The 56,725-nt window shown below is 46.2% G+C and overlaps 2 protein-coding genes across 5 annotated transcripts; one reads left to right on the forward strand and one right to left on the reverse strand.

Annotated features, from left to right (window-relative positions):
- The first annotated feature begins 2,906 nt into the window (after positions 1-2,906).
- On the forward strand, positions 2,907-30,142 carry LOC127583537 (tumor necrosis factor receptor superfamily member 16-like). Its single transcript, XM_052039626.1, has 11 exons — positions 2,907-3,325; positions 9,835-9,934; positions 17,047-17,175; positions 19,476-19,625; positions 19,715-19,808; positions 23,428-23,569; positions 23,731-23,818; positions 24,241-24,315; positions 26,154-26,182; positions 27,033-27,345; positions 27,932-30,142. The coding sequence occupies exons 1-11, from the start codon at positions 3,263-3,265 to the stop codon at positions 28,279-28,281; spliced, it is 1,533 nt and encodes a 510-aa protein (XP_051895586.1). The 5' UTR covers positions 2,907-3,262; the 3' UTR covers positions 28,282-30,142.
- A 2,263-nt stretch (positions 30,143-32,405) lies between these two features.
- si:ch211-112c15.8 (tumor necrosis factor receptor superfamily member 25) lies at positions 32,406-52,709 on the reverse strand. Of its 4 annotated transcripts, none has more exons than XM_052039463.1 (11): positions 52,483-52,709; positions 47,417-47,480; positions 44,000-44,228; positions 42,385-42,513; positions 38,700-38,852; positions 37,695-37,776; positions 36,811-36,875; positions 36,134-36,256; positions 35,155-35,195; positions 34,346-34,472; positions 32,406-33,671 (listed from the first exon to the last, which is right to left on the reverse strand). In XM_052039463.1, the coding sequence occupies exons 3-11, from the start codon at positions 44,217-44,219 to the stop codon at positions 33,382-33,384; spliced, it is 1,230 nt and encodes a 409-aa protein (XP_051895423.1). In that variant the 5' UTR covers positions 44,220-44,228; positions 47,417-47,480; positions 52,483-52,709; the 3' UTR covers positions 32,406-33,381. The 4 variants fall into 4 exon arrangements, with proteins under 4 accessions (XP_051895423.1, XP_051895422.1, XP_051895421.1 ...); XM_052039462.1 differs by lacking the exon at positions 47,417-47,480 and adding an exon at positions 52,246-52,331; XM_052039461.1 differs by lacking the exon at positions 47,417-47,480.
- Positions 52,710-56,725: the final 4,016 nt, after the last annotated feature.

Here is a 56,725-nt window from a genome sequence, read left to right on the forward strand (position 1 = left end):
ACACAGCCCAGCGCATCACGGACACCAGCCTCCCCTCCATGGACTCTGTTTATAACTCTTGCTGCCTTGGTGAAGCAGCCAGCATAATCAAAGACCCCACCCACCCGGGTCATTCTCTCCTCTCCCCTCTCCCATCGGGCAGAAGATACAGGAGCCTGAGGGCATGTACCACCAGGCTCAAGGACAACTTCTATCCTGTTGTTATAAGACTATTGAACAGTTCTCTAGTATGATGAGATGGACTCTTGACCTCACAACCTACCTTGTTATGACCTTTCACCTTATTGTCTACCTGCACTGCACTTCCTCTGTAGCTGCGAAACTTTACTCTGTATTCTGTTATTGTTTTATCCTGTACTACCTCAATCCACTGTGTAATAAATTGATCTGTATGAACAGCAGACAAGACATGTTTTTCACTGTACCTAGGTACAAGTGACAATAATAAAACAATACCAATACCTCCCAGTCTCTGTTGCTATTTCCACCCTTCTCCATTTGCTAATCACCCCTCCTCAACTGGATCCACCTATCGCTTGCCAGCTCTTGCCCTACCCCTTCCCCTCTTCTTTATACTGGCTATCTCCCCTCTACTCCTTCAGTCCAGATGACAGATCCCAACCCGAAATGCAAAGAGCTAATCTGCAGAACTAATGGGTAACTGTTCAACCTATGTTGCCTCCACTCCAGAACCAAGGTTACCCCAACCTCAGTAGCCGAACACTAGGTGATGCTTGTGCATGTACGTATTTGGAAGTCAAGCTCCAAGCCAGAGGTGAAGTTATCAAGGACAGAGAGGCAGTCCATGCCCACTGAAGGGATACTTTGAAGATCTCCACAGATGCTGTCATTTCCTTATAGCTACAGGAAGATATCATGCATCAGCTTCTCTTTTTTTTCATGAACATTTAAATGGTAGAACTAATTGGGGTTGAGTGGTTTCCTGTTACACTTACACCTAACTCAAGACCGTCTTGATCTGACGCAATCAAATGTCAGTTCTAGTAATTAACAAAATCTTATCAGAGAGTGATTTGAGAAACAGTTGAAGATTGAGGTCTGGCGTTTTCTCTTTTGTTTTTCAGGTACATCTGACTGAGTTAGGGTGAAGTACCTGCCAACAGTCAGCTAGAGCGTGCCAGGCTGTGCCAGACTGTGCTGGCCCACACCAGATTCCATTTCAGGACACAGGATGACCGTTTTCCCCTTTTTAGGCCCTTGGCACCATCCTGGTGCTTCCTCAGGCTCAGTGATTATATCAGCTTTGGATGTAGTCAAGCAATTTGTGGCTTATCTTGTCACTTTGTTGTGGATGGTCAGCATTTTGTGCAAGCAGAGGATGATCTTTGTGCACCTTCCTGAACTCACCATCCACTTTCACCTAATTCTATAAACTTTGATGACCCTGTCCAGGTCCAATCTGAGATGTGTTTAGCCAGGAGGTCTCTACACATCCTCATGCAGGGTTTCAACCTGGAACATCAACGATTCCTTTCCTCCCACAGATGCTGCTCATCCTGCTGAGGTCCTCCAGCAGATTGTTGCTCAAGATTCCAGCATCTCCAGTCTCTCATATCTCCAAATCTCTACACAAGCTCTGTTATCTATTTGAAGTCATCTCTTTCTCTCTTCTCTAATTCAACATCACCTGTCTTCCTTGGCCTCACTTCTCCTCTCTAAGTCTGGCTGAATTAGGCTCAGCTGTGTCCTGAGCCTGTGGTTCATCAGCAGTTAAGGCCTACCTTGGATGTGGAGCAGAGTGTTGTTTGTAAACCTCCAGGAAGGCAGCTATTCAGTGCTACATGGACCTCTGCTTCATTGATCCATGAGTTGCTTCTTCACAGCCTCCTTGGCTGTGTGAACTAACCTCTGTACTTCACTGTTCAATGCAGGATGGCAAGCCATGAAGAAGCTGTGTTTTATTCAGCTGTGCTACACATTGCCAACATGTGAATTCTGATCTATGCACTTCCTTTGCAGTCATGTTCAATGTTAGCATCAACATCAAAACAGATTTGATGGGGTAATGTCCACGCCTGGGTTAAATGGCACTGTCCTTGCTAAGTCTGCCTTTCAGAATACTGGGAGATTTAGGATGCAGGGATTTACTGATTTACCTGGTGGAAATCTTTTTCAGTTTTGGAACATCGTATGGGTGAGCACAACAATCTACAGCAAGGAACAGATGTGGGATGGATGAGCGAAACCTTTGGGAAACAGGGAGCTGTGGCTGACTCTGCATTTATCACCCAGCTCCAATTTCCCTTGGAAAGGTTGTTGGGAGCTGACTTCTCAAACCATTGCATTCCTTCTGATGAAGGTATTCCAGAGGTACTGGTGGGCAGGAAGTTTCAGGATTTTGACCAAGTGATGATAAAATAACAGGATATTTTTCCGTGTCAGGATGTAGTGTGCCAATCTGCAAATCTGGTCATTGTTAACTCCAGAATGTTAAATCTGGGCCACTCAGTGATGGCAGTACCTTTGCATGATAATAGTAGGTGGTGATACCTACCACTGGAGATGGTCATTTCCTGGTGCTTGTGAGCTGTGAGTGCTCCTTGCTATTTATCACATATAAACCCTCGCCCGAATGTGCCCAGGCCTTGCATGCAGGCACGTAGTGCTCCATTTGCTGAGACGTTTGTAAAGTGGTTTTGAGCATTATGCAATCATCTGCAAACATCCCCATTTCTGATTTGTGCTGAGTATCCCCTGGAGGTGTGACCTGGGCCAGCCCCGGGTCATGCAGGGTGCTGCTGGACTGTCCTGGAGTAACCTACTGGGTAACCCTGGATTGACTGGGTTTTTCCTAAGACCCTCGGCTGTGCTGAGCGTCCCTGAACTGTACTTGTGGAAACTGCTGAGGGTCTGGGTTTGTGGTGGGTTACCCTCTGATGAGCTGTATATCTCTGTACTGTGTCGCAGGAACGTCCAGGGTGAGCTTGTTTTTTTTTCTGGGAGATCCTGGGTTGGACTGGATGACGTTGGATTATGCTGGGAGAACCATGGGTTAAACTAGCTGACCCTGGGCTGCGCTGGGTGACCCTGGGTTATGCTGGATCTGAAGACCACCACCCCTTCCTCAGTTGATGCAGGTCCCTTTAAATGGCGCAATGGTCGGCGCCACCCCAGACTGAGTCATCTGACGTTCGGTTTCCGAGCAGAGCGAATAGTTCCGCGCTTCGAGCTGCTCTCGGATCCAGTTCCTTAGCGCCCGGTGCGAACCCCTCTGCCCACAGCCCTTCTGCTCCGGAGTAATATGATCTGCCATCGCCTTCTGTACCTGTTGCTGACCGTGCTGCCCGGGATCGCGGCTCACCAGGTGGGTGAGAGACAAGTTGACACGGGAGGTGGTGGGGGCGGTGAGAGAGACAGAATAATGGATTTGGGTGAAAAGAAGAAATTAAGAATGTGGAATCGGAGAGTTAGAGAAATACCGAGGGATAGTGGCGAAAAACAGGGAATTGAGGAGAACATTTTAAAGGAATCGCCAAAAAAAAAAGAGAATTAGAGTGAAACTTCTCTCTGAACTTTGGGTGACCGACAGCGGAATCCATTTATGATTAGATTAAGGACGGTTCTTTGAAAATGTCAAAAACATTCCGGAATTTGATTGTTTCCCCTGACTGAGGAATCCGTAAGATGCAGAGACTGAAGGAAATCATCGGAGGAATGAAGGGAGCGGAGGGCTGAGATGAGAAGAGCTGGTTTTACACACAGGATATTGCAGCAAGGAATGTTTTAACACAGGACCATTGAGGGGGAGACTGTTCACAGTGATCGGCGTGTCCTGTGCTGTGTACTTCCTACACTGCATCCTGACCAATATATACCGAGTGTTCCTTGTTCAGTGTATTATGCAATGTCATGTAGTGTGCTGTCTGTGCTATACCCTGTCCTGTATACTGTTACACTGTACTTTGTCCTGTTTGCTGCCTGTGTTGTACTCTGCCCCATACGCCATCTGTGCTGTACTCTGTCCTATATGCCAAATGTGCTGTATCTTGTTCTGTGTGCCATTTGCACTGTACCCTGTCCTGTACATCAGCTGCACTGTAGCTTGTCCTGTTTGCTGACAGTGATGTATTGTGTCCTGTATATTGCATACACAGTAGCCTGTCCTGTAAACTGTGCTACACCCTGTCCTGTCCACTGTCACACTATAGTCTACACTGTATCCTGCTCTGTACGCTGTCTACACTGTACCCTGTTTCATATATTGTCTGCACTATATCTTGACGTGTTTGCTGTCTGTGTTGTACCCTGTCCTATATGCCAAACGCATTGTACTTTGCGCTGTACCCTGTTGTGTACGCCATCTGTGCTGTACCCTGTCCCGGACACCATCTGCACTATACCCTGTCCTGGGTACTCTGTCCAGAGGCTGTTTGCTGGCTTTACTTGTTTTTTTTATGTGAGTTTCACTAGCAAGGCAAGCGTTTATTTTTGATCCCTAATTCTTCTTTGGATGGTGGTGTTGAGCTACTGTCTTGATCAGCAGCCCTACCGTAGTGCACCCTGTCCAATAGTAGCTACAGTGTACCAGACTTGTATCAATAAATTAAATTGCTGGGCTGTGCTATATTAAAGAGTATTAATGGGGATATTTGTTACTTAGTTGACCCAGGTATCACCCTCGCTGACTGACACTGTTCCATATGTAGATGACCAGCCTTGCAGGGCCACAGCTGGTCATCTACATACCTGCTGGACCTGAGGAGGAGGGGGAAGGGGACGGGGACAGAATATTTAAAGGCATTTTGAGATGTATAATGATACTGAACTGGAATTTTTAATATGCAAATATTCTCTTGTGGTTTGGTACAGCGTGAGATGGGCCGCTAATGCTGGTCTTGTTAGTGACACCCACATTCTGTGAGTAAAGGGCTTCTATTTATAGAACCACCAGGGTTTATATTGGTGATTTATGTAGGCCAGGCCATGTCTGTGGTATGTAAGCTGGTCCCTCATCCAGATAATAGCAAGGTAAAGCATCTTTGGTTCCTGTTCTACATCCCTGACCTTTTGGAATTTTGAATGAGGACAAAATTGGGTGATGGTTCATAGTTGAACATCCTAATCTCCCTCTCTGTTATGTGGTGCTGGGAGCATCAGCACCTTCAGGAGAGGAGGAGAGTGAACCCCCGTGATAGTCAGCACCCTCGGCAGAAGGGACATGAACTCCAGTGACAATGAGCACCTTCAGGAGAGAAGGCCAGCACCTTCACAGGGGGTTCTTTCCACTCTTCCTCCTCATTTGCAAAAGATAGATCTTTGATTTCTAACTTTACCTAGTTCCGATGAAAGGTCATTAACTTGAAATATTAATTTTGCTTGTCTCTCCACATATATTGCTTAACCTGCCTTTATTTCATATTTCTAGCATCTGCATTTTTCTTGTTTTTTTTGAGAAAATATAGTGGTTTATAGTGGAATTACCCAGGGGAGGATTCTGAAAACATAGTTTATCCAGATTATGGTTCATTAAGATGTTGATTTCCTGATGATGTTTAGTTCTTGGAAGTCATTGCATTTGATTTGTGTCTGGTTGAGTGCTATATTTAGAGAGGGAATTCGTCAGCAGAAGCTGCATGTTGGTTAGTTTTAGATTAACACTGGGGGAGGTTCATGGATACAATGAATTTGCAGGGAGATTAGGCTGAAGCCTCCACTAACTCAATGGCTCTGCATTGAGGTGGCCAGTCTCAATTTAGATAGCTGGAGGGACAAAGTGCCCCTGGGCAAACAGTGGCTAGTTAGCCAGGTCTCCCACTCTCATCACAGTCTTAATTCTCCTTTTAAAAACCTGGATCAGGCTCAGCTGCGATGTCTTTTGTGGTTGAATTTTTGATTACCATTCCTAATTTGGACTCAATTAGGGAGAATGGCAGGTTCTAGAGTATAACTCCTATCCGTGGAATGCCTTTCCTGATCTCCCTAGAGCTCCAATACACCTATCTACTGCTTTGTCACGAGGCAGGTCCCACCTCACTTAACTCCTGAGGCTGTTGAGCAAGATGTTTTAGTTTGGAATTAAAATGACTGGATGTGTGTGAACTGAATATTGAACATCAGCAGCACCTGAGACAGTGGGAATATGTTTAACCAAGTGATCAGAACGGAGGAAGTTCTGAGCAGCAACTTGGTATTAGTTTTGACAGCATTTTCGTGACCTTGTGCAATTTGTTTGTTCAAATGCAGCCACAGAGAGGGACAGCATTGCATACATGAAGGAAATCTGTGTTGTATCTTGATTTCTCTCATGTTATGACCTGCCATGGGAGCCACTGCCTCACACTCCCTGTGCTCTGCTCTCTGTGCTACATTTCCTGTTTATAAGAGTTGGAATGTTTTCAGAGTTGAATGTTTTAGCTGTGATTTATCAGACTATTTATGTTTGTTAATGACCCGCCCCTTTGCTTGACCCATGAGCAGCTCTTACATTTATTTTAGCCCTTTTCCTTTCTTCTAATGTTCTAGCACATTGGTAATTATTGGCAAGTTACAGGACTGCCCTCAGCCCATTGACCTGAACACCAGAGAGAGTCAGATCTTTGAGGGTGAGAAGTAGAATCTCTCTTATTTTTTTCTCTCGTTACCTGTCTCGATGTGTTGTTTTGTGCCTCTCTTTTTGTCTATCTATTTTTCTTTGTGCATTTCTTTTCTCTTTGCCTTTGTGTGTGTGTGTGTGTGTGCGCGCATCTTATCTGCCTATTTATGTCTCTCTCTGTCCTTGTCTGTTTGATTTTGTCTCTCTTTGTATCTGTTTCCTTCTTCAAACCTCCTCCTCTTTGTCTTTCTGTACCTTGTTGTATCTTTCTCTGTCCCTCCATCTCTCTTTTTTTGCATATTTTTGTTTGTCTCCGTTTCTGTCTGAAACATTTAGGCAGAGAGGAAAAGGTGTTTCCATTCCCTTATCTTTGCTTGCGTCTTGTGCATCTCCTTTCGTATGTTAGGAACAAAAATATACTAATTAGTGCTGCATAGTCTTCAGTTAAAATATAGCTGATCTGTATCTCAACTACTTCACAGACGACCCCTGGGATACAGCCGTTGGGCTAATGGAAATTTGCCATCACAGAATTCACAAATCACTACCCAAAAATTTGAGATACTGAATAAAATTTGCTCTCACAGAATTTATGTGGGGGAAAAAAAAGTAAATAAGCAAACACAATTTTTTTTCAACTTGCATTTCTTGATGCACTAACACACAGTTAGTGTGTCTTTGCATTACAAAAAAGTGTGACATGGACTGTTCTCTAGGGACACAAACCCCTCTTCCCCCATAACGTGTGATTCACCTATATCTGCATTTGCTCTATATCTCTCAATACTCTTTCCCTTCTAGCTATTACAGATTTTGTATAATTTCACCAAAATGCTTTTCCTCCTACTAAGTGCCCTATCTCTTTCCATTAAAAAAGTATGCTAATTTGTTTTTCTAGGATCCAAAGTAGATGATCTGCTTCCTAATATTGAATTCCATCTGCTATAGTTTTGTTTCCCCCTGCACTTAATTTGTAACTCTTGCTACCAATGACTCAAAATATATTATGTCTCATAATGTGGTGCTGCTTTGATATAAAACAACTCCTTCATCCGGCCTACTATGGGAGTCTCCTTTCCTTTTGGCATTGAGAACGACATGTTTCCACTCCAGTTCTAAGGTGTCCAGTTAGGCCAATTTGAGGCCCACTAACTTGGCCACAGATGGGACAGGAAGTGCTTGACAAATGGGGCAGGGGTAGGTTGTAAAGTGGTTATGCTGGGCTTCTTTGTGCTCCTGACGCATGGATTTAAGGTCCTCAGTGCCATCCTGCATGCTTCTTTTTTACTTTGAGTGGTCCTGGCCTAGGGATTTCCACAAGTTAGTGAGGATATTGCACTTCTTCCAGGACATTTTGGCAAAGTCCTTGAATTGTTTGCTCTATTCTCCCGGTAATTTCTTGCTCTGACAGTGCTTGGAATGGAATGTCTGATTTGGGAGGCTGGTGTTGGGCATACCTGTTGGAGCTGACTGACTGTAATCAAGGGCTCCGTGCTGTGGTCTTGGCTTCTGAAGGGACACTGTCATTTGGTTCAATTAGCCTGTCAAAGGATTTTGGGGAGAGGAAGCTGGTGGCACTTCTCTAGTGTTTTGAGGTGCCTGTTGTTAGTAGTACATGTCCCAGAAGTGCACTGGAGGGCATGAATTACTGGGGCTGATCTTCAAACTCTCTCCTTTCCTCAGATGACCAAAGGGGTGGGATGGTGAACTATGTCATTGAACTCTGCTTTTGTTGTGAGCTGGCTCCCAAGATATGGAAAGTAGTCCATATTTTCCAGGGTCTAGTCATAAGACCTGTCTTGTACCATGGGGGAAGGCACAGGACTTTACCTTCACAGGTATTTAGGATGAGGCACATCCTCTTCTATGCTTCACTGAATGTCAACAATGAGAACATGCACATCTGCAAATCTTATCCACTTACTAGAGCTTGATGGTTAAATTTGGAATGACCTTGTTTCTGGTTTGCAGCCTAAAAAGGTTGGATCATTTCCCATTTAGTTCTGTAGATCAGCTTCACTCTCACATAAAACTTATTGAAGGTAAGGTGTTGCATTATGGTGAGAAAGATTAAGAAAAAGAGCTGGGGCTATGCTTGACATGAGTCAACACTGAGATTGGGTCTGCCATGGACCTGATGGTTAAGATCATTGCTTGCATGGAGCTGAATTTCTATGGGCAGCCAAATTTGAGCTCCATAGTCTTTCTCTACTGATGGAGTCAAAGGCTTTTGAGAGGCTAAAGTTGACCATGTGCAGTGGATGGTTCTGCTCCTTGCATATCTCTTGAAGTGAAAGTTATGTCCATTCTGGCTCCCGGATGAGTGGAATCCAGACTGTAATTCAGAGAGCAACTCTTGGGCCAGTGGGAGGAGGCAGTTGAGGAGGAGCCTGGTGTTGAGTTTCCCTATAGCACACAGCAGGGAGATCCCTCTGTAGTTCCCACATTCTGATCTGACTCCTTCTTGAAGATGGTCTTGATTATGACATCTCTGGCATGTTCTTCTCTTCATAGATGTGGGAGATTAGGCTGTGAATTTGTGAAGGAAGCTCCACTACGTCAAGTTTTAGAACTTCAACAGGCTTGTTGTTTGTCATTTGGCATATAAGCTGTTTGACTTCTCAAGTGCAGGGATACGTTGCATTATTTGTTCAATGATTTCAGGTGTGAAGATCACCAATAAGTTGGAAGGATAAATAAATGAAGCTTTATGGTTTGAACTGAGGAATGAAAAAGGGGAAATGGCACTGATAGCAGTATAACTGTAGAATTTTAAACATTCAGGGAATTTCAAAAGCAAGTATTCAAGCAAATTACCGAGATGCAAAAATTATAAAAAATTGAACTATCTTTGTATTAGCAAAGATTGAATCAACGTGAAAGGTACAGAGGATGCAGAGTTCAGATGGGTATTTCTGGACAAATTTGGAAAGTAAAACTAGACAGCTGGAAGACGTACTGGTGGGGTGGGAGGCACCATATTGATTGTATTTATGAAGGTGTTGTCAGGGCTGGAGCAGTTTTATTATGGAAAACATTCAATAGACTGTAGTTATTCTCCATGACCATGGATATTTCAGCAAGTGTAAAATGATGAGGGGAATGTGATGGTGCTATTTTCATTAGGTTGATAACCAGGAGGAAACATTAAGGATATAGATATAGATTTAAGGTGAATATATATGGTGGGTGTGCTTATACAGGATTATGCTTATGCTGTGTCCTATGTGTGTTTGCACGCAATTAGTAACTCTGTCTGCATTTGTACCTTGTTTGTGCAGGATTATCCCACCATTAGGAAAAGTCTGTCAGACTGCTCAAATAAAACTACAGAATACATTGCTAGAGGACTTCAGTTGTGCTGCAGCAAATGTCGACCAGGTAGGATTGTATAGTACTCCCTTGATTTTACATGGTTGTAAGAATCAACCCCAGTGAGATGTTTGAAATTATGGTTGGATTGGTAGAAACTATTATCAATAATGATTAAATTAAATGAAGGCAACGGTCTTAAAATGAGAACCAGAGTGAAACAAAGAGACTTTGCCACACAAAGGAGTCCAAATTTAAACATGCTTCACAAAAGCTTGTAAATATTGGGATCAATTCATGCTTTTAAAATTAAGATTGATTGATAAGTTCAAGTTGATTTGGGGTATCGAAGCATGTAGCTAAGGTAAGTAAAGGGAGTTTAGGTTACAGGTCAGCACTAAGTCCATGGCAGGACTGCCTCAGAACTGCTGTCTCGTTTTTTTTAAACTTTATTTATACGGCAGGGCAACAGGCCCTTCTGGTCCAACGAGTCCACACCGCCCATTTTAAACCCATATCAACCTACCTTGGAATGTTTCTGGAATGTAAGAGGAAACTGGAGTGCCCGGAGGAAACCCATGCAGACACCTACAAACTCCTCACAGACAGCGACGGGAATTGACCCCTGATCGCTGGTGCTGTAATAGCTTCGAGCTAACCGCTACGCTACCATACCATGTTTTAAAGCTGCTATCTCCCCAGGAGCCTCTTGTGTTCCTGTTTACCCCCCCACCCCCTCTCCCATCACCTCTGTATCCCAATAGGCCGCCCTATGTTCCTCCTCCTCATCTGACTCTCACACCTCACGCCCCCATCTCTCTACCCCTTCCTTCCACCACTTGCTGTCAGACATGCAGAGACAGTGTTCTGTGCAGTGAGGCCCATTGTAGAAATACATCTGTTAATAGCATTAAAATATAACTGCTGTAACACAGGTTTTGCTAATCAGTGACCTTGTGTTTTTGAAGTTCAATGGTGACATGTTAAATGATGAGTTTATTTGATTTGAACTACAGTGCCTGATGATGCTCAGCTCTTGAAAGAATAAAAGCCTGGAAACTACAGACTAATGCTTTTGCATTGGGAAGTGGTACAGAGATAGGAAGTCTGATAACAGAGCACTGCACCGGCACAAACATCAGATAGACATGACGCTTGCAAGTTTTGACTTGATCAGAAACCATAAAACAAACTGTTGTACTTGATTATCGAGAAAATCAAACCATTTTACTGGCTTCGGTTTTGAGGCCAGTATGTGCTGTGGGAATGTGGGTAGTGTCTGGGAAGTGAAGGGTTACTAGCTTGTTAGCTTTGTGCATTAACTATGATCTTGTGGTGACCTTGTGTATGCTGCCTGACTTGCTGAATTCCTCCAGCACTTTTTGTGTATTGCTCCAGATTCCAGCATCTGCAGAATTTCTTGTGTTTCCACTTGTAGACAATACTCGGATTTAATTTTGCTGTGAGATTAGGCAGCAAGCACAGGGTCAGGCAGTTGTTCCAGTCCAAACTGCATGAAAATCCAATTTTTGTCCTCAGTGGAGGTCTTACGTAAGACCTTGCAGAGAACATGCTCTTGTCAGTTCTTAGCTCTCTACGGGAGGTACAAAAACACCCAATTTCAGACAAAAAATAGCTGCAGTCAGACCTTTGAAATCAGGTTACTCCAGGATCAAACGTGTGTGTATTTAACTGTTTAATTGCTAGCAGCTGACCTCCACCCCATAAGATATCTTTATTAGTCACATGTACATCGAAACACACAGTGAAATGCACCTTCTTTTTGTGTGGAGTGTTCTGGGGGCATCGGCTGGAGGTCCAAAATCAGGTCACCCAACTCTGCCTCCAGCCATGATCCCAGTCCACACACTCTCAGTCAGTTTCATAGAACCAAATTAGACCAGGCAGGATAAGCAACAGGTTCCATGGATCTCTCTGTCCACCTTTATTGACACTTTCTCCAGTCTACCCCTGGGAGCCACTTTAAGCTGAAGTCAGTCCATGCCCCCACCCTCTCTTTGCTGGTCCAATTGTTCTGAATCACCTGGAGCAGGTTACCAGTAAACCTCTGTCCAACATCTTCAGCCAGGACCCTAAGTGCCACAAAATAACAAAACAGTTGGGCTGGGGTGTGTCCTACTTGGTAGAAGGGTCTGCTAATGCCATGATTTGAACCGCCACTTAGACTTTGTATACAAGGCCGTCTGGCTCCTGTGAGAGTCGGCATCTTCAGGGGAGGGGGCTGATCCCCAGTGAGAGTCGACACCTTCAGTGGAGGGGACTGAACCCCAGTGAGATTTGGCACCTTCAGGGGAGGGGACTGAACCCCAGTGCTTCTGTGCTATGATGGCCTAGGGGAGGGTGATGGAGGGGAGATGCTTGGGGACCTGGCTCATTGATGGTGGTTTGAGGCTCAGGGAAGACTGATGGTGGAGCCTAGAGCAGAATGATAGCCGGCCAGTCCAAGGCAGAGTGTTTAGAAGGGGTGGGGCATAGGTCCCAGGAAAGGGGGACTGGAGACAGGTGAGGTTTTAGAAGGGTGTTGCACAAGTCCTAGGGTAGGGTGATTGGGGCGGGCATGGGCTGGGTCGGTGTGATGAGAGGCAGGGGGCAGGGCCCAGGACAGTGTGGAAAAGGGTGATGAAGTGGGGTCAGGGCCCAGAGCAGAGTGAGGGGTTTTGGAAGGGCAGGAGCTGGGTCATTGAGAGATTTAACATGGTTTGATCCAGCATAGATGCAGCCTTCGTTACAAGAGCCGAGTGAGTGCAGGAGATCCAAGAGACTGATCAAACGCCAGAGATCCAATCTCAGGGTCTGACTCTGTGATGATTTCACCTCTTCATCCCACACACCTTAGCTGAACCAAGCCAAGGCTTACTTCATTTAATAAGAACATAAGAAATAGGAGCAGGAGTAAGCCATCTGGCCTCTCAAGCCTGCTCCACCATTCAATAAAATCATGGCTGATCTGGCCATGGACTCCTACCTGCCTTTTCCCCATAGCCCTTAATTCCCCTACTATGCAAAAATCTATCTAACTGTATCTTAAATATATTTAATGAGGTAGCTTCTACTGCTTCCCTGGGCAGAGAATTCCACAGATTCACCACTCTCTGGGAAAAGCAGTTCCTCCTCATCTCTGTCCTAAATCTATTCCCCCGAATCTTGAGGCTACATCCCCTAGTTCTAGTCTCACCTACCCGTGGAAACAACCTTCCTGCCTCTATCTTATTTATCCCTTTCATAATTTTATGTTTCTATAAGATTCCCTCTCATTCTTCTGAATTCCAGCGAGTATAGTCCCAGGCGACTCAATTTCTCCTCATAGGCTACCCCCTCATCTCCAGAATCAACCTGGTGCACCTCCTCTGCACCGCCTCCAAAGCCAGTATATCTTTCCACAAGTAAGGAGACCAGAACTGCACGCAGTACTCCAGGTGCGGCCTCACCAGTACCCTGTACAGTTGTAGCATAACCTCCCTGCCCTTAAATTCAATCCCTCCAGCAATAAAGGCCAACATTCCATTTGCCTACTTGATAACCTGTTGCACCTTCAAACCAACCTTCTGCGATTCAGGCACAAACACTCCCAAGTCTCTCTGCACAACAGCATGCCGCAATCTTTCACCATTTAAATAATAATCTGATCACCTAATTTTCCTTCCAAAGTGGATGACCTCGCATTTACCAACATTGTACTCCATCTGCCAGACCGTTGCCCACTCACTTAACCTACCCGTATCTCTCTACAGACTCTCCACATCCTCTGCACAATTTGCTTTTCCAGTCAATTTAATGTCATCAGCAAACTCAGATACACTACACTCGGTCCCCTCTTCCAAATCGTTAATGTACAGTGGCATGCAAAAGTTTGGGCACCCCTGGTCAAAATTTCTGTTACTTTGAGTAGCTAAGCGAGTAAAAGATGACCTGATTTCCAAAAGGCATAAAGATGACACATTTTTTAATATTTTAAGCAAGAGTACTTTTTTATTTCCATCTTTTACAGTTTCAAAATGACAAAAAAGGAAAAGGGCCCGAAGCAAAAGTTTGGGCACCCTGCATGGTCAGTACTTAGTATCACCCCCTTTGGCAAGTATTACAGCTTGTAAACGCTTTCTGTAGCCAGCTAAGAGTCTTTCAATTCTTGTTTGGGGGATTTTCTTGCAAATGTCTTCTAGTTCTGTGAGATTCTTGGGCCGTCTTGCATGCACTGCTCTTTTGAGGTCAATCCACAGATTTTCGATGATGTTTAGGTCAGGGGACTGTGAGGGCCATGGCAAAACCTTCAGCTTATGCCTCTTGAGGTAGTCCATTGTGGATTTTGAGGTGTGTTTAGGATTGTTATCCTGTAGTAGAAGCCATCCTCTTTTCATCTTCAGCTTTTTTGTGGACAGTGTGAGGTTTGCTTCCAGAATTTGCTGGTATTTAATTGAATTCATTCTTCCCTCTACCAGTGAAATATTCCCTGTGCCACTGGCTGCAACACAAGCCCAAAGCATGATCGATCCACCCCCATGCTTAACAGTTGGAGAGGTGTTCTTTTCAAGAAATTCTGCACCCTTTTTTCTCCAAACATACCTTTGCTCATTGCAGCCAAAAAGTTCTATTTTAACTTCATCAGACCACAAGACTTGTTTCCAAAACGCATCAGGCTTGTTTAGATGTTCCTTTGCAAACTTCTGACACTGAATTTTGTGGTGAGGATGCAGGAAAGTTTGGAGCCAGTGGCACGGGGAACATTTCACCCAGCAGGTGCTGAATCTGTACAGTTCCTTTCTTTAAGAGAAACATCTTTGTGTGTATGGCTCGACATTTAGTCTGCGGGGCAGATTAGTAAATGAATCATAAATGCAGAAGTTCCCAGATGTGGGATAATGCTGGTCTTAGTCATTAATACAGCCCGAGGTGGAGTGCAGACTTTCTGCACACTCAAGCTCTCAACACTTCTTTTGGGTAATGGACAGATAAAGGGGGTGACTCAGATTGCAAAGGCCATATTGTCCACTTCCAGGAATGACTAATGTGGCTGATCCCCTGAAAGTGTAGGTGTAATATTTTAGTAATTTGAATGATTACAGCTGAGATCCAAAATATTCCTGCGGCTATTTATCAGTGTGGCACAGTGCCAAATCTGGGGTTGGACACTAATAGGTTGAATCAGAGAGAGTGAGTCAGCAAGGAAACTCGGCAGGAACACGTGTAGGCTCTGAGAAACCGCTCTGAGCCAAGCCTGCAAATGAAACTCTTGGTGAAGCTTTAGCAGAAATTGTTTGCAGGACATATTTTTCATCTTCCACTTCCTGTAAGAGTGTTGCTGCCTGTAGTGAAACAGAGCCTTCTGACCACAGCGTGAGAACAATCCATTGGAACAAGCGCCTGAACAAACAGTCAGGGCAGGTTATGCCTTCTCTCTCTTGGCCACCTCTCTCTCTGTCTCCCTCATACCTTCCTCTTCCTCCCCCCCTCTTCCTCCCCCCCTCTTCCTCCCCCCCTCTTCCTCCCCCCCTCTTCCTCCCCCCCTCTTCCTCCCCCCTCTTCCTCCCCCCCTCTTCCTCCCCCCCTCTTCCTCCCCCCCTCTTCCTCCCCCCCTCTTCCTCCCCCCCTCTTCCTCCCCCCCTCTTCCTCCCCCCCTCTTCCTCCCCCCCTCTTCCTCCCCCCCTCTTCCTCCCCCCTCCTCCTCCCCCCTCCCCCCTCTTCCTCCCCCCTCCCCCCTCTTCCTCCCCCCTCCCCCCTCTTCCTCCCCCCTCCCCCCTCTTCCTCCCTCCTCCCCCCTCTTCCTCTCTCCTCCCCCTCCCCCTCTTCCTCCTGTCCCCCCCACCTCCCCCCTCCCACCCTCCTCCTGCCCCCTTCCCCTTCTTCCTCCCTCCCTCCTCCCCCACTTCCTCCTGCCCCCCTCTTCCTCCTCTTCTCCCCCTTCCTCCCCCCCCATCTCCCTCTCTTGCCCCCGTCTCTTCAGGTTTATTATCACTGACATATGTTGTGAAATGTGTTGTTTTGCAGCAGTACAGTGCAAGACATAAAGACATAAAAATTACTATAAGTAACAAAAATAAATAGTGCAAAAGAGGAAAAATGAGTTAGTGTTCATACGTTCACGGACGATTCAGAAATCTAATGGCAGAGGGGAACGTTGACTGTGGGTCTTCAGGCTCTTGTACCACCTCCACGATGGTAGTAACGTGAAGAGGGTATGTCCTGGGTGGTGAGGGTCCTTAATGATGGATGTTGCCTTCTTGAGGTACCGCCTCTTGAAGATGTCCTCAATGGCAGGGAGGGTTGTGCCTGTGATGGAGCTGGCTGAGCCTACAACCCTCTGCAGCCTCTTTCGATCCTGCACATTGGAGCCTCCATATCAGGTGGTGATGCAACCAGTCAGACTGCTCTCCACCGTACATCTGTAGAAATTTGCAAGAGTCTTTGGTGACATACCAAATCTCCAAATGAGGCACAGACTGGTCCTGTGTAACCACATTAAGCTGTACTGTGCCCCTCTCACCTCAGCTGGACCCACTCAGAGGTGGTGGGGGATGGTGTCGGTCCACTCTGTGAGGCCCTATATCCTAATTTCTAACACCTAGCAGCAGGAAGTTAAACGATCTATCAATGATCAGTATCAGCTACAAAGTCGCTCCTGATCTGCTCTAACACCTCCGCCTCTCACATCCACCCAGTAACTGCTTCCCATGACCCTCAGCTTTTGCCCCCTTCTCTCTGCACCCTCCTCCTGCCTCCCACCTCACTGTGGCTCCGTAGGGCCTGTTTTCAGAGCCAGAATGGGAAATTGTTTCATTAACTTATTGTAAAATGTTCAGGAAATGACAATTGAGGAACTGGAGCCAGAGCCGGGCCTGCGAGAGGGCGATACTGTGATAAATTGGAAACTCTGCATTTGCCTTTGTCTTCAGGAAACTGAGTCATCCAAGTCCTATTTGACACACATTGTTAACCCTTTCAGGAATTCAAGGGGCAGGGCATGTCTTTGCACCGTCCCTTGATCTGCCTGGGTCATTACTTTTGGCTGAGATGAAAGGTCAGTAACTCCTGTGACGGAGGGTTAAAGGCAATTTACCCAGGCTCCCTGTGCTGACTCACTTGGTGGAATTTCATGCCCCTAAATGGAGAGTTCCCAGTCTTGGACCTTTGCCTGCCATTGATTTGAGGTCTTTTCTGTATTTCAGGTACACATCAGCTCCAGGCTTGCTCGAAGGACATGGACACACAGTGCAGGCCATGTGGGAATAACCAGTACACAGCATATTGGAACACACTGAAGAAGTGCAGGGGATGTGAAGCTCAGTGCAGTGAAGGTACGTCATGGGAGCTTGGTTCCTCAGCAGGGACGGGGGTGAGGTTACCAAAGCCCACGTGGCCTAGGGTCTAGGGAGAAGTTAACCAGTGATTCCTCTGGTTGGGGAATAGGTCAGTGGTCTTGGACGAGTTGGGATCAGGATTGGCAGTGCCCTTGTGACTGAAATACGTTGCTGATGCTCACCTCCTGGGGGTTCCACAGTGGACAACCATTTCCATGAGTGACTGGACATATCTAATATCCCTGCTGGAGTTGGTGTCTTCAGGAGAGGAAGGTGGTTTGAGACATCCTGACCACTTACCCCAGCCTCCCTGTAATAGGCACTAACTTCACCTTTGCACCCCTCTCATAAGTAGGTCAATGGGTCATCACTTGACCTCTGCCTTTACCCCACTAACTCCAAATCTCAGGGAATGGGGTAACAGAGATTGTGCAACAATGCCTTGGGAGTAGTTGGACTGGGTGCAGCAAATGGCTGATTGTCACTCAGCGAGGCATCACAGAAATGAGAAGAGGATATTCTGGGCTTTCACCCACTTTTGGGAATCCTGAGGAATTCTCCAGACTTTACCTGGACTCTCCTGTAATTGTGAAAACTAGTAGGGATCCGGGAGTTCAGGTCACTCCAGTGTGAAAGACCTCCCTTATCTCTTTTCCCCCAACCTCTGAGCTGCACTACACACTCTCAACACTTCCTGAACATTTCAGACAAGGTGGTACTGCCATTTCCCATGAGGGACTCCTTCCTTTGTTCGTTCATTAATGCAGGCAACATATGTGATGTGTTCTGGCACCGCTGCTGCTAAGTGACCAATGATTTATAGCTCTCCACAGTAAGTAATTTGGACAAACTCCAAGAGCATCTGAAACAATCTGACATGGGGAGCCGCTGACTGCTAAAATCCCTCCTGGTCCCTGAGAACCAAATCCAAGCAGCTGCAAAGAAATCACTACATTGGCCTGTACAGGACGGGTCAAGACAAGTAACGATTGCTTTCAAAACAAAAGGCTCGTGGAGCAAGTATATTAAAGTATGAAGGGATGCACTTCCCAGATCCCTCCCTGATTCTTAATACTCATCCCACAACCCTGCCAACCACATCCCTCCTCTGTGTTACATATTAAATTTTAAAAAAATTTTTATTTACAGTGTGGTAACAGGCCCTTGCGGCCCAACGAGTCCGCACCGCCCATTTTAAACCCATATTAACCTACCCATACGTCTTTTGGAATGTGGGAGGAAACCGGAGCACCCGGAGGAAACCCACGCAGACACAGGAGAACGTACAAACTCCTTACAGACAGCGACGGGAATCAAACCCTGATTGCTGGCGCTGTAATAGCATCGTGCTAACCGCTACACTACCGTGCCACCTTGTCTTGTCTTGTCCGGGGCCAAATTGTTTCTCTGTTGCTTCACAACAAGGTTACTTTGATTTGAAAGTGCTCTTGGACTCAGTCTTTATCTGCAGTAAATTGCATGTTCCTCATGAACATCAACATAACTCAGATGGGCCAAATGGTCTGATGTTTATGCTCCACAAGTCTGTTCCTACCTCTCCTGGAAAAAAAACTTCCGTATATCCACACCTTCCTTTCTTCCAAATGTGTGGTTAGTTTTTTTTACAAATGCAACATTGATTTTCTTATCCATTCCTTGTGATGCAAATTCCACATTCTGATCATTCTTTGGGTGAAGAGGTTTCTCCTGAATTCCCAATTGGAATAGTTAGTGACTTCCATTTAGCCCTTACTTTCAGGCTCCCTACAAGTGGAAATGTGTCCTGCTCACTATTCTAAAAGATCCTTCTGGAATTTAAAAAAAACTATATTGCATCTTCTTTTCTAGAGAATAGAGCCTCAGATTTTTTGGTTAAACATATCCCCAATCCTGGCCTCATTCAATGAATCTTTTTTACTCGCTAATCCTGGTCTCTTGATTCTTTTAATCACTCCATCATGCCTACAGATACCAAGGGTCTAAGCTCCACTGTAAATGGGTGCTTGATTGTTGGTGCGGACTCAGTGAGCTGAAGGCTTGTTTTTGTGCTGCATGATTCTATGAGGTGCTTTAGAAATGGAAGTTATTTGTTTCAGTACTTCTCTGCACCTGTGAAGGTCAATTATTTATTTGGCTAGTGGCAGCTAATGAAGGTTTTAGTTTTGGATCTGCTGCTGGGAATCAGTAGCATGTGACTTGCAAGGTGTCCATGTATTAGTTCATGGAACTTGCACATAAGACCTTTCCTTCACACCTTAGTGGCAGCAGCATGTTTTCCTCTCTCTCCCCCACTACAGACCAGGAAGAGGTTCAGGCCTGCACATCAACCTCCATGAGGGTGTGTCTATGCCGTGAGGGTTCCTACTGCATTGATGCTGCTGGCAAAACCTGTAACCAATGCCGGAAATATTCCGAGTGCAAGGAAGGTTATGGTGTAATTGAGCAAGGTATGATCAGATCCATTTTTTGGGGATTATTGGGATTTTCAAAGGTTGGATGTTCCTGCAAAGTTTAACTTTGTGTTTCTGAATCCCAGGAACTAAAGATACCGATGTGAAATGTGCACCATGTGCTTCTGGAACATTCTCCGATAAAGTCTCTTACACTGAGGAGTGCAGACCCCACACTGAGTAAGTGCTTCCTTTTGTTAGAAATGTGTCTTTTATAAATATGATATACATGGGCTCCTGAGAAGTTAGCACTCTGCTTCTTGTTGACACAGAGGTAGTATCAGATACATTGTGGGCTAGATACAAGGTAAAGCTCCTGCTACACCAATCCATTAAATACTCTTGGGGCAAGCAGCTTGGGTTAGATACTGAGAGAGAGAAGAGACAGGCACATGCAGTTGGAAAACGAGACATGGATGCAGCAAAATATTTGATTGTGTGGGAACATGGAAAAAAAACACAAAGGAAAAGGAACAACGTACACACAGAAAGTACACACAAAGACTGCATTTGCACACACACAGAGTGCCCATGCACAGAAAAATGGGGCTGCTGTTCACAAAGAGGCACACAAGGAAGGATAAAGTGACATGCATGTGCATTCATGCATGGACAAAGACACACACAGGGTAAAAGTGACACATGCAAACAAACTCGTGGACTGGATACAGAGTAAAGTGTCTTGTGATAATTTTTCAGTACATTCCAAACTGGGTGTAAAATTGGCAAAAAAAACACTGATGCTGGAGGAACTCAGCAGGCCAGGCAGCATCCGTGGAGAAAAGCAGGTGGTCAACGTTTCGGGTCAGGACGCTTCTTCAGGACTCAAGATAGGAAAAGGGGAAGCCCAATATAGTATAGGAGGGAAAAGCAGAGCAGTGATAGGTGGACAAAAGGGGGGAGGGTAGGTGGGAACAAGGTGGTGATAGGTAGATGCAGGTAAGGGATAGTGAAAGGCAGGTGTGGGGGAGGAGGGGAGAGCAGATCCACTGAGGGATGGGTCAAAGGTAAGGAGGAAATAAGGGAAGAAAAGAAGAGGCATGGTTGGGGGAGGGGGGGGATGTGGGGGCGGGTGGAGGTTGAGGGGATTACTTTTAGTGGGAGAATGCAATGTTCATGCCGTTAGGCTGCAAGGTTCCAAGACGAAAAATGAAGTGCTGTTCCTCCAGTTTGCACTTGGACTTCTCCTGGCAGTGGAGGAGACTGAGGACTGACATATCAGTGATAGTGTGGGAGGGGGAGTTGAAGTGACTGGCAATGGGGAGATGCAGATTGCGGTCATGGACAGAGTGCAGGTGTTCTGTGAAATGGTCACCTAGTCTGTGTTTGGTCTCGCCAATGTAGAGGAGGCCAATTGATGGCTCCTTACCTTTGACCCATCCCCCGGTGGATCTGCTCTCCCCTCCTCCCCCACACCTGCCTATCACTATCTCTTACCTGTATCTATGTATCACCACCTTGTGCCCACCCCACCTCCCCTCTTTTGTTCACCTATCACTGCTCTGGTCCTGACCCGAAACGTTGACTGTCTGCTTTTCTCCATGGATGCTGCCTGGCCTGCTGAGTTCCTCCAGCATCATAGTGTTTTTTATCTAGATATTCCAGCATCTGCAGTCCTTTGTTTCTCTGTGAAATTGGTAAACTGGTATCAAATTGGGACTAGTTCTATCACAGTTCCTGTGTATAGTCTGTCCCATAGATACAGCAAACCAACCAGGGGTGGGAGCACAATGTTATACAGTTGAATGGAAATGGCCCAGGGAGGCCAAAACATTGGAGAACACTATGAATCAGAGGCCATTAAATCAGATTGTGGTTACTCTTGGCTTTAATTCCATTTTCTTCTCTGTTCCCATAAACATCAATTTTCCTCTTTTGTTGAAATATGTATTGATTTCAGACTTGAATGTAGTCATGGACTCAGTCCGCACAGCTCGCTGGGGTGGAGAATTCCAAAGATGCACCACTATTTCTCCTTATCTCCATCTCTTCCAAAGCCTGCTCTTTGTTGTATAATTCCACATTTACTCTGTTAAATCCCCTCAGAAGCTTATGTTTCAATAAGATCACTTCTCATTCTTCTAATCTCCAGTAGGACCAACCTCCTTAAACTCTCCCCAAAAAACAACTCTTTTCATCCTTGAAATCAACCCAGCGAATCTTCTTTGAACTTCCTCCAACACATGTAAAAATCTTTCTTAATAGTGCCTAAACTTTACGGAGGGCTCACACCAATGTCCAGTATAGTTATAGTGAGACTTCCCACCTGACTTTTTCATCCCCTTAAAGGCCAACATTCCATTTACCTTCCTCATTACCTGTTGTATTTGCATGTGAAATTTCATTTAGAAGAACACTCGGATCCCTCTGTGCAACACCATTATTCATTATCTCTCCGTTCAAACAATTTTCCATTTGTCTATTCTTACTATTTAAATAATAACCTTGTGTCTCTTGCCAAATATTTATCAGCTAATTTATCTGAACTTTCTTTCAGACTCTGTGCCCTCTTCACACTTTGCTTTCCCACCTGTCTTTAGGACATCAGCAAATTTGGCCACAATACACATGGTCCCTTTACTTGAGTCATTAATGTAGGTTGTTATTAGTACCCTTGCACTGACCCCTGTGGTTCCACAGTACTTGCAGCTCATCAACCTGAAAATTACCCATTTATCTTGATTCTGTGTTTTCTGTTGGTTAGCTAATCTTTATCCATACTACTATATCACTCTAAAGTTCTTAACCTTAACAAAAGCCATTTGGAAATCCAAATATCTACTGATTCCCTTTTATCCATCCTGCTAGTGGCATCCTCAAAGTATCTTAATAAATTTGTCATGCGTGATTTTCCTTTCATGAAACCATACTGACTCTGTTTGACTGTCCTATAATTTTCTATATGCCAAACTTCCACAATAACTGATTCTGGCATTTTCCCAATGACAGACGTCAAACAAATTTGCCTTTTTTTTCCTGAGTTGGGGCATTTCTTAAAAGTTTTCTAATTCACTGGCAGTCTTCCAGAAGCTGGTACATTTTGGAAGATGACAGTCGAGGAATCCTCTATCTCTGTAGTGGCTTCATTTAAAGATCCTGGGCACCAATTCTGGCACCAATGAATTTTTATGGCATTAGTGCCAAGCATTTCCTGGTTACCATCCTCCTTCATTGTTGAATTGGTGGTTCCTACATATACACTTGGAAGGAGCCCAGGCACAGAATGCGCAGAGGCGTGAGGGACTTCAAGGTCAACACCAAGAAAGGCTCAGACAGGGATATACGAGTCCTCACAGGCAGAACTTTTAGATCGGAAACACCAGACTGGAACCAAGGTGGTGGTGTTTTGGGACAGTTGTAGAACATAGAACAGTACAGCACAGGAACAGGCCCTTTGACCCATGATGTTGTGCTGAATTTGTAGCCTGAACATCTGGATCTGCTGTTGAGAGGTACAACACACAGTGTGCAGTGGACTGTGGTTTGGAAACCGCACAATATCGTGTCTCCTTTGGGGTTTGTTAAAGTTTCTATTGATTTCCCACCAGCTGCTTTCGGCTGATGGCTGTCTTTACGTAGAACATAGAACAGTACAGCACAATAACAGGCCCTTTGGTCCATGATGTCTGTGCCAACCATGATGCCAAATTAAACTAATCCTAGCTGCCTGCACATGATCCATATCCCTTCATTCCAGGTCTATTCATGTGCATGTCTAAATGCCTCTTAAACACCACTTTCGTATTTGCTTCCTCCACTTGAAGAATTCACAAAATTTTATGTGGTGCTTGCTTTGCAGGTGTGAAACAAAGGGGAGAAAGACTTTACGCAAGGGAAGCAGCATGAACGATACAGTTTGCAGCGAATTATTATTACCAATGCCCCCTGCTCAGACAAAAGCCATTCCAACATCTACACCCCAGCCTTCTACTCTGACACAGGTACTAGCTCCCCATTCTTGATATTAGTTGATATTATCAACACCACACCATGCCTCACTGTATTGTGGAGTGGTCCATTCAGTGTAAGAAGGTCTCACTAACCTTATACTGTGTGCTTCAACATTGCTGTTCTCTGACAGCTCTCTTGCTTCACTGAGCAGGTCACGCATTGGACTGAGAAGGAAGAACCAACCATGATCCACGGCACAGAGACTTCACTAGACTTTTCTTCTAGTTCCTGGTTGGTGGGTGAGTTTGGAAGTTTCTTTCTCTATTCCACAGTTCTGCAATCCCACACTGGGCCCAGTGTCCCAGCAAACTCCATTTCCTGGGAGGGATGGGGGCCTCTGTCCTGGAGGCCCCTACCCTGTCCTGAGTGGTCTAGGTACCTGCACCCCTGCACCTATGTCCCCAGGGTATGGAAGGCTGGTTGGATCCTGTGGCCTCTGAGTTGGAAGCTCATCACCTCCAACTTGGGAACTTGCTTTCCTCCAGCCTTGGCCCTGTGACCTCCGTCATGGGTTTGCAGTTCTCTGGGGGGATGTAACTCACCAGCCTCTGTCCTGAGACTGTGGTGCTGGAATGATTTCAGCCAAGCTGTCCCCCTGACTCCCTTCCTCACTTCAATTTGTCTCAGTGTTAACATTGAACTTCCTTTTGTTATTTTCCAGTAATATGTGTCGGAATTTTTGCCTTGATCACTGTGGCAGTTGTGATAACAGTCTGTGTCAATCGCAAGAGAAAAGGTATTGTGAGATTAATTTCCTTGTAATTTGCTCCCTGGTGATTTGTTGAATTAGTCATCCTCTTGCCTTGAATCTCTGTAACTGCCCTGCCCTCTGGTGGCCACCCCAGCCTTTTGCATGTCTGAATGGATTTCCCAGCTCACTATAACAATGAGTGGCAATGTTCCTGCTGATTTGCAATGTGTTCTGGTCAGGCACAGTAGCTAATGTGGCAGCATGAAACCACTGAAGTGCCAGCTGATTCACTGGTGAAATCTCCTCCACTCACCTGCTTCTGAGCTCTGTGACTGCAACCCCACGACAATGTTCACTCTCTACACTGAAATGGCTGAACAAGGCACTCACCCATATCAATCCATTGCCTCCAAATGCAATAGGAAAGGCAGAACTGACCAAGGCATTGTATTTAGACATAGTCGATTTTGCAAATTCCTCCTCATGAACACCTGGAGACTTTACCCTCAGTTGGGAGAGCTCTCCACCAGACCATGCCCTGGGTATGTCCTGTCCTACAATGGGACAAATCCACCAGTGGTTTATAGTCAGGAGAGAGTGGCTCTGGAGAGCCACAAAGACTCATATCATTAACTTAAATACAGGCAAGGATACCCTCTCCAGATTACCACCTACTGCCCTTGTCCAGCTGATGAATTGTTAACTTTATTTGCTGAACACTACTTGGAAGAAGCAGTAAATGCCCTTTGCCAGAAGTGACTCAGTAGCACTACCACTGGCTGGGTCCTGCTGCCAGATAGGATCTGTAGTAGATGGTGAAAGAATGATTCACCAATCCTACCTATCACAGCTGCATTAGTCAGTAATTGAATTGGTATGAGTATCCACTGCATAGTCCTTGTGGAGACAAACCCTTGTCTCCATCTTAATGCGTGGCTAGACAGATTCAGACCAGATCTATCAACATAAAGTTGGGCATCTATGACACACTGTGGATCATTTCAAGCACTGGAATTGAATTGGACCATCCATCCTTGTGGCCCAGCACTTCGCTTCCTACAATAGCCACCAAGCCAGAGGATTATTGGGCAACTGACTTACCTCCTGACTCCACAAAACCTTTTTGGTTCTCCCTTTGCCTGGATGAGTGCAGCTCCATCAGCACCAAGACCCTTGACACCATCCAGGACAAGGCAGGTCACTTGATTGACAATCATAGATGTTCACCACCTCCACCATGTGTGAGTGCAAAATGTATAGCAGCAACTCACCAAGACTGCTTCATCATCGCCACCCAAACCTGCAGCTTGACCACACTGAAGGACTGGAGCCTGGAGCAGGCGCTCAGTAACTTCAGCACTTGCAGGTTCCCCTCAAAGTCACAGACTGTCTTCATTTGGAAAAATATCTCTTTTTCCTCATTGTCCAAATCTTGCAGCTCCAAAGCTCTTTGGACCGCAGTGACTCAACAAGGTGACTGTTATGTTTGTTCTTCATCAAGAGACAAACTTCGCGTGGATCTAACATCTGAACATTTTTACTAACCAACACCCGACTGGCTTGCTTTCCCTCTCTTTTTACAGCCACTTTCTGTTCCCCCATGTGACCCCTTGCATTGCCTACTGGGAACTGTAGTTCTTTATTATAACTACATAATAACACAATGTCTCACTACCCACAAGGGGAATTCACGATGGGTTTGCAGAATAAATAAGTTATTTGGGAATTGGGAGCTTTCTGCCACCATTGTTCCTCCCTTCTCCCACATGTGAGTTTAACCCTCAGAATCCAGCTGTATTCCTTCATTCAAACCTATACCCCCGGGACTCTAACACATCCTTTATAATTGATTTAACTCTTTCTTTTCATTGTTTCTTTCTTAGGGAGGAAGCCTGATCTGAAGGCTGATGTGGTAAGTATTAAAGTTACCTGTCAATGGAGACTAAGCCCAGACCATAGAGTCGTAATGTCAGAGAGATACAGCATGGAAACAGGCTCTTCAGTCCACCAAGTCCACACTGACCATCAACCACTCATTTACACTAATCCTACATTAATCCCATCTTTTTTCATCTCCCTACATTCTCATCAACTCACCACCCTCCCCCCACCCCAAGATTCTACCACTCACCTACACACTAGAGATAATTTACAGTGGCCAATTAACCTATCGACCCGCACATCTTTGGGACGTGGGAGGAAACCCACACGGTAACAGGGAGAGTGCCACAGTCGGGCCCCAAGGTCTTGGTGAGGCAACAGTTCTACTGGCTGCGTCACTGTGCTGTCCCATGTTTTGAATGTTGTGTGTGTTGCAGGCTCCCTTGCTTTGGGTCCACTCACAGGACATGAAGTGTGCAACTTTACTCTGGTAGTGTGAACCCCATGGGGAATGGGCAGTGGTGACCACCAGCCACAAGGGGCCCCAATAGAACCTTGCTGCAATGCACAATGCAGTTCCCAGGAGTGGGAGTCAGAAGCTGAGTGTTACATGAGTTGGAGGAAGGGGCTGTGTGTGCTCAGTGAGTGCACAGACGAAATAGAAGTAATATAATGATAGTGGATTAAAAAAGCAAGCCACTGACTCTGTGCCATTCCTTTCCTCTTGCTTAGTAACTGGGTGCTGACCATTGTTGGGAGGGGCTGTGGGAGTGTGCTGGGGAGTGGAGGGGGAGGGGAAGAGGAGCAAGTGCAGCAATGGTTTGTGGACATACTGTTGATGCTTGTGAGATTTTTTTAAAACCAGTTCCTTTCTCTACCAGCCTGTGAAGAATGTCAGTCAAATGGAGGCGATCTGTTTAATTAGCGGGAATGAAATTGAGCCAGAGGGAGTGGTCCCCAGGAATGGGACCTGTGGGCAGAACAGTGGAGCCTTGCCAGTAGGAGACCAGCTCCCTTCATTATCCAGGTCCAGCAGTGGAGAGTCACGAGGCGTCAGGAGGAAGCCGGATGTGGAGAACAGCCTGAAGGAGGAGGATCAGATGCAGGCGCACTTTGCTACTTTGAACAATTATTCACAGATGGATTGTCAGGAAGACCAGGGATACATCAGCCGGGAATCCCGGCCCAGCTCAGGTAGGATGTCACCAGGTTCATCGGGTTAACATCCAAAGATAGCGCTCAGAGCTACTCCCAGGCAGGAGCAGCATGGACATGGATATCCATGTGCCCACCACATCCCCAAGCCTGGTCCAAGCCTGGCCTAATATTTAACAGCATCTTAGAAAGTCAAGGATAAGATCCCAATCATTTCCTCCAGATGCAGAGATGGACTGCTGGGCAAAGGAGGGGACTATCCAGTGTTCAATTCACCACCATCTACTAGTGTCTGCAAGCATGCTCAACTATCCACAGTACCAGAGGGAAGCTAGTTTCTAGAGACCCCAGAGTCAGTGCCTTGAGCCAGTGCACCCAGGGAGAGGCAGTGTGCCTTCATCCAGTGCTGTTGGATCCAGTGAAATGAGAGGTTGTTTTCCCCCAACACCTACTCCTATGATATAGTGGCTTCCAGTGAGAGGCTGTGCCCCTGATCCATTGGAGTCCCAAGTGATGTGGTGTCCCAGAATCCATTGGTTCCACTGAGAGCCTGTTTCCCTGGATCCAGAGCTCTAATGATTTGGGTGGTTTGGTTGTCAGCACTGATTGGTATATGTTTGTCCAGGAACCCCTTCACCTGTTTTGGAATTCATTGGAAATCCGACAGTGAGTGTTACAATAAACACCGGCAAGTGTTTTGTCAACTGCTGCCATTGCCCGGAGGACAAGGCTGCTGGCCCAAGCTCAGATGAGGACCAGTATCATGCTCCAGAGGAGGAGGAGGGAATTGAAGTGGATGAAGGGTTTCCAATCCAGGAGGAACAGAAGGATTCAGAGTCAGGGAAGTGGAAAGAGGACGGTGGCTCGGTGGAGGCCGTGCAGAAGGATTGCTGGTGGTATAACTCAGTGCCACACCAGGAGGACGGGAAGGAGTCACACCTTCCAGTCCAGGACACTTCTGGGAATGTTTACTGAGTGAGGAATGAAGGCCATGGAATGGCCTGTGTCCTTGTGCTGAAGGCAACTTGTGCCTTGGAGGGCTTGTGAGTGAGGCTACTATTTAAGCTACTGGTGCTCAACTCGCCTGTGAAACTCTTGAAATTTCACCCACTTGTACATGAGCCAAGTGATGGAGAATGGAGAATTTGTGGGGATCTCCAGAGCTACAGTTCAGACCTCGACACCTCGTTGAATAAAACAGCAGTTTTTATGATTATGACAAGACAGTCCAGGATCCATGGGTTGTTATTGAGATCTGTAAATGCCAAGTATCCCCAGTAGAGCACTGCCTAGTCATGTCACAACATTACCAGCAAGTTGTCACTCTGTTCCATCCAGCCTGTCTCACCCAGTGTGACCCTTCCTGTATCACAATATGTTACACTGCCCTCCCCACCCAAAACCTCAGGTATCCCTGCAGGAGGCTATAAATAGAGGGGAAATTCCTTCCACATTGCTCCCTCTTGCTCTCAGTTGAGGAAGGAACCACCCTGAATTCCCTGCAGTACCTACCCCCCTCATACAAGACAATGTTCCCTACCAGGATCTAGACACGGGGTCTTGCTCTTGCTTTGGTGTTCACTGCCAAGTCATTAGATTGTTCCAGTGCTGCTCTATTCCCTGAGGAAAAGCCAGGTATCATCTAAAGATCCAATGAACTTGGACAACACAAGACTCCTTTTCCACCCCCCCCCCCCCCCCCCCCCATCCTCCCCAACTAAGTAAAATAGGCCTACATTCCTTGGAGATTACAAGAATAGGGTGACCTCATTGAAACATCCAAGGTAGATATTGCAAGATGGTTTCCCCTGGCTGGAGTGCCTGGATTGGTGCTCAGGATAAAGAGCAGACATTTAAAACTAATGAAGAGAAATTTCTTCATGTTGGAATTTTCTACCCCAGAGGACAGTGGCTACTCAGTCACTGAGTGCATTTAATTGGTAGAAAGATGGATTTCTGGATTTTAATGGAGTCAAGGAATGGATGGGGAAAGGATGGGTAGACTTGAGGTAGGATGAAGGTTTATGTGGCCTGTCCCTGTTTCTCATGGGAACAGGAACAAACTGATAACTTGAATACAGTCCATTCCTTCATCACCACATAACTTTTAATCAGATCATCCTAAAGTCTTTTCTCCGAAGTGTAGCGTCCCAACTCTTTCATATCTCAATAATTCTACCCTGTTTCCACGGAGCTCCATCCTGTGATGTTCTGATGCTCAAACAAAGTGTGGGAGTGTATTTCATGCAAGATCCCAGTCAGGTCTGTTTGGAACAGACATTAATGAGCTAATGACAATTTTTTCACTCCATCTTTCCAAAACTAACACAACTGCATCAAACTTTATCTGAGAGTAGCACCACTGGTATCCCAAAATACACACTGGATTGAAAAAAGCTAATGTAAATATGACTATTTAGACCTATATTAATGCAGTTTATTATTCAGAATTATTAGGAAGCAAATATTGTGATTAAAAAACACCTTTTCACTTATCCCTCCCAGCCAACCCCATCGCCCTCTGCTCTCCCTTTCACACCTTCCCTTCCTCTCCATCCCTGTCTGTCTCCCTATCCCTCTCCTTTTTACTTTCCATTCCTCTCCCTTCTCCTTATTCCATTCTATTTTGATCATTCTCCTCCTGTCTCTACTTCCTCACTCTACCATCCCACTTCTCTCATCACCAGACCTCTCCCTTTCACTCTAATTTTTTGAAATCAGGGGAAAGAAAGAGTGGTGAACGTACATGGGAGGATAGCATGTGGTTGATGTAATTCCTCGTAAGTAAGATTTTTATATGTGTAATGGAATTGATAATAAATACTTTTGTACCTTCTAGTGTGTTTCATGTAAATGGGGCATTGAAACAGCTCCCTCTTCATCCAACCTGTTCAGCAATGTTTAAAATGAGGTGCAGTCAGTGAGTTACAGTGGTGCATGTAAAAACCGCATGGTACTATAAAAATGTTACCCAGTACTCTTCCTTTCATCCCTTCGTGGGAACACAGTGAATGCACAATGCTCAGAGGCTTCAGCTGCAGACATTAAGTGTGTGACATGGGAGCTGGTGTTGACAAGTGTCTTTATTCATAATCATGAGCTGGATCTGTTGACTTTGGGAAATCCCACCTTATATGTTGGAGGACAGAGTGATGCAAGGCTGGGGGGGCGGGGGGGATGTTAGATTGTCTGAGCGCCACTGAAGGCTGAAAACAATGTTTAACTGGAAGAAACTGTTGGACAAGTGGCCTGACACAAGAAACGTTGATGAGGCAAAACTGAATGGGGCTGCTCTCTCACTGGATGTGCAGACTAACCCTATAGCTGGGGATGATGTTGCTGCAGGGCAACAGGTGGATGCTGAAAAGGAGCCAAGAATAGATATCTGGGGGGGAGAGCGAACTCCAGAGTTACAGAGGTATGAGAGAGAGAGAGAGAGAGAGCAGAAGCCATTTCACATGATTCATTGACTATAAGGAAGAATAGTAAGAGCTACAATGTCATGGCAGAGGGGATGAATTTTCCATCAGAGCCCTGTGTGTGTATTGGCATGCATATGAATGTGTGTGTTCAGGCAGTTACAAAGGATCAAATGGCATTTTCTTTAGCATTTAAGGGAGTGTTAAGGGTGGGAAAAGCAGCAACATCTGCAGCCAAGGAAAGGCGTAACCACATTCAGTTTTGCCTTGGTGGGGGTGGATCAGACGAGGGAGAGGGAGAGAGCATGAGCAATGTCATTGAGTGATATGACGGACAGGGCATTGGAGGAAAATGGTGCTGAAGTCTGGTAGAGAAGGATGGAGGAGTGTTGGCACAGGATCACAGGCACAGCTGTGATTTTGATGAGTGCTGGAGCAGGGTTAGAAACCTGACTGGAGGCAGAACCCCATCTCAGATAAAGGGGAGATGGATGAGCACAGAAACATAAGCAACAAGGCTCTGGAACCAATAGGTCAAATGCTATCTCTTCCTGAAATTTCTACAGCCTGGAGTTTGAATCAAAAGCACTTGTTCTTTGGACACTACACAATCCAATCTCATTTTTACCCAGGGTAGTTCACACTGGAGATCATGCCTGGGTAAATCTTTGCTGGACATATATATATTTTAAAAAAATATATAGAGCACTTCAGTGAGTTATTCACATGATCACACTTGACATTTTCCACCAAATGGTGTCACTCCTTGTGTAAGTATTGACGTAAAATGGAGCAGAAAGCTCTATGTTACGGCTATAGCACAGTCTCAGGAGAATTAGTAGCACATTGAGCTAGGTTCTTCTTTGCTATTTAAAAGGATTCCCTGCTGCCAATGGGAGAGCTGACTGTAGGCTGCTGAAATAATAAAAAGCCCAGAGAGTGTGTTGAGATTACCAGGAAGATGGTGCTTCCCTCCCCCCAGCATTTGGCTATTGAGATACTGATTCAATGGCTGGCTCTGAGGTACCACCATTACTGGGCTGTTGTTATGTAAGTAACTGGCCACTCAGTGCATCAGGAATCTGGATACAGTTGGTGAAGCGTCTCGTCCCGGAGTTTTGAGAGACCACATTTTACCAGGACATCTCTGATTGAAACTACATTCCCAGGCTCAGGTTTTCCAAGGCTTTTTTTTGTGTGGGTTCCCAATTAAGTTGGAGCTTGACAAAGCCACGTTTTAGCACATGAAAAATAGGTAGCATCCAATTTCTACACACACAGTATGTTGTTGTTGTTGGAGGTGTATTCACAAAAAGACCAAAAGAGGGCAGCAGATTTCAGGAGAGTTTTAACCTGGGATTATACCATTGCTACTTCAATTTATAAAAGGACAGGAGAAAACGAATCCCTGGCTGCCTATTAGTAACAAGCCTTTCCTCACAGTATTATACAGAAAAAGATAACGCTGTGTGGCTTAAACTGTAATATGGCCTGGCTGATCCTAAAATCAAAATATCTGCTTGTCATTGATGTGAGCAAAGGGGCTGCCCTGTTTCCAACACAAAAAACAATGCTCACACTTCAGAAAACTTTTTAAAACCTTATTTTAAAAACTTAAAACTTTATTTATACAGCAATGGTAACAGGCCCTTCTGGCCCAACAAGCCTGTACCACCCAATTACACCCACGTTAACCTACCAACCCTTCTTTGGATTATTTCATTGGCTGTAAAAGCTCTGGGAAGTTTGGCTGTGAAAGAAGCTACAGAAAAACACTCAGTATCAGAACAGCTGTAATGCACAGTGTTGATTAAGAGTGGAATTTGCTTCCTTTTTTTTAAAGTCACATTTATCACCACTGAAATTTATATACAGATTAATCCAAACACAGGGAACACTTGGGACATTTCCCAGTGAGCTGAGCCTTAAATCTTTCAGGCCCAGCCTCTGCACAGCCCCAAAAGCAGGAGTGCAGGCACCACTTGGAGTCTGCATTCTGTGGTTTGAATGCTCTGATGACTGATCACAGGCAGCTTTAGGAGGGGGAGTGAGAATTACCCCTCCAATCTCTGGAGTTCCAGTAATGTTGATAAATCACCAGAGACTCTGGTTCAAAGCCAGAAGGCTCCCATATATGACTGAAGCCAGTACATAGAACCAGGCAGAAAGATACCAAGTCTCTCACCACCTTGCCAAGCTTCCAACCTTCAGCCACACTCCCATTGCCTCTCCCCTCTACACTACCATTCCTTCCCAAGATCTAGACTAAAAAGTGGAACAAGTGTTGATAAATGAGCCCCAAATCGGATCCAGCCCCTGGAACTGACCACGTCCTTGGAACCAACAGTTCAGATAGGGAGCTGCCACTTAAGCTGCTCCCTCCACCAAGCGCAGGAACTGAGTGCTCACCCCAGGTGACTGCCCTCAAGGTTGACCCTTTGGAACACCATGCATCTTGTCCAGGAATGGGAACTCCAGATTCCTATACTGCTGTGCAAGTAAGTTACTAAATCCATGCCCTAAAATTCAGGTTTCACCAATAATTTTAAGTGGCAGGACGAACCAGGCCTCACATTGAGGACGCTTGGAGTCGTCTTTCCTGAACAGTGAACAACGTCACAGTCCACAGTGTCCAAATATGGTGACAGCCTGGGGATTAACAGGGAGAGTTGGAGTAGTTGAGCAGTTTGGTTTTAAGTTCCTCTGCTAGTCCTGTCAGATTCATGATCTCCAAGGCCTGGTACAGGGACTCCATGGAGGCTGTTTGTTGCTGGCTCCACTGACGAAGCATTTCGTACTGTTGGTCTCGGGAGTGGGTCACGTCCATCTCAATCCGCTCGATATCACACTCCTTCAGCTTCAGCAAACGCATCAGTTCTTTCCACCTCCGCACGGGCACCAAGTTGATGATTTCATATAAGGTTCTTCCATCTAGGGGCATGGACACTGGAAGAAGAAAGCTCCAGTCAACTTCTGGCACACACTGGCCACCTCCCCATATACCCTGCCTGTTTGTCCATCTCCCAACACATATACATATATTATTGTATATTTATATAAGTTTCTTTTTTTCTTGCAACATAGGAGGCCGTTTCTCTCGTTAAGTCTATACCAGCTCTTAAAGCATCCCATCAATCCCATTCCCCCTATTTCCTCTAAACCAAATCACTCTCACACGCCCATAAACACCCTCCTGATTTTCCCACCCACTAGGGATAATTTACAATGAGCACTTAACCCATTTACCAGCACACCTTTGGGATGTGTGAGGAAACCAGAGCTCCAGGAGGAAAACTACAGGGTTCCAGGAAGAATGTGCAAACACCACATGGACAGCATTGTAGTCAGAATCAAACATGGGAGCTGTGAAACAGCTGCACTATCTGCAGCATCATGTCCTGACATGAACTGTCCTGTCTGCTTCCTCACACTCTCTGCCTGCATCTAGATACTTGCTGCCCACTTCTTAATACACACTATCCCTACACTGTCTGCTTCCCATTGGCACATCCTGTTAGCTTGCCCATCTCCTGGAATGATGGGTTAGATCCAGAGTAAAGCTCCTTCTTTGTTGTCCAATTGAAGAATCCTATCTGTGCAGCACAGATAAAGTCCCTCACCTTGTTCCTCAGAATGGAGCTGTGATATCTGTCGGCTGGTCCCATAAATGTTGTTGTTTGCCAGTGGCCGAACTGGGAAGTCAATGAGAGGACTGGATTTCCCTTCTGGAGCTGGAATCTCAAATGGCTACCAGAAAAAACAGAGGGAAACAAAAAATTAATGCGAGCTGAACCCAAACTGAGAATTAAGTAACAGTTGCAGCAATTGGCAAAGACTTCTGCATGTGTGACGGATGCAGAGTGCACAGTGAGGCCAGGTGTGAGCACTATGTGATTGATGCACTGGATGTGAGTGTCCTGGTGAGGTTGCAATTCTTATCCATCTCCAATTGGCTTCAAGAAGGTGACAACGAGCTGCTGCCTTGGACCCCAGCTGTCTGTCTAATGGTACTCCCACAGTCCTACTCCATAACAAGTTCCAGGAGTTAGACACTAAACAGTGATATATTTCCAAATCCATGTGTGATCTGGAGTGGAACCTGCCAGTGGGGTTAATGTCTCCAATGTCCTGCTGAACCTATCTCCATGATAGCTGTGGATTTGTGAGGAGCAGTTGAAGAAGCCTTGGTGAGTCCCTGCTGCACATGATGTGTATGGTACACACTGCAGCAGTGATGGAGAGGATGAACATTTAGGGTAGAGGATGAGATATCATTCAATTCAAGTGCTTGCATCAAATTGATGTAATGAGCTGCCACTGGAATGCGTCTTGTGATGGAGACTTGACTTGAAGGTAAAGTACCAGACAGAGAATTCTACAACTCATCACCATGGGAAACGTAACCAAACCAACAGCTCTCAGTACTCACCAAGGCCTTCACTTCATTCCTTGCCTCTTCATCCTCAGGAACTAAAACACAAACATCAAGACTGAGAATCCCCCAGCAAAAGATAAATTCTTGAGTGCAGAGATCAGTGAGTCTGGAGGGAGGGGCTGAAAACAGAATTTCTACCTCGTGGCCCCCTCTCCCCCACCACCACCCTTCATCACCATGGCCCACCACTCCCAGACTTCCCTTCTGTGGCCAATCCACCTCCCTGCTGCTACCCTCACATGACATAATCATTCCCTCACTTCACCTCCCCTTCAGTGAATACTTCACTCTAGTCCAAAAATACTCATTTACCACAACTGTTTCCATGCTCCTTTGGCCCCATGGCTTCACTTTGGCAACGTCTACCCTACGATATTTTATCAAATCCCTTTTGGAAGTCCATGTGCAGCATCAGTGAATCAGATCTCACATCCCCCTTGTTACTTCATCAAAACACAGAATTACTTTAGTTGAACAAGTTTTGCCTTTAACAGATCTACCTGCCTCTCATTTATAAGTTCATGTTTATCTAAGCTGTTGATCATCTCCACCTCTGACATTGAACTGACTGGCCTGCAACTGTTTAATTTATCCCTCTCCCTTTTGTTTTGAATGCGTAATATTTTCAGTCTCCATTCCTCTGCCTCCACCCTGAAGGAGGATCATAGTCAGCACCTGCACAACTCCTACTCCTCACATCCAAGGATGCATCCCATCGACTGGTGAGCTACCCACTGTAAGTACTCCCAGATTTCTAGTACCATGTCATTTATCTCACTGAGTATCCCAGCAACCAACTCATTTACTGTAGTTTTGGCAAAATCTTCTTTGAGTGCAAGAATGAACCTGGGTCTCTGCCAGGTGCTGGGTAATGGGAGTGGATGAGGGAACTCTGTAGCAGGAATAGTGGTGCACATGATACCAGGGCATCCAGAGAAGCCCCTGGCTGGGATATAAGCAATGATGGGAATACCTGTGACTGTCAGGGTCTTTGGCTCTTCCACAACCCACGTACGTTGAAATTTACAGCGCAAAAGTTGAATCATCACAAACAGAATGAAAAGAGATCCCAAGACACTTAGGATAGACTTCAGCACTGGAAACAAGAACACAGTGAGTCAATCACCCACTGGAACACAGAAAAATAATCAGTCACGATCACCTACCCTCATGTAGGATTGTTCCTTGGCCTGGCCAAGGAATATTTGCAGATACCTTGAAGCTAACATACTTGGCGTCCACTGGCATGCTTAGGACCACTTGACCATAAGGCAGTTGATGAGCTAAAGTGTTCCATTGACACCCAGAACCAAATTGCAATTTAATTTATTGTTTATGCCCCTCTAAAAGGAACCCTTAGTAACTTGCCCACAGCAATACAAGGTTTCAAGCCTGTCGACAACAGGGGTCACACATTTCCATCACTGGTCATGCATAGGTCCTTGGGCTGAATTTCCTGCCTCCAATGCCCCACCTGAGACTGTTGAGACCAATGCTGACAGCATAGTCTTTGATGTAATCCAGCCCAGCACATATCAGCGTACAGGTGGGGGATGGAACCAGAGTACACTTTTATTATCCAGATATATTGCTCCCCCTTTCCATTCCCACAATAAGAACTGCTGTGCCAAGAATGGAGACAAGACATACCTGTGGCATAAGATGGCTTGGAAATGAAGCATCCAGAAGTGTTGGGGGAAGAGTCATTCTTAATTCTGAAAAAAAGTACACATCAGCAACATGTACAGAGAGAACCATTTCAGCCAAACAATCCGGAATAAGCAGGTGGACCAGCAGGGTTGCTGGTGTCTCTCCTTCTCAACCTCAGGGGTCCAGAACTGCCTCCCTCCTCATCCAACCACCCAGCTAGGGAGAATTATAGGATCTCAGGGCTTTTATTTGAAAGGTTTGGATTTCAAAGCTGGGGATTTATTCTGCTTGCTCCTATTCGAAAACGGTACACTGCAAAACTAATGTGAATACATTCTCTATTCATTGAAGGCAAACATAGATTAGATACAGAGTAAAAGCTCCCTCTACACAGGCCCATTCGATGCAAGCAGGGCATGCACTTCACTGGTTAGGGATGAACAAAGCTCCCTCTACACTGCCTCATCAAACTCTCAGCCCAGTTAAGATACAGAGTAAAGCTTCCTTCAAACATTGTGCCTTCAAGCACTCCCAGGGCAGGTAAAATATGGTTTGAACACAGAGTAAAGGCTCAACTACATTCTCCCATTAATATGCCTGAGTTTCAATCTCTTGAATTAAGATTTTCACTTCATGGTGTAGATTCAGAAGTAGACCCCAAAATAGAAGTCCTAACTCCAACATGGGAGTCACTTCTTCAGCAGTGCCCTGAGACATCAATCACTCTTGGCTGGATTAGAGCCATAGTTCCAAAGGAAAAGGAAGAGTGTCTATCCCATAATATTGTCTACATGTAGTAAGAAAGTTTCAGGATCTTGTTCCTGATCCAGCTTTAAATCAGAAGTGACAAATGCAAATTCTTAAATAAGTACAAACTGACTCACTCAGTACAGTTCTGACACTGGTCACCATGCTGGTAAAATCCCGGCAAGCACTCTCCACATTGAGCATCTTCCTGCTGTGAACCTGAAGTGATGGTCAACACAAGGAACCAGGAGTCAACGAGAGTTACTAGGACCAGGTTTCTACTTTGTTAAATCTGTGAAGCAACAGCTGCAGTTGAGCCCTGTCCCCAGAGCACTGTGTCGCACAGCTGGCAGGTGGAATGAAAGTTCAGACCACAAAGTCACTGACACGTCTATCGGTCTTTAGTTTCCAGGCATTTCTCCATTCACTCCACTTCTTTGCTCTCAGGCGCTAACTGCAACTGGATCTTCCTACCCAGCCTGAACATTGACTGAAGCTGGGCTCTAACTGCAGCCAGACTGATGAACAGATTCACCAAAGTGACATCCAAGATCACAGGCTAAGTAACTTGGTTGATGAGGGGAAACAGAGCATGTCAAAAACAGATCTGTTAAAACGTATTATGGGATTGCTTGATCAGATTAGGTGAGGAAAATTTCTAATTGTCTTAAAGTTGACAAAATTTAAGATTAATATGCCAGTAATTGCCCTTTCCTGATGGGCAAGGTGGAATCATAACTACCTCAATAAGCCTCAGGTTTGAGAAAGAATCTGTCACAGATCATTCCTCCATTCTCAAGTTAACTCAGCCCTTAAAAACCTAATTTCCAACCTTAAAACAACCTAGTTTATCTCACCCCATCAAGCCTACAATTATGACATGCTCTATCCTATAGAGATTGGATAGAAGTTTTCTCAACATGCCACACAACAGCAGGTTTAGATTATTAGACCATGCAATGGCAGATCCCTGCAGCCTCCTTGAACTCTACCCCATCAAAATAACCTACCTATTCACAAACCCAACCCTCAGCCTTACAATAAACCATCACCCCTCACATTATCCCACCTCCCACAATAACCTGCCTCCCTCATTAGCCAGTGCCTTCACTCCCATCTCCCCACCCCTCATTGGTACTCACAGGGTTTGATGACTTTTCTGTTGCTGCACATGGAGCAGTTCAAACAGTGGAAAAACTTGCAGCCGTTGAGGTGACATTGCCGGTACTGGTGAGCCTTGCAGCCGCACACAGTGTTATTGGTAGCAGTGCAGTTATGAATAGTTGTCTGCAACTCTAGATGAAAATAAGCCCGTGTCATTTAGTGGATCCAACTACACATCTGTGAGAATGTGAATGGGAAAATGGAGCAGAGAGGCGAGGGACAGAGAGGAGACTGAGGGACAGAGTGGGTCAGACACTGGGGGAAGTGGTGATCTAAACCTGAGAGTGGGTGGACTTTGTAGGGGGAGGAGAATTACTCCCATTTTTGCTCTCCATACAGTTGTCAGGTCAGCAACACGTTCCAAACTCGCAAACATCTGGGTCAGACAGTGATCAGGAAACCCCTAAAAGGAATCGTTGTTTTGCAATTTAAATAACTTAATCCATCTGCCAAGGGGGCACAGATTTCCTGACCTCTCTGGTGCTCACCTGTGAACACCTGACAGGAACAGTGTGGCACTGAATGGGAGCCAAGAGCTTGACACTGTAACTTCACCTTAAACATTATAGATGCTCTTCTGATGAAAGATATTGCCTACAGGAGCTCTCTAGGTCCTTTCCCAAGCAAACCAAGAAGAAAGTTCTGTAAGCATTGTTGCTAACGTTATTATTCAATATCTACTCTTCTGGACCTACATACATGTTAATTGATGTTAGAAGGTCTCTACCAAGGCCTTTCATCAATACCTAGGATCCAGAGGAGAAGAGGGTTGGCTACCTACGTATCAGCAGCAGCCTACAGCAGTGTGACATGTTGTAGGTGGAACAGAGTCTAAGACAGAGGCTGTCTTAGAGGTTAACAGATATAGACAGAGTCTAAGTTTCCTCAGCATGCCACAGGACTATCAGACCAGGCAGTGGCAGGTCCCTGCAGCCTTCCTGAACAAGTCCTCTGACCTGTTGGAGCCCATAGACCTGCTCTGCTTGCCAAAGTGACTGCAGTCCTCAATTTCTACACTCAGAATCATTTCAGGGAACTACTGAAGACATCGGCAGGATTCGTCAATCGGCTGCAGACAAAAAGAACCACAGAACACTATAGCACAGAAAACAGGCCATTTGGCCCTTCTAGTCTGTGCAAGATCTGCAACCTACATCGACATTACCATGGAGCATGTCAGCCAGAATGACAGAGCACTTGAATTTATTGCTCTGGTTGGATTCCTGCAGGCACAGTGGAACTTTCATCTATTGGAAAGGATTTCATTCCATAATGTGTAATTGGTTTGTAAACAAAGGAAAATGAACATCAAATGGAATTTCATTTACTATTGAATTCACTGCCACTTCCCTTCAGGGAATGCCCACCTTGGAGACAGCACTTCCATCTGTCTCTTTTCCTTTTGTTCATTCTTAGTGGTTTCTGTTTTCTTATCATCTCTGGTAAGGTGTTGACTGAACCTTGCTTCCACAGCCACATCTTTTTCCTTAGCTTTCCCTCTGCCATAGTCAACAGAGCCCTTGACCGCATCTCATCCATGTCCCTCATCTCTGTCCTCAACCTTCCATTATGTTCCCCACCCCCAAGATGCCCATCCTTCCATCCCACCAGCCTCTGCATTCATTCTTTGCAATATTCACCACCTTCAATGAGATTCCATCATCAGATATATTTTGCCTTCCCTCCTAGTGTTCTGGAGGGACAATTCCCTTTAATGACTCTCTGGTCCACTCTTCCATTTTCCACCACCCACTCCTCTTCTCACAGCACTTTCCCCTGCAACCACTGCTCTTTTATCTCATCTCTTCCCACCATCCAGGATATCCAAACAGTCAAACATCTCAGGTGAGGCAGCAATTCACTGGCGCTTCTTCCAATCTAGCGTATTACATTCCTTGTGGTCTTCAGTACATTGGAAAATTCAAACACAGATGAGGTGACTACTTTGTGGAGCACCTTTGTTCAGTCTGCAGGGGTGATCCTGAGCTTATGGCTGCCTTTCACTTTAATTCTCCATCCTGGCCTACTGCACTATTTCAACAAGGCTCAATGAAAGCTTGAGGAGCAACACTTCAGCTTCTCTCTGGGCACGATGCTGCCTATGGGGCTCAATACTGAATTCCACAATTGCAGATAACTCACTTTGTGTTCCAGAACTGATCAGTTCTGTTGTAGCTTATCCATCTGTCATAGTAACTCAATTCTTCTCTCTTCACCGCCACTGCCTGATAGAGTCATAGAGTCATACTGCATGGAAACAGGCCCCTTGGCCCAACTGGTCCATGCTGACTAAGATGCTCATCTAAGCAAGTCCTATCAGCCTGCATTTGGCCCATATCCTTTAAACCTTTCCTATCCATATAATTTGCTGGGCATTTCACAGGTTTTGCATGTCCCTTTGTCTTGTGTCTCTCTCAAACTGCCCTCATTAATCTATCAACTACTATCTATCATTACTATCTCACCACCATGGTCATCTCGGCTTCATCTTACCAGAAATATCATCCCTCTCCCGCCCCCTTTGCAACTTAAAACCAATTTGTTTTTCCCTTTCCCAGTTCTGATGAAGGGTTTGTAACCTAAAACTTTAACTCTGTCTCCCTTTGCACAGATGCTGCCTGACCTGCTGAGTGTTTCCAACCATTTTCGTTTTTATTCAGGAAATGAACCTGTTCAATATGTCTGGGCAGCTGCCATGATTCCTTCATTGAGGATCTATTCACTCTTCCAAATAGACTTACGAAACATAAGACTTATAAGAGATAAAGGTCACTTATTGAAAGCCTGGTCTCTCCTGGGAGGATACAAACCAACCAAGCAACAGATAGAGTCATGGCTTCACCTGGAATGAAATGGTGAAAATGTGTTTAGAGTGTGTGGTCAATTCTAGACGAGCACTGCAATATGGACTTGCCAGGGTGCCAAGAATGATAACAGCACACAGCAGCAAAAGTTGAACACAGATGTGAGGGACAAAATTGTCTCTTGAAACAGTAAACAGGTCATAGGAGGAGGATTGTGATCATTGATGATGAAATAGAAAGGTGAGGGACAATGAAAAGGAGGATTATGTAGCAAGTTTTGGAAGACGCATACATTACTGCATCCCTCATTGGGATGCATTAACATCTACAAGATTCAATTGACCTGCAGAAGTTAACACTTGGATGCAAATCTTCCTGTGCATTACGCCAAGGACAGGAGAGGGGCAATAAAACACAGAGATATTGATAGACAGTGTGACAATAATAGATAGAGAGCATGAGCGCTAGAGAGAGTGCGTGATAGATAGCGAGAGACCCCCCACAAACATGTACATAGAAAAAAAATGACAGCATGAGAGACAAAGATACAGAGTGGAAAAAGTGAGAGATGCAAAAATTGAGACAGTGAGAGAAACAATGAGTCGTTGTGAGAGAGGCCATGAGAGAAGCAGAGTAAGACAAACAGTGAGAGGCACAGTGAAAGAGGAAGAGTGAAAGAGAGAGATTGAGAATGCAGAAGGCACACAGATATAGAACATAAGTGAGATGTAGAAATAGAGAGAAAGGTGGGTTAATTTTTACTTAAATGTTTTGCAGAAGGTAACAGTTGAGGTACTGTTCAAACTGCTCTAACCAGGCTGGGTTAAGGAGCTGGGTGGGGAGTTTGGGGCCTACTTACGTTTATCACATATGGTGCAGCTCTGACATTCACTTCTGTAATTATCAAAAGCAAGGTAAGTACGGCTTGGGCAGGTCTTGCATTGTGGCAGGTCACCATCTTTCTCACATGAGGATTCCACATAGGAGCCTGATTAAAACAAAATCATCTCTGTCAGACTATCTCATCATTCATTCATTCCCCACTTCAACAGTAACTCTCTTGTTCCCATATATTATACATAAAAATAAAGAGAGCGAGAGAGAAAGCGAGAGGGAGTGAGAGCAAGAGCGAGAGAGAGTGTGATATTGTGGGTATTGAGGATATAGAGAAACACAAGGTATGAAGCGGCAAAATGTTGAAGGGGATTATAAGGGAATTAGCGGTCTCTATGCGTTTTTACAGACAAATCTAGGTTAATAAAAGAAAGCCATTTTGGATTTGTTAAGGGCAATTTTTTTTTTGAAGTATTTGAGTGAGTTTTTTTGATGAAGTAACAGAAAATTGAAGAAGGTAGGTCAATTAATGGTGTATATCAAAAAAAAAACACATAATAAATTCATTGGCATGTGATTAAGGGGAAAATAAGCATGTAGTGAGATGAAGAGTTGTTTATTACATTGGAAGAATGTACAGCTCTGTTCCCCGGGACTACTGCTCTTGTTGATATATGCTGTATTAACAATTTGGACTTGGGTGCACAGCATATTATTTCAAAGTTTGCAGATGACGCAAACTCAGTAAAAGTAAACAGTGAGAAGCATGGTAACATATTTCAGGAGGGGTTAGATTGATGAAATGAGCAAATATATGATGGACAAAATTTTACTTTTGATGGTAAGAACAGGTGATGTAAACTAAATGGTACAAACTAAATGCAGGCAGGTGCAGGAACAAAGAGAACCAAGATTATGTATATACACATAAGATTAAAGACAGCAGGAAAGACCAAAAGAATGATTAATAGGGATATGGGATCCTTGGGTTTGTAAATACATGCACAAAGTGCAGAAGCAGGGAAGTTTATGTTTATAAATCACTGGTTACAGTCCAGTTGTAGTATTCTGTCCAGTTTTGGGCACCACACTTTAGAAAGGATGTGAAGGTATTAGAGCATGTGCACAATGTGCTGGAACAATACAAGTGAAGCAAACATTCAATTATATGGAAAGTATGAAGTTCTGATGAAAATCATCAACCTGAAATATTAACTGGTTCTCTCTCCACAGATGCTGCCTAACCACTTAGTTTCTCCAGTGTTTTTTGCTTTACTACTGAAATACTTGGGGTTGTTCTCATGAGAGTGGAGAAGGTTTCATAATCATGAAGAAGTCTAATTGAATAAATAAAGAGATATTACTTCCAGGAGTCATGAGGGCATGGATTTATGGTAATTGGTTAAAGAACAAGAGTTGATGTGGTAAAAATGAATTTATGCAGTGCTCTGGATAGTACCAGTTGAAAGGGCAGTGGAAGCAGATTCAATAGTAAGTTTCTTCCGAGAATGGTTGAGGAGGAAAACCGATGGGGTAAGGTTAAGGGTGTGGGAGTAATTGGATGGCTCCTTTAAAGGTCAAGTGGTCACCTTCTGAATTGCATTAGCCATGACTCTAGAGGGGTTACACAGGACACCCACCTGCTGGACACATTCTGCAGCAGAACGATGTTCTTGAATCCCGGTACTGGTGGTTTGGGCACTTTTCACTGTTTCTTTTCCTTCGTTTCTGATCTTTATCCTTCCAAATTCCCAGCTGTTTGGACTCCCAAATCAAGATCTGTGTGTTTCCTTCTGCTCGCGTCAAACTCCAGGAGTCATCAGTTGTTAAATGACTCAAAGTTCCAGAAGCAAATATCATGGCACAAAGCTGGGAATTGGAGAGTTTCAGCATTAGTCTGGGGATTGTGTGTCCTTGTACTGTTGGCTAATATATACTAACATCCGTACCTCTTGATAGAGGCAGGTTCCAAACAGACAAAATACAGAATCTAGCTCCTCAAATCTGGGCATCACCATGGCTGGTAGGGCATCTACTTCACCACAAGTTATAAATTCATGAACTTGCATATCCTGCACTCTACCCGTTACTATCAGGTCAGTGAACCAACCCTGGTTCTGTGAGACAAGTGGAAGGGGATGGTGCCAGGAGCAGTACAAGGTACACTAAAATTGTCAAGTAGATGATTAATCTCAACTTTCTCTGTACAAGACACGATCACAGAGGTACCTGCACTTCCTGCTAATATATTACAATGCCTTTAATTAATTTGATCCATTGTGACATTAAGAAGCATCTGAGTGCACTGGATACAGCAAAAGCTATGGGCCTTGAAATTATCCCAGCCACTGAAAACTGAAGACTTGAACTGGCTGCTCTAATCCAACTACAATATTGACACCCACCTGGCCAACTGGAAATTTCCCACATATGTCCTGTTCATAAAAATGTGAGACAAAGCAAATTAAATCCAACTGTAACAGCCTACTCTCAATCTTCATCAAAGTCAAGTAAGGGGAAAGAAAACTGCCCCCCAGGATACTTGGAATGAGGGTTGTGATTGTTGCAGGCCAATCAGCTCAGCTTCAGGACATTGCTGTAGATGTTCCTCAGGATGGTATCTTTACCATTTTTAGCTTCTTCATTCTTGATTACCCCCAGTTATAAGATTAGAAATAGGAATGCTTATGAAGATTCAGTGTTCATCTCTTATTTGGAACTCTTCAGATTGCTAAACAGTACAGGCCTACATCCAACAACACCTGTAAAATTGACTGGTTGGGCTGATAAGTACCAAAACAATGGAAAAAAAATCACAGAAAAATGGAGCAGAAGTAGGCCATTTGGCCCTTTGAGCTTGCTTTGCCATTGAATATGATCATGATTGATCATCTAAGTATTATTTTCCTGCTCTCTTCCAAAATCCTTTAGTGTCTAGAAATGCATCTTTTACCTTCTTGAAAATATTCAGCAAATAACATTTGGGCTGTACATTCATGCAATTTGGTGACCTCTAGCAAGAGAGAACTTAAACACCTCTTCTTTACATTCAGTGGCATTGTCATTAATGAATTACCCACTATCAAGATCTTGAGGCAAGAGAAAGGTGGTTACCATTGACCAGAAACTTAACTTGGTCAGCAACATCACTGTCAATAAGAGATCAGATGCTGTACAAGTTGTGGTGAGTGGCTCACCTCCTTTTGGGTGCAAAGGAGTAGAAGAGCAGGATAGAGGTTGATACGCAACCGAGGTAAAAAGGGTGGAGCAAATTTGGATAAGAAGAGTCAGAACAGATGGAGGAAAGGAATGAATGGGCCAGCAAAGAATGCTCTTTACCTCACACTTGTGAGGCACAAATATTATTTGCTACTTATCAGACCTAGTCTGAATGTTGTCCAGGGATTACTGAAGATGTGGATGATGTGTTTTCATTATTGAAAGAGTTCCAAATGGAACTGAACACTGTAGGATCATTGGTGGCATTTGCACTCCTGACATTATGATTGAGGGAGGTCACTGATGAGGCATCTACAAGAATAAGTCTGGACTCTTGATGATACTCTTCCCCCACCTCGTGGTTCAGCAGCAGGGAAATTCAAGAAGGTAAATGCCATCCAGGGCAAAGTGATCTACCTGACAGGCACCACATCCACTATCTTAAATACTTGGTCCCACTACCACCAGCACACCATAAATGTAGTGTTTGTCTTCCATAAAATGCACTATGCAACTTGCTAAGACATTCTTGACAGCACATCCTAAACTGACAGCCTCTACCACCCAAAAAACAAGGGCACCTGTCATATTGGAACACTGCCAACTGCAAGTTCCACTCCAAGTCATTGACCATCCTTGGAAATATATCACTGTTCCTACCACCTGGCCTAAAACCTTGATTTTCCTACCAACAGCACTGTGGAAGTACCTTTACCTCACTGACTGCAGTGAATTTTGAAGTCAATCAGTGAAATGATTGGCATTAATGCATACCAATATCCATACTCTTGTTTAATACACACTAGCCCTTTGATCCCAGCTTATATACACTGGTATCTGTACTCGATTAATATAGAGAAGAATGCTGGAAATAAATTGGGGTGATAATTCCCTGTCACAGCCATTTCCACCCCTCTGTCCTTCCTCTGAAAATTAAAATCTCTGGACTTTCCTCATTCTTGTAAAATGTTACCAACTTGAAATATTAGCTCAGTTTTTCTCTCCACAATGCTCTCAGACTTGTTCAGCATTTTCAGTTTTTACTTCAGATTCACAGTAATCTGCTTTTGAATTACTTTCTGGAGTTTGTTTCTCACTGATGTCGTTAGCGATAAAATGGCCCAATCTGATCGAGAGATCCTCATGTCTCATTCGAATTATCAGACTCCTCTTTGAATGCAGAATAGTTACACCTTCCTTCCTTTTGCAGTCACATTTACCTGCACTGGCCTCCTGTCCATTACCTTGTTGCCACCTTTATCAAGCTTGTTTCATTTCTTTCCTGCTCCCTTCCAACTCCCAGTTACAAAATAGCTCTGCCACAGGTTGGTAATCAGGGTGTCTCAGGTACTTCATTTGCTCTGAAGTCCTCCCCTTATTGAGGCATGAATTTACACATTTAATTTTACTAGAAAAGCACAGTCAATTTCAGTCTCTCCAGCTCCTTCTTTAGTAACTCTCTAGTAGTTATACAGTGCAGGGAATTTCCCCCAGGCCTACCTTAGAGAAAGTTTCGAGAAATAATAGATTTCATGGTTGCAGTTAATTTAACTTTCTTTCCCCAATACAATTTCTGAGAAGCATTGAATGATGAGCATTGTGGAAATACTGAATCTGTGCATTATCCCTTGGTTCCCTTCCATTGCATAATCTCTGTCAGAATATGGTGCCTTCCCTGTCAATGGAGGAAGTGATATTGAAGAGCAACAACATGTGGTCACAGTTCATACTTTATCTCTTGCAAAGTCTCTGACTGTTTGCTGGAAATCCCCCACTATTTCCTTAGCCTGTAGGTCTCATGGCAGTTCATTGCAATGCCCAACTTTTAGCAGAATTACCTGAACGCAAGACCAGAAAGCTCATTTAAAAAAAGCACCGGCAAAATGCAATTGGACTGTGTTCCTGGGAAAAAAAAAACATATAATCTGTATAAGACTGTACCACAAACCTCAAGTGCAGTAATACTTTGCAGTGTTAACTCATCACACTCATGGATTGTGGATTTGTCCTACTCCCATGAACTAAGCACATTATCCAAACCAACACTCTGATTACACACCAGCCTAGGGGAACTTTGCTCTGTAAGTAAGGGCTAGTATTGAGGGAGGTCTGCCCTCTTTGGTGGATGCAAAAGACTTCCAACCACAAACAACCATCCCCCTCCCCCTGGGGAGATAGACTACTAGACCAGTGATAAACCACCCAGCCACTATTTCAAAGAAAAGCAAGGACATTCTTTCTCATTTCCTGGCAAATATTTCTCTCTTAATCAACACCTAAAACATCACTATCACATTGATATAGGTGGGAGTTTGCTGTAAGTAAAATAACTCATGTTTTGAACATTTCAATAGTTATTACACTTCAAAGTACTTCAGTAATAAAAGATTTCAGAAAGACGATGTCAAAGCAAGTCTTTCCTCATAAGCCCTAGTTATCCCTATTCCAGTGCGGTACTCAGTACTAAAATCTGCACCATTCTTAGAGTCACAGCATTATACAGCAGAGAAACAGGCCCTTCAGTCCACCATGTCCATGCCAACCATTGTACTTATCTATAAAAGACCAATTTACCCATATTTGGTCTGAGGCCTTCTATGTCTTGGCAATTCAAGTGCTTGTCTAGGTGTTTTTTAAATGCTGTAAGTGTACCCGCCTCTACACCTCCTCTGGCACCATGTTACAGATCACAACCACTCCATGTGAAAGAATTCTCTCTTGGATCCCTTCTAAATCTTCTACCTCTTACCTTATACTGATGACCTCCCTTTTGGACCCATGTTTGTTTTCTTGTACTATTCACGCTCACCTCCAGTAATATTTCTTTTAATGTTGCCAGTTCTGTTACTTTTTAACTCCATTATGCTCTTTATGATCACTTCATGCTTCCTACATCTATCACTTTGAGGTGGTTTGATAGTTGGTTGGGAGTGTATTGTATCAGTTATAATCAATGTCAGATAGGTGAGAAAACAAATTGTGATGTCAGAAATGAATGAAAAGTATAGTAGATGTGGTGAAATGTGACATTATCCATTTAAGTAGGAAGAATAGAAAAGTTGGAATATTATTTAGAGAGACTACAAAATGCTATTGCACAGGGGTATACAGGTATACTAAAATCGGAAGCACTTTGGGCAATCATAACTAGGTTGATTCCGGAACAAAAAAGATCTGCTTTATGAGGTTCCGTTGAGCTGGTTGGGCCTACACACATTGGAGTTTAAAAGAATTAGAGGTGATCATACTGAACCGTGAATGATTCAGAGCGGCTGGACAGAGTACACGCTGAGAATATCTTTCCTTTCATGGGAGAATCTAGAATTGGGAATGAGGATAAGGAATCACCCATTTAAGATGGAGGTAAGGAGGAAATTCTCACAGAAAGTTGTGAATCTTTGGAATTCTTTAACCCAGAGAGCTGTGATATATTAAAAGTAGAGAAAATTTTTGGACTATATTGAAGAAAGTTTATGGGAAAGGCGGGAAGATGCCAAGATGAGATCGGTCATGATCTTATTGAATAGCAGCGTAGGCCCAAGGGGATACAAGGCCTACTCCTGCTCCCAATGAGGAGTGGTCACCTTGTGGTTAGCTTGCCTGAATGTGGTCAATTGTTCTAATTTAGCAACATCACTCTGAGGAACATGTCAGTGTGGGTGGGGATAGTTCTGTCTCTTGGGGGAGGGATATGTTATTCATACAGGGTCAGAAACTTCAGGGTTGATCTATAATTCTGGGGCAGGAGTCAGGTACATGGGAGAGTCTGCCACTCAGGTCAGAAGTTTATCACTTGTGGGAGGCATCTGTCACTCATTGTGGAATGGGCATGTGTCAACCTGGAATCCTCTGACCCACTACCCACCTTTGACAAAGCCCTCCTTGGCAGGTGAAAGGAAACACATCTCTTGCCCAGTGAGGACCCTTATCACCATCCTAACTGCTTCTGTACTCACATTCCAACTCACCAAACAACCCACTTCCCCCTACCTCACAACTCGTTTTCCCAGTGAACTGCAACCCCAAGGCTTGCCATATGGAGCTGGAAGCACAAATACTGGCAGATATGTGGAATACAGTGCCTGTATCATAGCACAACTGCAGAGAGCAGCATAACCAACTGCTAATAAATTAGGTCACAGCATTTTCCAACGTGGGTTCTGTCCTTTCACATTGCTGTAAGGACTTTATCTGAAATCTTATCTCTCTACAGAAACAAAACCCAAGAAGCTAGTGTGCATTCTCTCGTCATGCAATGACTCACAGCTGCTCTTCAGCAGACCTATCTCTCCTCCTTCTGTCTTTACCCTTCCTCTTCTTTGTTCCAGATACTGACTTACACAGCAGTCTAGCTCTATAATGTCAGCTGTTATTCATGAGCTTCAACAGTGATGAACTATTTATCCTTGTGGGCATCACAGCCAACCTCCATAAAAATGAAACTTCCCAGCCCAATGGTTCTGAAGCCAATGGGAGTGTCCCCCAAAGAGGTAGCAACATAGCCTGGCCCCTCAACCCCTTGCTCTGCCTTGGCCTCACATGTAGCTGGGAGTGTCCCACAAGGTAACTAGTGTAAGTTGTCTCGTGTAAGTATATCTCAGTATCCACTGACTACAGAATCAGTTGTCATGTAAGCAGAGTGTCTGAGGGCTAGAAAGCAGAAGGTTGCGCCAGTCAGACACATCAACTCACCAATCTCCTTAATTGACTGCATCCCACCAGAAATCCCACCTTCAATCTTCATTGTGACCCTTCCATCCTCACCCTCACATTAAGCCTTATCCTCCTCCTCACTCTCATTGATCCTTATCCTCCTTCTCACCCTCAGTCTTAACCCTATGACTCACACCCTCTTATTGACTCTCATTCTCATCTCGACCCTTCCTAGTACCTCAGCCTTACACTGAATGCTGACAAAAAAGTCATTTATATCTACACGCTGACTGCTCAGAAACAGTTCAGTTTCAGGCACCTCTGTATTTGATGTCTCATAATCAATTTTAGCAATTCTCTGCATAATTCTGAAACCTTCAAAACTTGAAATATAAATTTATTATTGCTCAGCATTTATCATTAATTGTCCTTGAGAATGTGGCAGTGTGCCATGGCCATAAACATCAGTATTCCATACAGTGAGGATATTCCCCTGAATGAATTCCAGAATTTTGATCCAGTAATGAATAATAAGCAAGTCATAATGATGTCAGCCTGAAGTAGAACAGAAGCCCTGGAATTCCTATCCAACTGCTGCCCATATCCATCCAGGTGACTGAGGATGCGGTCTGGAAGGTTCTATCAAAGAAACCTTGGTGACCCACAGTGAAGCAGACACAGAGTTATGACCTCAGAATCCTGAATTTGATTCTTACTCTAGTCAATGGAATAAAAGTATCTTCAGTCTGCTGAGTGGATTAGACTTCTACTGAAGTGATGAGTAATTCCAACTTTTCATCCATTAGGAATTGGCATCCGAGATAAAACTACCTGTCCAGACTGAAAAACAATGATGTCCAGCACTCAGTCAGTATTTGTCAAAAACTGGCAATCAAATGAACTGACTAATGAGTTTTGTATCTGATCACTATTGTACCTTCTGTGTGAAAAAGACCATGTAGAAGATGTTAACTGTCTAGGAAGTATTTAATAGTGACTTTGTTCACTGATTTATCCTGAAATTTGTACAAAATATTTAGTAAAGTAACGTGAAAGTCTAAAACCCCAACATTAACAAATGTAAATTGGTGTGGGATGATTAGATCTTGAACAGGATAGTGGGCTGTTGTTAGTCATGGTTATATGTGCAGGAAACAATTTTGTAAATACTAACCTACAATTCTTCTAAAAATGTGTGATAAAATGTTTTACAACTAGCCCACTATTTTTATGAAGATATTCTAAGAAGCAATATAATAGAATCCTGTTCCATGGGTTTCTATGAGACAGACCAGGTCATTAAGTTTAATTGTCTCTCAAACCTGATTCAACTGTTCAGTGTCCTTCCTGATAGCATATCCCACATTTCAATTAACCTCGAGGAGCACTTCTCCTTTTCTTGATCATCTCAGCATATTATTGCCTTCAATCAGTTTTGCTAATTCTCTGCATAAAGGAATTTGATCCAAGAGCAAGAGAGACAGATCGTGAAAAAACTGGATAAGGATGCTGAGTTACCCAAATCAATGAAAGCCCATATCTTGGGCTCCATGTCCCTGGAGAGCCTGTATATTGCCAAAAGGAGGATTTCCTGCAGCATCCTGCTTTATTGAAGGTTGGCCAGGATTGACACAGCAGGATTTTAACTTAATTAATTCTAATTTGTTAATTAGATAATTATTTTAATGAGCATCAACTGTACATTCAAACTAAAAATGTGTTATTCAAAAAAAAACAAATATTTCCAAAGCTCTAGCTTCTAAGCTCAAAACTAACTACAGTAGAAAATGTAATTATAAACTCAGCAGTTTATAGAACAACAGCAGAAGACAAAGGCCTAAATTCAAACTCAGTCCAAAAGCTGGGGTCCTGACCCAGACCCAGTCCCTGGGGCCATGACTAACACTAAGCCCACAAGTAAAATGCCCAGACCCCAACCCAATCCTTTTCACAAGGGCTTAGAGTCAACAGTCCAGTACCAAACCTGGCCCCTGAGGCATGGACCTCGACTCACAAGGCTCCTGATCCACATGGTATCTGAGACCAGGACCCTTTGTTTAAAGCTGAATCTTCACATCAACTTCATCTGTGAATATAAATCTGTTGAAACATTTAAAAATGAATCCAAGAGATGAAAATTAATTTGTCAGTTTTACATTTTAGTCAGATAGTCTTACGGATCCTGGTGATCACTCCAAGTTAGGAACCTGTTATTACAGTTATTTCTGCTTATTCAACCTGAGTAACTCACCCCAATCCTGATCCACATCCAGCACTGCATCCTGGTCCAGGTCCCAGTCCTCATGATGTGGAGCTTCAGCACTGACCTCGACTGATTCTCAACAGCTTGGGTGAAGCTGTTTTTAATTCCGGCCCACACACTTTTCAGACAACAATTTACAATCAATTGCTCACTGAGATTCAAATCATTGAGAAAGCGTCAGTTAGTGCAGGAAACAGGAACAGGCAGAACCACAAACAGAATCATTTAGTGATACAGTGACAAGGTGAGGGCGAGGGAAGGGGGAGAGGGAACGGGGGGGAGAGGGGAAGTGGGGGGAGAGGGAGAGGAAGGGAGGGCGGGGGAGAGGGAGAGGAAGGGAGGGCGGGGGAGAGGGAGAGGAAGGGAGGGCGGGGGAGAGGGAGAGGAAGGGAGGGGGAGAGGGGGGGGAGGGAGGGGGGGGGAGGGAGAGGAAGGGAGGGAGGGGGAGAGGAAGGGAGGGAGGGGGAGAGGAAGGGAGGGAGGGGGAGAGGGAGAGGAAGGGAGGGGGAGAGGGAGAGGAAGGGAGGGAGGGGGAGAGGGAGAGGAAGGGAGGGAGGGGGAGAGGGAGAGGAAGGGAGGGCGGGGGAGAGGGAGAGGAAGGGAGGGGGAGAGGGGGGGAGGGAGGGGGGGGAGGGAGAGGAAGGGAGGGAGGGGGAGAGGAAGGGAGGGAGGGGGAGAGGAAGGGAGGGAGGGGGAGAGGGAGAGGAAGGGAGGGGGAGAGGGAGAGGAAGGGAGGGGGAGAGGGAGAGGAAGGGCTCGAGTGGGAGAGGGAGATGGAGGGAGGGAGAGGAAGGGAGGGAGGGGGGAGAGGAAGGGAGGGAGGGGGAGAGGGAGAGGAAGGGAGGGAGGGGGAGAGGGAGAGGAAGGGGGGGAGGGGGAGAGGGAGAGGAAGGGGGGGGAGGGGGAGAGGGAGAGGAAGGGAGGGAGGGGGAGAGGGAGAGGAAGGGAGGGAGGGGGAGAGGGAGAGGAAGGGAGGGGGAGAGGGAGAGGAAGGGAGGGAGGGGGAGAGGGAGAGGAAGGGAGGGAGGGGGAGGAAGAGGGGGAGGGAGAGGAAGAGGGGGAGGGAGAGGAAGGGAGGGAGGGAGAGGAAGGGAGGGAGGGGGAGTGGAAGAGGGGAGAGGGGGAGTGGGAGAGAGGGGGAGAGGGGGAGGGAGAGAGGGGGAGAGGGGGAGGGAGAGAGGGGGAGAGGGGGAGGGAGGGGGAGAGGGGGAGGGAGGGGGAGAGGGGGAGAGGGGGAGAGGGGGAGGGAGGGGGAGAGGGGGAGGGAGGGGGAGAGGGGGAGGGAGGGGAGAGGGGAGGGAGGGGGAGAGGGGGAGGGAGGGGGAGAGGGGGAGGGAGGGGGAGAGGGGGAGGGAGGGGGAGAGGGGGAGGGAGAGGGGGGGGAGGGGGAGGGAGGGGGAGAGGGGGAGGGAGGGGGGGAGGGGGAGGGAGGGGGGAGGGGAGGGAGGGGGGAGGGGGAGGGAGGGGGGAGGGGGAGGGAGGGGGGGAGGGGGGGGGAGGGGGGGAGGGGGAGGGAGGGGGGGAGGGGGAGGGAGGGGGGAGGGGAGGGAGGGGGGGAGGGGGAGGGAGGGGGGGAGGGGGAGGGAGGGGGGAGGGGGAGGGAGGGGGGAGGGGGAGGAGGGGGAGGGGAGGAGGGGGAGGGGGAGGGAGGGGGGGAGGGGGAGGGAGGGGGGGAGGGAGGGGGGGAGGGGGAGGGAGGGGGGAGGGGGAGTGGAAGGGAGGGGGAGGGGAGAGGAAGGGAGGGGGGGAGGGAGAGGGAGGGAGGGGGGGAGGGAGAGGGAGGGAGGGGGGAGAGGGAGGGGGGGAGGGAGAGGGAGAGAGGGGGAGGGGGAGGGAGGGGGAGGGAGAGAGACGGGAGAGGAAGGGAGAGGGGGGGAGGGGGAGAGAGGGAGGGAGGGGGAGGGGGAGAGGAAGGGAGGGGGAGAGGAAGGGAGGGGGAGAGGAAGGGAGGGGGAGAGGAAGGGAGGGGGAGAGGAAGGGAGGGGGAGAGGAAGGGAGGGGGAGAGGAAGGGAGGGGGAGAGGAAGGGAGGGGGAGAGGAAGGAGGGGGAGAGGAAGGGAGGGGGAGAGGAAGGGAGGGGGAGAGGAAGGGAGGGGGAGAGGAAGGGAGGGGGAGAGGAAGGGAGGGGGAGAGGGGGAGAGAGAGGGAGGGAGGGGGAGTGGGAGAGAGAGAGGGGAGTGGGAGAGAGGGAGGGGGGAGGGAGGGGGAGAGGGGGGAGGGAGGGGGAGAGGGGGGAGGGAGGGGGAGAGGGAGAGGGAGGGGGAGAGGGAGAGGGAGGGGGAGGGGGAGAGGGAGAGGGAGGGGGAGAGGGAGGGAGGGGGAGAGGGAGGGAGGGGGAGAGGGAGGGAGGGGGAGAGGGAGGGAGGGAGGGGGAGAGGGAGGGAGGGGGGGAGAGGGAGGGAGGGGGGGAGAGGGAGGGAGGGGGGGGAGAGGGAGGGAGGGGGGGAGAGGGAGGGAGGGGGGGAGAGGGAGAGGGAGGGGGAGAGGGAGAGGGAGGGGGAGAGGGAGAGGGAGGGGGAGAGGGAGGGGGAGGGGGAGAGGGAGGGGGAGGGGGAGAGGGAGAGGAAGGGAGGGAGGGGGAGTGGGAGAGGGGGAGGGAGAGGGAGGGAGGGGGAGAGGGAGGGAGGGGGAGAGGGAGGGAGGGGGAGAGGGAGGGAGGGGGAGAGGAGGGGGAGGGGGAGGGAGGGAGGGAGGGGAGGGAGAGGGGGGAGGGAGAGGGAGGGAGGGGGAGGGAGAGGGAGGGAGGGAGGGGGAGTGGGAGTGGGAGAGAGAGAGAGGGGAGTGGGAGAGGAAGGGAGAGGAGGGAGGGAGGGAGAGAGGGAGGGAGGGGGAGGGGGAGGGGGAGGGAGGGGGAAAGGGGGAGGGAGGGGGAGAGGGGGAGGGAGGGGGGAGGGGGAGGGGGAGGGAGGGGGAGAGGGGGAGGGAGGGGGAGAGGGGGAGGGAGGGGGAGAGGGGGAGGGAGGGGGAGGGGGAGAGGGGGAGGGAGGGGGAGGGGGAGAGGGAGGGGGAGAGGGGGAGGGAGGGGGAGGGGGAGAGGGGGAGGGGGAGAGGGGGAGTGTGAGAGGGGGAGGGAGGGAGGGGGAGGGGGGGAGGGAGGGGGAGTGGGAGAGGGGGAGGGAGGGGGAGAGGGGGAGTGTGAGAGGGGGAGGGAGGGAGGGGGAGAGGGGGAGGGAGGGAGGGGGAGGGGGGGAGGGGGAGGGGGGGAGGGAGGGAGGGGGAGGGCAGAGGGGAGGGAGGTGATACAATGACAAGGTGGGGGAGAGGGAGGGGTGGGAGGGGTAGGTGATACAATGACAAGGTGGGGGAGAGGGAGGGGGAGAAGGTGGGGGAGAAGGTGGGGGGAGAGGGAGGGGGAGAGGGAGGGGGAGAGGGAGGGGGAGAGGGAGGGGGAGAGGGAGGGGGAGAGGGAGGGGGAGAGGGAGGGGGAGAGGGAGGGGGAGAGGGAGGGGAGAGGGAGGGGAGAGGGAGGGGAGAGGGAGGGAGGGGAGAGGGGAGGTGATACAATGACAAGGTGTGGGAGAGGGAGGGGGAGAAGGAGGGGAGGGGGAGAAGGAGGGGAGTGGGAGAAGGAGGGGAGGGGGAGAAGGAGGGGAGGGGGAGAAGGAGGGGGGGAGAAGGAGGGGAGGGGGAGAAGGAGGGGAGGGGGAGAAGGAGGGGAGGGGGAGAAGGAGGGGAGGGGGAGAAGGAGGGGAGGGGGAGAAGGAGGGGAGGGGGAGAAGGAGGGGAGGGGGAGAAGGAGGGGAGGGGGAGCGGGGGAGAGGTGATACAATGACAAGGTGGGGGAGCAGGAGGGGGATGTGAGAGGGAGGTGGGAGGGCAATAGGAGAGTTACTAAGGGAGGGAAAACGTGGAAAGGCAATACAGAGTTGCTGTGATAGGGACAGATAGAGTGATAATGAAAGACAGAGGGAATAGCAGATGATAGCAGGACAGACATATATTATGACACAGAGAGGAACAAAGGAAGCCCAGTTGACAGAAGTGGCAGGAGAAACTGAGCAGAGTGATATGGAAGTACAAAGAAGATGAGGAGAAATGTACAGCAGCAGAAAAAGAATGAAGGATGCAAACAGATTGTGGAACATGGAGACCAAGGTGAAACACAGAAAGATTGAGAGACTATAAGAGAGAGAGGGAAGCGTTAAGATATTAACGCAGGGACACGCTACACGAAGCACCCTTATGATGTAGATGACACTGGTGAAGATGAAGAAGTCCAGCAATAGATTCA

The sequence above is a fragment of the Pristis pectinata genome, chromosome 26 (assembly GCF_009764475.1).
Source record: "Pristis pectinata isolate sPriPec2 chromosome 26, sPriPec2.1.pri, whole genome shotgun sequence".
In the NCBI taxonomy this organism is placed as follows: domain Eukaryota; kingdom Metazoa; phylum Chordata; class Chondrichthyes; order Rhinopristiformes; family Pristidae; genus Pristis; species Pristis pectinata.

What these genes read in the sequence shown, in the direction of transcription:
- LOC127583537 (XM_052039626.1), top strand. Translation starts at nt 3,263, where the DNA reads ATGATCTGCCATCGCCTTCTGTACCTGTTGCTGACCGTGCTGCCCGGG. An exon ending in CTGCAGCAAATGTCGACCAG is followed by an intron (nt 9,935 to 17,046) that starts GTAGGATTGTAT and finishes TCTGTATTTCAG; the next exon opens with GTACACATCAGCTCCAGGCT. An exon ending in TTATGGTGTAATTGAGCAAG is followed by an intron (nt 19,626 to 19,714) that starts GTATGATCAGAT and finishes TCTGAATCCCAG; the next exon opens with GAACTAAAGATACCGATGTG.
- si:ch211-112c15.8 (XM_052039461.1), bottom strand. Translation starts at nt 52,536, where the DNA reads ATGAGGACTGGGACCTGGACCAGGATGCAGTGCTGGATGTGGATCAGG. An exon ending in CTGCACCATATGTGATAAAC is followed by an intron (nt 38,853 to 42,384) that starts GTAAGTAGGCCC and finishes ATTTTCATCTAG; the next exon opens with AGTTGCAGACAACTATTCAT. An exon ending in CAGAAAAGTCATCAAACCCT is followed by an intron (nt 37,777 to 38,699) that starts GTGAGTACCAAT and finishes CCATCACTTCAG; the next exon opens with GTTCACAGCAGGAAGATGCT.